The 71644-nt window shown below is 37.7% G+C and overlaps 6 protein-coding genes across 7 annotated transcripts; 4 read left to right on the top strand and 2 right to left on the bottom strand.

The window, feature by feature from the left end:
• The first annotated feature begins 4505 nt into the window (after positions 1-4505).
• Positions 4506-7020, top strand: LOC132166753 (trihelix transcription factor DF1). Its single transcript, XM_059577629.2, has 2 exons — positions 4506-4843; positions 5264-7020. The coding sequence occupies exons 1-2, from the start codon at positions 4578-4580 to the stop codon at positions 6582-6584; spliced, it is 1587 nt and encodes a 528-aa protein (XP_059433612.2). The 5' UTR covers positions 4506-4577; the 3' UTR covers positions 6585-7020.
• Positions 7021-11745: 4725 nt separating this feature from the next.
• On the bottom strand, positions 11746-12691 carry LOC148583114 (uncharacterized). Its single transcript, XM_088511565.1, has 2 exons — positions 12595-12691; positions 11746-12521 (listed from the first exon to the last, which is right to left on the bottom strand). The coding sequence occupies exons 1-2, from the start codon at positions 12689-12691 to the stop codon at positions 11746-11748; spliced, it is 873 nt and encodes a 290-aa protein (XP_088367691.1).
• A 10446-nt stretch (positions 12692-23137) lies between these two features.
• LOC132166111 (putative nucleolar protein 5-2) lies at positions 23138-27090 on the top strand. Its single transcript, XM_059576876.2, has 9 exons — positions 23138-23217; positions 23567-23655; positions 23845-23886; positions 24083-24262; positions 24343-24507; positions 25053-25253; positions 25635-26132; positions 26211-26345; positions 26425-27090. The coding sequence occupies exons 2-9, from the start codon at positions 23578-23580 to the stop codon at positions 26866-26868; spliced, it is 1743 nt and encodes a 580-aa protein (XP_059432859.2). The 5' UTR covers positions 23138-23217; positions 23567-23577; the 3' UTR covers positions 26869-27090.
• Positions 27091-34324: 7234 nt separating this feature from the next.
• LOC132166513 (uncharacterized) lies at positions 34325-35323 on the top strand. The gene has a single exon (XM_059577341.2). It carries the CDS (start codon positions 34424-34426, stop codon positions 35000-35002), a length of 579 nt encoding a protein of 192 aa, XP_059433324.1. The 5' UTR covers positions 34325-34423; the 3' UTR covers positions 35003-35323.
• A 2245-nt stretch (positions 35324-37568) lies between these two features.
• On the bottom strand, positions 37569-56441 carry LOC132165514 (Chaperone DnaJ-domain superfamily protein). Of its 2 annotated transcripts, XM_088511690.1 has the most exons (8): positions 56030-56089; positions 53068-53097; positions 49097-49232; positions 48749-48841; positions 48505-48646; positions 42452-42761; positions 42226-42280; positions 37569-38921 (listed from the first exon to the last, which is right to left on the bottom strand). In XM_088511690.1, exons 3-8 carry the CDS (start codon positions 49103-49105, stop codon positions 38847-38849), a joined length of 684 nt encoding a protein of 227 aa, XP_088367816.1. In that variant the 5' UTR covers positions 49106-49232; positions 53068-53097; positions 56030-56089; the 3' UTR covers positions 37569-38846. The 2 variants fall into 2 exon arrangements, with proteins under 2 accessions (XP_088367816.1, XP_088367815.1); XM_088511689.1 differs by lacking the exon at positions 49097-49232 and having other exon boundaries at positions 56030-56441.
• A 13500-nt stretch (positions 56442-69941) lies between these two features.
• Positions 69942-70616, top strand: LOC148583113 (uncharacterized). Its single transcript, XM_088511564.1, has one exon. It carries the CDS (start codon positions 69942-69944, stop codon positions 70614-70616), a length of 675 nt encoding a protein of 224 aa, XP_088367690.1.
• The last annotated feature ends 1028 nt before the right edge of the window (positions 70617-71644 follow it).

Here is a 71644-nt window from a genome sequence, read left to right as displayed (position 1 = left end):
TTCATTATATTGTAGAGGACTCCGTTAAATCTTCCTCAATTGCATATTTGAAGCTATAGACTTTGCTAATAGGGTAGAATTATTCTTTCCTGATACATATATGATTTTTTTTTTTTTTTTTTATTGAAATAATTGACTTCATTGTAGTCAAGAAAGTACATCATGCTGTTCTAATAAAACAATATGCATAAGACTGGTGCAATTTTCAAAGATGCCCATTTGATTTAACCTCAAGGAATCAGCTTAAGTGGTGAAGACTTTGGACAGCTTGGTGGCATTCCATTACGTTTAAGATTCGAATATTTTTGAGTGCAAGCATTTCTTTGGAGCCAAACTCACCATAAAGCCGAACCTTATCCGATCAGCGTGGGGTATCTTACACGGGTCCAGAGTTTGTATTTCAGAAGTAGGTATACGAAATGACCTTGTCTTGAAGAGTTTTTGTCGTAAAAATAAAAATGCCTTTTGATTTATTTAATTTCTAGTGTTTAATTAGATTAGTGGATCTATAAATTGAAATCAAATCATGGTCCTAGTCAACAATGTAATGGGTAATTCACTTGAACGGTACTCTAAAGGTGGACAAAGAAGGGTAAACTCCATGTGGAATTTCTTTTAATTTAGCGAATAAGATTACGTAAACTTTGAGTTTACGTGTTTGTTAAGCATACCTTTATCCTTATCATAATCATAAAATCTTGATTAATTTACTCTTTGAAATCTCCTAGTGAGTTTGTGCAGTGTTAAATTATTTGATGAGGATTATTTTAAGATATCAAAGATTTCTGTCACTTTCTTACAGCTGTTAAGAAAAATTGTCAAATACTCGTGCTCTCCGACTTTTTTTTTTTTTTAAGTTACACTATTTTTTATTGTTTTTTATTTTTATTTTTATTTTTAAATACAATTACCTTATCTTTAGAATTGACAAATTATTACACGATTTATGAATTTAATACGAACCTAACATAAAATAAGTGAGTTAAGATTGAGGGGATTAACTTGTTTAATTGAATGAGTCCGACTATAGTATTATATCTATGGATCGACACGACCTGAAAATTTTTGACATAACCCGCGAATTAAACACGAACTTAACACGAGTTAAGGTTGAAGGGTCTGATTCATTTAATTAAGGATAAACCTTCTATCAGGTCTATCTCCAAAAATGAGCTTTTTCAGCATCCAATAGAAGGTATATACTTCAGCTAGTTACACATGATAGAATATGAACAAAAACATTGGATTTTTTTCTTTCTCATACTTTCTCTTTTTCTCTGGCTCATCACTTCATCTTCACTGAAAATTTTATTTCATCTTCTTCTCTTTCTCTCCCACCACATCTACGGCTGGATCACAACAGGCGGTAGCCCTCTCCGACACATCCCTTTAAGGTGATAGAATCCCTAAAGGGTTAACCTTCCATTCTAGGTTTTAGTTTTGAATCTAAAAACAAGTTTTGAGGCATTATAAATGAGTTTTGAGACATTAGAAACGAATTTTGAGGTATTAAAAACGGATTTTGAGGTTGGGTTTGGCAGAAAAGTTGCCGAAAAGGGTGACCCACGGCCTGGGTCTTGCTGGCTAGGTTTTTTTTTTTTTTTTTTTTTTTTTGTTTCATTTTCATTTTCATTTCGATTTGATATGGTTGTTCTCACTTTTATTTTTTACATTTTTCTTAAATTGATGATGTGTCACATGGTAATTAAATGCTGTAAAAAGGATAGTTTACACCATGACCTGATAGTAAGAGCTCTCTTTAATTAAATGAATCAAAATTAAACTTGACATATATAATATTATATTTATGCTTTGACATAACTTTATCTAGACACACAAACACCAATTACTACCCCTACTTATCTCTCTTTCTTGATGAATATTTCTTCTCATTTTAGAAAGTAATATAACCACGGTTTTTATGCTTGATTTGGAAAGTAATAATGTCTCATACAACCTGAATTCTTCTTCTTCTTCTTTTTTGTTTTTTGTATTTTTTTAATTTTAAAAGCTTCACTTTGGTGGAGTAAGCTTTGTTTTGACAACTAATTATAGATAAAATGATATAGTAAAAACAAAAAAATAAAGAGAGGGAGATATGTTTAAATATCATCATAATTAAGTAATCTATTTGAAGCATAGCCAAAAAAGCTAATCCAAGAACAAGCAACTATCATTTTAATTGACAAATTGACATTAAAAAAAAAACAAAAAATTCCCCAAAATTCATAGTGATTATCTTTCACAATTTGATTGCATCATGTGATTTAACCACCAATGGTGGCTCTATATCCATGATTAGTGAACCATCAACGCCGTCACTTTTGAAACAAGCCTACAAATTAAGTTGCACCACTTGCAAGCACGGCCACCTTCTCCAACATAAACTATATAATCATTGAATTATTATGATAATATTAAATAATCCCACCACTAAGAGTGCATTTGGTATTACAATTTTACAAACCAAAATGTAATTTTAAACCTAACCGTAGAAATTGTATCGTTTGAGAAGCACGTTCTTAAAAAAAGAAAATTACATACTTAAAAAATCAAGTATTTAAATCGCGTGTTTTAAAATTACAATCTTAAACGAATCTGGTAATTTTTTTTTAACAAAATAATCAAGATATTTTGAAGCAAAGGGGGAAGATGGGACGGCATGTAATAAAAAAGATAGTCGCAATCAATAGGTCTTATTTATCGGCGTGGAATGCTTTAAGACCACAATATTTATCCAACTTCTGTTGAAAAAATGGGGATTATATTGGATAGCTTAGAAGATTGGGTTGATGGTAATGTGAAAAGGGTTGCATCAAATTCCAATTACGTGCAAAAATTGTGATAAAATTACTAAGATGTTAATCTCTTTCTTGCTTTAAAAGTAAAAGAGGGTGTATAATTAAGTGTTGGAAGCATCGATAATGATATGAAAAGCAATTATATTGATGGCTTTCGTATAACTTTCGGATGCCACTTGGTAGTGATAGATTATGTGTCGGCTTTGTTTTTATCTCTATGTTTTTCTTTTTCTACTTTTTTTCATATCCATTATCCGCCATGGCGTGGATCCTCATCCCTTTGCACAAATACATTGCACCTCGATTCACCAATATTTCGAGTAAATTTGGATAGGAAAATATTTAGTTTTTATTTATGATATTAATGAAATCGGGTGAATATTATTAGGAAATCAAGTTAAGGGTTTGTTTGGGTGTATGTTTGAGGGACCTAAAAATACGCTTAACACTCAAAAAATTCGTTTGAAAAAAAAAGAATTACCCGTTTGGTAAAAAAGCGTTTTAAGGGTTTAAAAAACCTAAAAATTGTCAAAATGCACTTTTGACAAAATCTTAAAAGTGAAGCTTTTGTCAAAAAGTTTATTTTTTTATTTTTTTATTTTATTTAAAAACTATATTTCTCGAACATAATCACAAATATGTTCTAAATACAATGGTTTACAAAGACGATATCAGAGATACAATAAAAAACTTCCTCGATTCGATAAGACCATGTTCCATGCTTAAAGATAAGGCTTCTTTTGCTAGATGGTGGGTTGTACCATTTAAGTGTAGTTTGACATGATCAATCTTTCATTTGTTCAAACTATTTAAAATCCCACGAGCGACCTCAATAAGATGTCCATAACGAGCTCCTCTAATTTCTTCTCATTTGATATAGGAAGTAATCTACTAGGCCAAAGAGATTGAACTAATAATGATTAATAATAATATTTGTCTTAGGGCCAAAAAAAACATTATTACAAAAATAAGAAAATGGAAAATGAAAGGAGAATAATCCTCTCAATTTATGGGGAAAATAAATCAAGTCGTGTAATTTTACCTGTAAATTTAATGAGAATTGCTATAATACTATAATTTTTTTTTAATAATAGCTGATGCAAAAATAATTTTCTATTTCTTCTAAACAAACAAACAAACCTCCCCACAATATAAATTCGAAAACATTAAATATTTATCTGTAAAATGTTCATTTACTCGTATTTCAGTCGGAGAGTTTGGATTTTTCAATCCCAGGGGATTAATAAGTTAAAAAAAACAATAAAAACAAAATTAGATTTTTGAATATTAAGGGTACATGAGTAATTTCACACATGTGATGCCAAAGCCAATGTGAAAAGGGAAACACTCAAATGGCAAAAGTGGGCTACGTGGGGCCACCGTCCTCGTTACCAAATTTAGCTGCCGATACAAAGACTAAATTCCAAGCTTCCTCTTTCCAATGTTACCCTTCCCCTCTTCTTTAAGATATTTAGTGCCACTTATCTTGACCACAAGTCAAAGATTGATTGGAACGCAAATCCAAAAGTCAAAAAAACAAACAAATAAAAAATCTACCTACACCAATTGGAACTCGCCACGTATGTAACCCTACCTAGATCCCGCTCACTAGAGCACAACCAAACCCCCATCTTTTTTTATTTTATTTACCCTTACCCATCTCTCCCCCCAAAACCCTAGAATTTCACCTTTTCCTTTTCTTCTCTTGGCTGTAAAAAAACAAAAGAAAAAAAAAAAAAAAAAAAACCGGAAAAGCTTTTCCGGGAAACCGATTCCATGTTGGAAATCTCAGCTTCGCTAGAAAAGAAAAACTTTTCCGGGGGCGCCGCCACCGGAAACCGGGAGAGCGAGGAGGGTGGTGGGTCGGTGTCGGTTGGGTCTGGAGAGGAGGAGAGAGTGGGAGGCGATGAGGGTGACCGGAACTGGGCCGGTAACCGGTGGCCGAGGCAAGAGACTCTGGCTTTGCTCAAGATAAGGTCTGACATGGACGATGCCTTCAAGGAGTCCAGCACCAAGGCTCCTCTCTGGGAAGAGGTTTCCAGGTCAGTCAATAAGTTTCAGCTTCACTTGCTCGTGTTTTCTCGAGAAATATTATTCTATTCCTTTCGTTTCCTGTTTGTTTCCCTGGAAATTTTTGAACACTTATGTTGAGCAAGTATTTGAGTGCAGAAGTTCAGTGGTTCTTAATTCGTTAGTATATTTGATTTTTACTTGCCCAGACAAAATATTTGAATACTTTTATTGTGTTATTTTATCTTGTTTGTGAATCCCATTTGCACTGAATCAAGACCCAGTAACTTATAATTTCCAGTGGGTTTAAAGTTTGAAACTTGTCTCATGTTTATGCAATGCTTCTTGTGTGATATTTAGTCAATTCTTTTCGATATGATTAAGTGGTTTTTGCTAAATCTTCCACAATTGAAGTCCAACAACAATGGGGTTTCTGGAACTGTGTTGTTCAGGAAATTGGGGGAGCTTGGATATAATCGAGGCGCCAAGAAATGCAAGGAGAAGTTTGAGAACATATACAAGTACCATAGGAGGACCAAAGAGGTCCGGTCGAGCCGACCCAATGGGAAGACTTATCGTTTTTTTGAGCAATTGGAGGCTTTAGATAGCCACACCCCAGAGAACGTTGAGGCTTCTTTGCAGCAAACAGCGGCGGTGGGGAGGAGAATGGAGCCAACGAATGTTATTCAGAATGCAATCCCACATTCTGTCATTCGAAATCCAGATTGGAATTTTGTGGAGAATTCTACTCCGACCACGTCCTCATCTAGTAAAGAATTGGAAGGCATGGGAAGGAAGAAGAGGAAGTTGGGGGAGTATTTTGAGGGATTGATGAAGGAAGTGATGGAGAAGCAAGAGAATTTGCAAAGGAAGTTTATAGAGGCATTGGAGAAGTGTGAGCAAGATCGAATGGCGAGAGAAGAGGCGTGGAAGATGCAAGAATTGGATAGGATTAAGAGAGAGCGTGAACTTTTGGCTCAAGAAAGATCGATTACAGCGGCAAAGGATGCTGCAGTGCTTGCCTTCTTGAAGAAGTTTTCTGAGCAATCAAGCTCGATGCAATTGCCGGAGGAGGCACTAATGTTCGCAATGCCTATGGAGAAAGTTGTGGACAGGCAAGAAAATGGTAATTGTGGAGATGTTATGGGCACGCAAGACAAGCAGAATGGTGGAGATGTTTTGGACAAGCAAGAAGATAACAATGGTGGGAATAATTTGGAGAATCAAGAAAATTACAATTATGGAAATTCTATTCAGATGAGCTCGGCTCGATGGCCTAAAGATGAAGTTGATGCTTTGATTGACTTGAGGACTAAACTTGATTTTCAGTATCAAGAAAATGGTCCTAAATCACCTTTATGGGAAGTGATATCAGTTGCAATGAAAAAGCTCGGTTATGATCGAAGTGCAAAGAAATGCAAAGAGAAGTGGGAGAATATAAACAAGTACTTCAAGAAGGTGAAAGAGAGCAATAAGAAAAGGCCCGAGGACTCAAAGACGTGTCCTTATTTTCACCAGCTTGATGCTTTATATAGTGGTAGGACTAAGAAGGGTGAAAATTCAGTTAATCCTGGGTATGAGTTGAAGCCTGAGGAGCTTTTGATGCATATGATGAGTGGACAAGAAGACCAACAAAACACAGAATTGGTAATGGAGGATGGTGAGACACAGAATATTAATCAAATTCAAGGAGATAAGGAGGATGAAGATGCCGATGCCGATGCCTATCGGGTTGTAGCAAGTGATCCTTCTTCAATGGCAAATGTGGGCTAAAGTTATTGCTGAGGGAAACTTTTTCTGATAGCTGAAGTGGGTGTTGCTGATTATTGAGAAGTGGGCTAAGGTTAGGACTAATGCTATTCTTCACGCTAGATTTTCACACTGGTTGATGTATTATGTTTTAAATGACTTTTTCTGTTAACCACTTAAAAAAAATTTAAGTATTAGCCTTGTAAAACATGACACATTAATCGGTGTGAAACTTTTGTGAAAATCTAGTATGAAGAGTAACATTACTTTGAAGTTGTCATTGCTGAGGGTACCGCCACAGATGTATGGGTGGGATTGTGGTTGCTCAGAAATTCATTGTGATACAATATGAATGCATCATATGGGAAATGGCATGTTCTTCATGTAGAATATATGTTTATCATCATTTGTTGATAAAAAATGAGAGAGAATAAAATGAGGAGGCTCATGTGTAATTAAATACAGCTTTTCCACTCCCATGTGTGCAGAAGTTGGAAATGGTTGGTTGTATTTGTTGTATGGATTAATAAAAACTATCATCAGCAGTGATGCAACAGTGAAAGCTGCATTCTCTTTCCGTTAAACAAGTGCTTATAGCGCTCGTGGGCGTGCAAATATGGCAATGATTGAGAAAAGGACAATGCAGCAATAGCTTTGACATTATATCCTCTATGCATTTTTTTCTTCTTGTAGGGTAATAACAATATTATAGTATAATCCAGATGATTAACATGAGGTCACTTGGGAAGTTCTTTTTAGGTATATCTCAGTGGTTTTGAACCAAACACCAACCTAAATTTGCTCTGCTGCCCCTGGGCCTTGGGTGTTCATACGTGAAGCTCTTGGGATATAAAATTCATATAGAGAAAAGCAAATAGAAGTTATTATTATTATTATTCAAATATACCGCATGGATGGTTTGACCTTTATATATGCTCATTATATTAGGATCAACTCATGAAGAAATGGGTTTTAATGGAATATAAAATACATAAATGAATACACACTTTACTTATTACTATGAATATTTTAGGTATAATGTTAACATACAATATGTTCGTTCAATTATGGCCTCCACTTGCATAGGGATGGCCAGTCACCCGTCATAGGACAAGGGGTTGCCCCTCACAGGCGAGGGGTGGCCAATCCCTAGTGAGAGGGGTGGCCAACTACCCCTCTATATGGGGAGGCCTCCACTTATTATAGTCATTGCTATTTTTCTTTTTTCAAGGCAGGTTAGATTTGTGTTTAAGGTAAATTTGTTATGTAGAATGTATAGTTAGCATATATAACGTGTCAAATGTAAGTCAAGTGTCATAAACTTAGTAGTATGAGGGCTGGCTCAAGCCCTAGGCAAGTTAGGTCCTTGCCTAGGGCCCCCAATTTAATAAGGCAAAAAAAAAAAGAGCCAAAAAAAATTTATTTTGGACAAAAAAAAAAATTGAAGGCCCAAATTTTTTTTAATAGGGCCGAAAAAAAATTTCATCAAAATTTAAGGCCTCAATTAATAAGCCCATTATAAATTCTAAAAATAATTCAAGAAAAAAATTAAAAAAAAAAAAAAAAAAATTGTGACAAAGCCTTAAAGGCCTTACATGCTTAAAGCCTTACACGCCTATACGCCTACATCATGCTCTTTCTGGCATTTCTTTATTTTTGGTGAGAAATTCTCATCATTACAAATAAAATATTATTGATTTATTTTTAATTTATTATCTAGGGAAAGACAACATCCAAAAATATAGAGTATAATGCTGGTTGCCAGCCTACCATGAGCATTTTAAATACCAGAGTCTCTCTATTTGCCCCTTTACCTCTCCTCTTTGCTCGCCCTTTTCTGAGTTTCTCTTCTCTACCTATCTCATCTGCTAAGTGCTAATTTTCTCTTCCTCTCTTCCTCTCTTGTCCTGTCTCCAAGAATTGCTTCATAATTCCTTTGCCACATCAGGTTTTATTGTTCTATTTTTGTGATTTATTATTATTATTATTATTTTTTTTGATAAATCGTGTTTGTTTAATTTGTTAGTATTTTTAATTAAACATGTCTACTAGAATATATGCATCTGGATATGAAAAAACTTAAAAATAAAATAATAATAATAATAAAGTAGACAAATAGATTGAATCTCAAAGAGGAGCTCTAAATAAATTTGTTATTAGCAATAAACAACATATTGAGGATAATTTAGGTGAAAAACTCATAAATGAACAAGAAATTCATCAAAAAGAATTAGAAGATAATGGAAATATTATTGATGTATCTAACTCTATTATTACAAATATTTATGACACAGGCCAATGAAAAAATATTGATGCAAAATTAAGAAATTTGTTAGTAGAAAATGGTCCAATAATATACAATACTATAGATTTTCCTAAAGATAAGAACTCTAGGCATTTTTCTAGTACATATTATATATGAAAATTATCAAATGGAGAGCAACATAATAGAAAATGGCTAGTCTATTCAAAAGATGTAGATAGAATATTTTGTTTTTGTTGCAAGTTGTTTAATTCAAAACCTAATAAAATGCAACTAGCTAATGAAGGAATTAATGACTGGAAAAATCTTAGTGCTAAACTAAAAAGTCATGAAACAACCAATGAACATATTACTAACATGAATGACTGGATTGATTTAGAAATAGGATTGTTAAAAAATAAAACAATTGATAAAAATGTCAAAGAACAAATTAACAAAGAGAAAGATCATTGGAAAATAGTATTGTTGAGAATTATAGTTGTACTAAAAAATCTTGGTAAGAATAATTTGGCATTTAAAGGACAAACTGAAAAGATTTACCAAGAAAATAGTGAAAAAATTTTAAGTCTAATTGAAATGATTGCAAAATTTGACCCAATAATGCAAGAGCATATTCGTCTTATTAAAGATGAGGAAATTCATAATCATTATCTTTGACATAATATACAAAATGAATTGATACATTTGTTAGCAACAGAAGTAAAATGGAGTATTATTGAAAAAGTTAGAGAAGCAAAATATTTTTTAATTATACTTGATTGTACCCCAGATGCAAGTCATCAAGAACAAATGTCTCTCATTCTAAGATGTGTTAATATTTCAGAAGATCCAATAAAAGTAGAAGAACATTTTGTAGAATTTATAGCAGTAATTGATACTACTGGAGAAAGTCTTTTTATTGAAATGATTGGGTTAATCAAAAAACTTGAACTTAACATTAGTGATATACGAGGACAAGGCTATGATAATGGATCTAATATGAAGGGAAAAGAACGAGGGGTGCAAAAAAGACTACTAGATATAAATCCTAAAGCATTTTACACACCTTGTGGTTGTCATAGTCTTAATCTTGTACTATGTGATATTGCTAATTCATGTCCTATAGCTATATCTTTTTTTGGAATTGTACAACGTATATATACTTTGTTTTCATCATCTACAAAACGATGAAAAATATTACTAGATAATGTGCCAAGTTTAACTCTTAAGCCATTATCACAAACATGTTGGGAAAGTCAGATTGAAAGTATAAAAGCAATAAAATTTCAAACTCCACAAATAAGGGAGGCTGCTACAATTAGCAAAAACAAGTGAAGATCCTAAAATAAAAAGTAAAGCTAATTGTTTAGCAACCTATGAGATTGAAATTCTTATTTAGTATAATTATTTGGTATGATATTTTATTTGTTGTTAATACTGTTAGTAAAAATTTACAATCGAAAGACATGCATATTGATGTTGCTATAGATCAATTAGAAGGTCTTATTTCCTATTTTAAAACTTATAGAGAAATTGTATTTGCATTAGCTATGATTTCATCTAAAGAGATTGCAACCATAATGGAAATAGAACATGTTTTTCGTTAAAAACGTGTAATTCGTAGAAAGAAACAGTTTAATGAGAATGCTAATGATGAGACAACACAATATGCTGCAGAAACTTTTAGAATTGATTACTTCTTATATATAGTAGATCAAGCTATTTCTTCAATTCAAAGTAGGTTTCAACAATTTCAAATATACGAAAATATTTTTGGTTTTTTATTTAATTTTAAGAAATTAAAATCACTAGATGATGATGGTTTGCAAAATAAATGTCTTAATCTAGAAGGTTTCCTAAAACATGACCTTGATGGTTTAGATTTATTTTCATAACTAAAAGTTTTAAAAGAAATTTTACAAATAAAAGAAAGTGCTCTAATTGACATATTAAATTATATAAAAAAACTTGATTCTTTTCCAAATGCATGTATCGCTTATAGAATTTTATTGACAATACTTGTTACAGTTGCTTCTGCAGAAATAAGTTTTTCAAAATTAAAATTGATAAAATCCTACCTAAGATTAACAATGTCACAAGAGAGATTAAATGGATTAGCTATTTATCAATTGAAAAAAAAGATGTTAGAAAATCTTGAATATAAAAATTTAATCAGAAATTTTGCATCTCAAAAAGTGAGAAGAATAATTTTTAAATAAAAATATAATATTATTATTTTTTTACTTAAAAAAAAAATTTACATTAAAAAAAAAAAAAAAAACTTTTTGGCCCAATTTCAAAGTTTTGACTAAGGCCCCAAAATACATTAAGCTGGCCTTGAGTCTGACGTGGTATGCCATCAATTAATTAGACGGCATATTGACGAGAGAATATATTTGAAATTGGGATAAACCTAAGAATCTACTTGTGGAAATTGAAAATTAGGTTACTAATTAAAATTAGAAGAAAACACTAATTTTGATTTTGTGTTTTGTTTTGTTTTGTTTTGTTTGTTTGTTTGTTTTTATTTTTTTATTTATTATTATTATTATTTATCAATTTTAAAAGCTAATTCCCTTAGTTTGGAAAATATAATTCTTAAAGAGACTTAATGTATCCAATATTCACCCAATTGAGCCCATATACAATATCCACCCAATGGGCTCTAAGCCCTCAATACAAGAAGTCCATCTCAAGCTTAAGCCAAGTCAACAGGCAAGGGGAATGAGTGTAGTGGATAATGGCCTTGCCACATCACCCCAATTGCCATGATATATATATATATATATATATATATATATATATATATATATATATTTGGAAAACATCTGATATTATTTCATTCTCAAGAAAATATTCAACATAGGTTCAGATTGCTTGCTCTAAAACACAAATCTCACGTACACATACAAGAAAATCACAATTCCACGTTCTGTCCATGACCTATGTCGTTGCCAACCTTGCCACCATGTGAGCAGCCTGATTTGCACCTCTTTTTACATAGGTCATTGTCCAATGGGGGAAGTTCTGAAGGGCAGACCGTATATCTTCAATCAGATGGCCCCTTCGACTCCAATCTGGTGTCGTAGACACTACTGCCTCAATGATCACCTTTGCATCCCCCTCCACATTAATCTGCAAGAGACCCATTTCACGTGCCAGTTGAATGGCCATGGTAGCTGCTAAAGCTTCAGCTGCTGCTGGTTCGAGTAGACCCACACTCGTGAGACTCCTCGTTGCCACTAGCTCGCCTTGATGATTCTGGATGACCACACCCAGTCCTATCCTCTCCACTTGCTTCCCAACCACCGCATCCCAATTCAATTTGTACCAGCCTTGTTGAGGATTAATCCACTTCCCCAAATTAATAAGTTCTTCCTGAGTACAAACCCGAGACACTCCCAGCTGTACCTGGTTGAACTCCTTAATAACGGTCCCTGCTTGCTTAAGAATGGAAGCTAGGTGAGAGAAAGAACCCTCATGCAGGAATTCATTCCTCCATAGCCAGATCCCTCTAGTCACAACTACAAAGTTTTGAAAGTCCTCCACATCACATTTCTCCAGCATCCTCTCTACAACCCACAAGAAGTCTAGATCACTGTAGGAGCTTTTCTGAAACTTAATGCAGCCTCCACTCCAAACATCTTGTGCCGCAGGGCAATGCCAAAGGATGTGGACAATTGTTTCCGCTTCAATTCTGCAAATGGGGTAGCTCGGGTCTGGAATCACTTTTCGACGAAATAGTTTATCTCATGTAGGTAGAAGATCTTGACAGGCCCTCCAGAAATATACCTTCGCCACCTGAGGACTCCGTAGTTTCCATAGAGTTGTCCATACCCTGTTGCTTTTCTGCTGAGAAGAGCACTCCGCCTCTTGCGCCAACTCCCATTCCTTCTGAATATGGTAAGCACTCTTAACTGAAAAGATACTCCTATTAGTGCCCCTCTAGATTAGCCGATCATCCTGGTTTGAAGAGCTGATGGGAATGGCTTTAATCAAGCCACACTCCTCTGTCGAGAACAGCTGGTCCAGCAAATTATACTTCCAAGATTGCCCAGTTTCATCCAATAAGTGACTAACTGTGGCTGTCGGCTCAAGCAGCTTGGGGGGTTGATTGAACTCAATATGTTGACAGGTTGGGGAGCCATCTATCTTCCCAGATTCGGGCCGTTTTTCCATTCCCAATCCTCCAGACTAATCCCTCCCTAATTAGAGCGCATTAACTTTGAAGGCTCCTCCAAGCAAATGGGGGTTTTTTCAAAAGAGATGCCTCAATGATCGAACAATCCGGATGGTATTGAGCCTTCATTATCCGGGCAACTAGGCTGTTCAGCATAGTCCACATCCTCCAAATTTGCTTAGCTAGCAGGGCTTTGTTAAAGCAAGCAAGATCCTGAAAATCCATACCTCCACACGCCTTAGGGATCCCCATTTTGCTCCAACTCATCCATGAGATTTTCCGATCATTCTCCTTATGTCCCCATCAAAACCTAGTCATAAGAGAATGTATCTCTACACACAAAGATTTTGGGAGGAGGAAGACACTCATACAAAAAGAGGGAATAGTTTGGATGACCGCCTTCAAAAGAATTTCTTTTCCAGCTTGGGAAAGAAATCTCAATTTCCAGTCTTGAAGCCACTTCCGCACCCTTTCCGTTATATGCTTAAAAGCTTTCATTCTAGAGCGACCGACCAAGGCTGGTAAACCCAGATATTTGTCATGCTTAGATGTAGCCGGAATGCTTGCAAACTCCATAATAATTTCCTTATCTCCCATCGAAGTATTATTGCTGAAAAATATCGAGGTTTTATTATTATTCATTTTTTGTCTTGAAACCTCCTCATAAGTTTGCAAGATATGTGACAAATTACACCATTAGGCTAGAGTAGACCTACAAAAGAGCAAATTGTCATCTGTAAAAAAGAGGTGGCTAATCTTAAGGCCCTTCTTCGGTGTGGGCACCACGGATAAAAGCCCTCCCGCATTTGCATTGGTCACCATAGAGCTCAAGACCTCAGCACATAACAGAAAAAGGTAGGGTGAAATTGGGTCCTCTTGCCTAATGCCCCTCGTAGGAGTTATATGCCCACATGGTTCACCATTGGTCAAAATCGCATACTGGACCGATGAGACACACATCATTACTAAATGGATCCATCGCTCATCAAAACCCATTTTCCTCATCACCGCCTCCAAAAACCTCCATTCCACCCTATCATAAGCCTTGCTCATGTCTAACTTAACCGCCATAAAACTATTTTTCCCCGCCATTCTGGAATGCATAGTATGTAGGGTTTCATAACCCGCGAAGATATTATTCGTAATCAATCTCCTTGGAATAAAGACACTCTGAGTCGAGGAAATAATATGTGGGAGTACTTTTTTAAGCCTGTTGGCTAAAACCTTGGAGACTAATTTGTATAATACATTGCAAAGACTTATAAGCCGGAATTCAGTCACGCATTCCAGATTATTTGTCTTTGGAATAATTGCAATGTGCGTCAAATTCAGATTATGTGGCATAAATCCAGAATTAAAGATATCAAGTATACCTCTATATACCTCCCCTCCTAAGATCTCCCAATTCTGTTGAAAGAAATGCATTCATTCCATCTGGTCCGGGGGCTTTAAGCGGCGCCATTTGATTTAATGCAGCACTGATTTCCTCCATAGTAAATTCTACCATAAGCTCCACGTTCATTCTCTTGTATACATGGGGTTCTATATTCTGGAGGCATGGGCCCAAATCTCCTTCCCTGCCGGCTGAGAACAGATTTGTATAATAATCAATAAAAGCCTTCCCCACGTCTTCTGTGGAGTTCCACCACTTCCCTTTCTCATCCTTAATTCTTTCAATATTATTTTTCCTCCTCCTGGAGTTAACACAAGCATGAAAATAATGTGTATTTCTAATCCCTTGCTTGAGCCAATCCACTTTAGCCCTTTGACGCCACCATAAATCATCTTTCTCTAATTGAACATGAATATCACGTTTTAATTTAGATATTTTGTCGCTACTCCCCATATCTTCTAGCCCTTATAATTCGGATAATTGCTCATGCATATGAGAAATTGACCTAAGCTTCGGCCCATGCAGTGTTTCCTTCGCTGATTTTCTATAACATCCCACCTTAATGACACACAATATTGTCCACTTTTGGCTTTCTGATGGGATCATGACCATCACGGCTTTAAAAAGCGTTGTTTGGGATCAAAGATACATAGCAGTAGCGTAATAGAGCCCTTCCCACAACAATATTGTCCTCTTTGGCGCCTACCAAGAGTCGATCCCACGACCTCCTGGCATCCCTCAAGGCTTTGTTCCTCCCTAGCTACCACTAGGCTAGGAGAACGCGTTGTTGTCATTAAGGGTGTAGTATACATTTAAGCACATCCTCATCTCCATACCCAGGCGATGTGGGACGTCACATTTTCTGTTTGCATGTAGATAATTTATGAGTCAAACGGTCCAAAGGTTGCATCTGTTCCTGCTTCCATGATATTCTCAACGTAGGGTTATGCTATAGTTAAAAATTACCATGAAAGGGCAGGAAAGGGATTCCCTATATGAGAGCTGCTGATGTGTGGTTATTGCACAAAAGTTGGCTTTTGTGCAAACCACTCAGCATCTGACACATCATCTATTTCAAAAAATTGCAAAAAAAAAAAAAAAATGCATGTTTGCAAAATATAGGATTAATTCCCCACACAGCCATTTAGCCACCTTCCGCCTTTGCCTACCGCCAACTGCCGCCGATGAATCAAACCACCGCCCACCGCCCAACAAGATCTCTCTCCCTCTCTCACTCAGCCGGCATGGGTGGCCAGGCACCACCCCCAGATCTGGCTAGGGGCCACCTAGCCACCACTGTGGATGGTCGCGTGAGCCACCCCCCAAGCCACAGAGGGTGGCTCGCGGCCACCCCCAGACCACTAGGGTTGTTCGCCGCCACCCCTGGCCAATGGAGGTGGCGGCGAACCGCCCCACCTCCCTCTGCCACTTTCAATTTTTTTTTTTTTTTTTTTTTTTTTTTTTTAAAAAAAAAATTAATAAAACTTGATATAATCAGGTGTGGGTGTTTATTTTTTCTTATAGTATTCTAGCTGATGTGGCAATCAATGAATGGTTTACACAAAACCCCTGTTTTATGCACATACCACATAGAATTTATTCCCTTCCCTATATAAATATAATGAAACCAACCAATTCAAGTACACTCTTCACACATTATTTATTATTATTATTATTTTTTTTGCTTTTATTCAAAGAGAGAAAAGGGAAAAAGGGAACACTCACACGCATTCATTCACGCTAGATAATGGTTGTTGTTTAGCATTTTCTCTCTTTCACTAAAAATTGTATTGAATTAAGTATCGGATGTATTCCTTGCTGACAAGGTCTCTAAGCTTACCTTTAATCTTTCTTGTAGGCTATCTTGATTTGAGGTTAAGGAAACCACACGCATGCCTATCTCTTCACACTTAAGCAAGGTGGGACAAAGTCGCTTAGAGAATTTATGTCTTGATTCAGTCAAGGAAGAGAGTAATGTTAGGTACCATCTTTTTATCATCTTAAAATTCTCCTAAAGCTGATGTGTCTTTTAAAATCACCATTAAATGTTAGATGAATCATACTTAAATTTTGATCTAATAGTGATTTTGAAAGCCACATCAGCTTTAGGAGGATTTTAAGAGGATAAAAAGATGGGATAAACAAAACAAAATTACCAGGAGGATTAGTCAATATAGGACATAATTTGTATAAAATTTTGATTTTTGATTTTAGTTTTTTTTTTTTAATTAATTAATTTTTTTTTTTAAGAAAATAGGATTATTTTTGGAATAATGACAGAAAATTGGTTTAATTGCAACAAAATGGTAGTTTGATGTATCTAAAATATCGTTTACTTTATGGAATGGGTATTCCATTAAGAAAATGAATAGATATTACTGAAAATAAAAGAGGTTGGAATGAAATAATTATTCTAATTTTTTAGTTTGGTAACCACACATATTTCATAATTGAAATTGAACTAAAATTACTAAAAAGCCAACTTGATTTCTAATTTTTCCAAAACTCAAATTTAAATATATATATTGGTTAACGTGTTGTGGCCGACCACCCATAACATGCACTGGGGGTGGTGCAGCCACCTCCAAAGGACCTCGCTGTGGCCCTTTGGGGGTGACGTGGCCACCTCGGTAAGAATTGGGGGTGGCCTAGCCACCCCCCGGAGCCCTCCGTGGGTGGTCGCGGCCACCCCCAAAGGCTGTTGGGGGTGACCGAGGCCACCACTGATGTGAATCAGGGTGAATAGGCCACGAGGTGGCGGCACCACCCTTGGAGGGACTTTCCGGTCCACCGTGAGGCCCACTGGGGCTGGCAGAGCCACCCCATGGCCTTCTGTGGGTGGCTGGTCACCCATTATGGTGGTCGGCCACCCACATGATATTTTGTTTTGTTTTTGTTTTTGTTTTGTTTTTTTTGTTTTTTTTGTTTGTTTGTTTTTTTTTTTTTTTTTTGTTTTGTTTTGTTTTGTTTGTTTGTTTTTTTTTTTTTTTGGGAAAAAAAAAAGTTTTTTTTGGGAAACCCTTGTCCTTTTCCTTAGGAAGAATAATAGTTATTCTTGTGTGTAAGTGATTAATAATCCCATAGGGATTGCTATTCCTAGGAATAGACCCTTACCAAACAAAAGAATAACTATTCCATTCCAGGGGTCTATTCCGCGAACTAAACGGGCCATAATTCTCATAACTATCAGTTTATAGGGCAAAATAAAAAATGATTGTTAGGTGAGGGGGCCAAAGAATATTTATCCCCACAAATAACATCATCACAAAATCAATCACAATCAATACAAGGATTTTGTTGACGAAGTGGAAAACCATTTGAACAAATCAAAGGAAAAAATTATTTTGGAGTAGCCAAACCTATGAAATCACTAGTGAAAAAGATCTAGAATATAGACGCAATGAACTTACCAATGTAAACCCTAGACTTTGTATGACAACAAGCCACCCACTTGCCTCAAAGCTCAACAATCTTCTCGTAACACCTTTCTTCACTGAACTTTCGGTAGACTCTTGATAAATAAAGATAGAGAAAAGTTGTCCTTAGAACAACAACAATATTTCAAGAGAGGGAATAACTCAATGCACAACACACCCTCTCTTGGAAAACACCAAAGCAAACGAACTAGATCACAACACTAACACTTCAAAAGAATGAATGCTCCCAGCTTAGTACATCCTTTCTTGGTAAACGAAGAAGTAAGCACACTACAATGAAGCAAGAACAAAAGGCAAGAACATCTCTAGAGTTCAATCTAAGTTAAACTTAATCAATTTGCATGGCTCTCCAAATGAGCATAAAGTTCTATTTATATTAAACCCTCAGTATGCAAGAATCCTTTAGAACTTTACAAATACGCGAAATTTCTTCATGATGAGATGATGATGAAATTAACATCTGAGATTTCATCATGATGGCTGCGGAGACAACATGATTAAATGCTGAGGTTCTATCACTAACATTCTGATACTTGTCAGATACATGCATTTTCGTCATGACGTCTTGCCAACATTATGATGACGAAAGATCATAGTAGGTTCAAGGAACTGAAGAATTAATTTTCTTTCATGATGGGATACTAATGTTATCATGACGAAATCTTACAGAAAAGTTGAAGGCTTTATAGACGCATTTTGTCATGACGGGATCAATGGCGAAGTCAGACAATTCATATTTTAGGGGCCGCTGAACTAAAAATATGATAAACATAATTTTAAATAAAAATTGAGTAATTCACACTATATAGGCATCACAAAAAAGATATCTATAAAAGTTCATAAATGTGCTCAAATTGATATATTAGAAATGTAATATGTCGGCACTATATCAAAAAGACAGAAATACAAAAAAAAAAAAAAAAAAAAAAAAGGTGTCTAGAATTGCACTGTACGGTCTCTTAGAAGAACAAAATCATTCAGTATTGAATTTAAATCAAAGCTCTTAGCAATTTTCCTTTCAATATAGAGAACTAAACTACTTGCAAGAAAATCATGCTCCATTTTGTTGCGAAGTCGTGTCTTAACAATTTTCATTGCTGAAAATGCTCATTCGGTAGTTACTGTAGACATTAGAAGAATCAAAACAAGACGAATCAATCTATCAATAAGATAGTATGCCTTTGATTTTTCTATCTTTGCCAATCCTTGGCATAATTCTGCAATGAAAAACAAATTTTGTAATGTCGGATCAGTAAGCACAACAAAATTGTTTTTTAAAGTTTATACGGATATAAGCAATCATTCGCATAATTCTGCAATGAAAGACAAATTTTGTAATGTCGGATCAGTAAGCACAACAAAATAAACATTAAAGTTTATTAAAGTTTATACGGATATAAGCAATCATTCAAATTAATGTTCTTGAAACCATTTTTGCCATAACTGATCCAAACCAAAAGTAATTCAATAAATTATAACTGGTATAAGAAAATATATTCAAACACCATCTAAAATCAAAAAGTCTTTTCAATCAATAGCTTCAACTACATCGATGCTTACAGATTTGTTTTATCTCACAAAAATTGATATAAATCACCAAATCGATTATCTAAAGAGGAATATCATACCAATTCACCTTGAACTAGTCTCGAGAGAAATCAAAAATCGATACTTGTGTAAACTCTTCCTTCTTCTTCTCTGTCTTCAAATTAATTTTAGTACAACTTCTCAATTGAAGTGAATACGCTGCAAAACAAGAACTATAAACATTTTGAAACTTTTTAGCATAAAGAGGAAATATAATGATATATACACAAACTACATGCAAAACCCACAAATTTATTAACGAAAATCAATAGGAAATATTAACGTAAACAAAGGAGAAACAGAGGATTTTCGTCCTGTAGCACAAAATTTTAGGGTTTACGAAATTAGGGTTGTGACTCACCTTGATTTCGATTTTCTATGAACCCCGCCGAACCCAAAAGAGCCAAAACAACTAAAGTTGCCAAATGCTGGTTATGGAGAGTGCTCAGAGAGGGAGAGAATGAGAGATGGAGGCTATGGAGGATGCAGCGTCTGTGAGAGAGAGAGAGAGAGAGGCTATGGGCTATCAGTTTTTTTTTTTGAAAAAAAAATTTTGGAGGTGCCATGGGTAGAAAAAATAATTAAAAAAAAAAAAAAATCTGTGGCACCCCCAAAGACCAACGTGGCTCTGCCACTGGACGGGATGTTGATGTCATCACGAAACCTTACAAAAAATTTGAAAGCTTCATAAAAGCATTTTCGTCATGGGAAGCTGCCTAGCATCATCATGAAGAAACCTTATAGAAAGTTTGAAGACATGATATACATTTTCATTATGATGGAAACTAGACACTATTACGATGAAAACTCACAATAAAGCACAACGACTTTTTGACTAAAACTGTCATCACTTCGTCATGATGTTCTGATAACGAAAACTTGCATAACACAACAAAAAGAGCATAGACCTTCAAAACACTATGTGAATAAGGAGAATACTTACAATGAATTTTGACGGCCAATTTTTAAAACCTAACAAAATACATATGAACATTGTACCATACACTGAAATGCCTTTATGCCAAACTTGTGTAAGTTGAAAGCATGAAACACATGGGCTAAATTTGCTTGCAGGAGGGACAATTCAAATAGGTTGGTAGCTTATTTCAGAGAAAGGAATGAGAATATGAAAACACGTCCTTTCATATCATAATAATGGCACATGATTAAGTATGTAATATATAATATAACACAAGCCCAAATTTCTAGCATAAATCAAACTGTATATTTCATGAAAACCAAGTAACACTTGAAAATGCATTCACTAGCACATGTCCAACATTTACTTTAACAAGGTAACTCATCCATATGTTGTGATAATATAAGGCAGCACTTACACAAGGCATCCAGGGTCACTTTTAGGGAAAATATTTGTACCACCAGCACCAAAGCCAGTAACTTAATGAAAAGAATTACTTCAGTTGTTTCATCAGCATCACTTGGTAAAAATCCATTCATAAAATTCCAAAAAATAAACTAATTAAGATGCATACATTGCTTCAACAATGCAAACGACCTTCTCGGTTTAATGCAAGATATCACATCAGACAACCCAATCCTCTAGTGAAATCTCAACAAATGAACACAGAATCAATATCATGCTAAAAGAAGTTCATTTCAATATTAGCAATTGGGTCTCTTACACAGATCTTAGAGGGCACCTTGAGAATCAAACGGATCAGAGTGAGGAAAGGAGGGAACTAAACAGAAAAATTAGAAAGTCATTTTTCACTCATTAGTTTAGTTTAGGGGAAAATACATTTTACTCCTCTGAACTATCCGCCTATTTGTACTTTGACCTCCAATATTTAAAAAGTGATACTTGCCCCTCCCCCTTCCCCCAAAACTTCTAAATTATTGCAATTCGACCATTTCCAACTTTCTTTTCCCAAAATGCCCCTATCCCAAGTTTAAATTTTTTTAAAAAAATAAAAAATTAAGGGGTGGCTGGCCACCCCAGTTGGGCCTAGGGGGTGGCTTCGGCCACCCCAAACCGGACACCCATTAATTTTAATTTTAATTTTTAATTTTTTAACTTGTGATGGATGCATTTTGAAAAAAAAAAGAGTTACAATGGTCGAATTGCAACAATTTGAAAGTTTGGAGGGGATCAAATGTCACTTTTTAAACATTAGAGGTCAAAGTGCAAATGAGTGGATAGTTCATGGGGGTAAAATGTATTTTTTCCTTTAGTTTAATTCGAAAGATATCTTATGACGAATACCAACACAAAGTGTTTTAAAATTATTTCCATTAAAGTTCTAATTTCCAACATTATGCCTTCCATGTTAGAGAAGAGAAGTCCAATGGTCTAATGTTTGAAACTTCATTAATGCTCATGGTTTCTTGCTATTTGGAGAAATATTTAAATTATATGTAATGTGGAAACATCAAATGACTTACTGTTTTTAACAATGTATTACATGTAAAGCCCAAATGTTGAGAGAATTGATAGAGTAAAATATGACAAAGACTATGGACCAGGCATATGTGCACGATTGAGAAAGCATCACACAAACATATAAACACTTATCGAATTATACAAAAATAATTGATACGAGTAGACAAAAAGCGGTGCTTCATTTTTCTCCCCATTCCTCAAAATATTTTATTATATATGTATAACAACTTTTCTTTTTTTGTTCAAACATGAGAGAAATGACAAATATTGAAACCAAAACCCAAAATGCCCACAAACCTAAGGTACCCACAAGCATCAAGAATGGAAGCCTGATTGGTTCAAGAATGAGCTTTTTGGGTGACGATGGTTTGCCGACAATGGTTGTGGGGTGGTTCCCCGGTGGTGTACGGTGTTTGTGGGCTCGACATCGCACGATGCTTGTGGGAGATAGTGTATGGTTCACTCTGCCTGCTGATCAGACGGAAGTGTACAGTTGCTGGTGGGTGGTGTTTGGTGGCGGTATGTAGTGCTTGGTGGTGGGCGGAGGCTAAAGTGGAGTTGACAAAGTTTTCTTTTAAATTAGGTTGAAACTTTTGAGCATGTGAAAAACATATATTTCTTTAAGAATAGGGACAAGTTGAAATATATTTTATTAAAAAACTATGTGTATCTCACATGTTATTAAAAGCAGAGACAGTTTGGAGGAAAATGAAATGAAACCCTAGCCATTAACACACACGATTTCAATTTCTTTTAATTATATAATAACTATGGTTAATTTACCACGACACATCCCCAATTTCATAGCATTACAACATTACTCCATATATTTATCCACGCCTGTGTGATATATATATATATATATATATATATATATATATATATATAAAAGAAAAAGCTACTTTATTCTTTCGATAGATGTTTCAAAATAAAAAACTGTCACCTTTTAAGATTTTTTAATTATTTTTTTTCTCTCATGTTTCTCATTTTCTCCATTTGAAAAAAATAAAAAAAAATAAAAACAGAGAGCCTGTTAAATTAAAAATTTACACTTTTTCATTAGTTATTGTTGGAGATAATCTAAGACCCAAAAACCCTAACGTTTTTCCCTAAACACTCAGACGCGGCGCGTCTTTGAACTCTTTGAGCCTTGTGTAGGCACACTAGTGCACGCTTTCTTCCCAAGGTTTTCTTTGATGATTAAAAAAAAAAAATGTTGGGCTGAGGCTGGACTGGATTAGGTTTTATAATTCCGGACCTTGGGCTGGACTCCAACCCGGCCCGGTTTTGCAGCACTATATTAACATAAGCTCACCTTAAACCCTAGGCTAGACCCTTCTTCTTCTTCTTCTGCTTCTTCCTCCTCGCTCTCTCTCTCTCACGCTCTCGCTCTCTCACAAAGGCAGCAGAGAAAGTGGTAAGCAAATGGGGCTTCTTCCTCTCAGCTAAACCCTAGACTCTCTCTTTCTCTTTTATATATTTTTTCGTGTATGTGTGTGTGTGTATGTATTGGTTTCTTTGTGTGATTTTTTTTTTTCCGCAAAATTTTGTGGAAGCTCAAGTTTCATTGTGAATGAGTTTTGCTTGCTGTGATCACTGCTGTAATGGGTTGTGCTTATAACTGTAATCAAAACCCTAAAAATGTGATCTTTTTGCTTTTGTATATAAATTGCTGTATCTATTTATATATGATTTGTGTGTGTTGGGTTTTTTGGGGTGAATTAGGATGTGATTTTTGCGTATTGGTTTTTTTTTTTGTTCTTCAGAAAGTTGAAAAATGATTCTGTTGTTCGAAACGCCCGCGGGGTTCGCCCTCTTCAAGGTTTTTGATGAAGGGAGGCTTAATAAAGTTGAGGTACTTAACTACACTCTGCTTGGTTGCTGGAAAACTGAAGGAATATTTTGTCCGAGATGGAATTTCGAGATTTAAGATTTATGTTTACTTTTCGAATAATGAAAAGTTTCGCCCAAGAAAAAAGTATTCGCTTTGGGCAAAGTTCTCTACTTTTTTCTTTTGTGCTGATTTATATGATTTGTGTTGCAGGACTTATGGAAGGAGTTTTCCAGTCCGGAGTCAGCTAGACAGGTACTAATCTCCCTGTGTCTTATCTTTTGTTCTCTCCTAAACAAGAAGCATAACTTGGTTAGAAGAAAACTCTTTTTAACATACTTCCTTCAAATACTGCTTCTGGCACTCGAAAATTATACCCATTAGCAATTTGTGTTTTAGACATGTATATTCTTGCCTGTGAATATAATTTGGTATTGTTATCAAACATTAGGTGGTGAAGCTGAAAGCATTTTCTAAGTTTGAGAATACGTCTGAAGCTTTGGAAGCAACAACTTTGTTGATTGATAGCAAGCCCAGCAAGGGACTGCGCAAGTTCTTGCGTGCCCATTGTGATGGGGAAACATTAGCTGTAGCTGATTCAAAGCTTGGGAACATCATTAAGGACAAACTGGTATGTGGGAACTTTCCAATGAAAACCTGATGTTAGTATTGTTTTTAGTTTTAAGTGAGGTAGCGGTTATTTTCTTGCAGAAAATAGAATGTGTCCACAACCAAGCTGTGATGGAGTTGATGAGAGGAATCAGAAATCAGATGACTGAGCTCATATCTGGCCTTGGCGTTCAAGACTTGGCACCAATGAGCTTGGGTTTGTCTCATAGCTTATCTAGATACAAACTGAAGTTCAGTGCTGACAAGGTGTGTCTCGTTTTATTTCTAATGAGTGGCACCTGGAGATGATAATTAAGATTGCTTCCTATGATTGTTGTTACTGCTGAGTACATCTGTTAGTTTTTGGGACAAATGTTGTGGATGTAACACCCACCAATGTGAAGTGTATCATGATATTAGCTTTAGATGCAAAGTTTATTCGTGACTTTAACTACCCATTTATGATTATAATTCTAGAAAAATCATCCGCAGAAAGAATATGATAGTGCCTGTTGGCCATTAAGTGCTGGAAACCTGTATGATAGTTTGTGGACCTGTTGCTCTAGTAGATTTACTTTCACTAGAAGAGCTGTTAATCCTTGTGAAAATGGGCTATTAGCTTAATGAATATATGATAATTATCAGTTCAATTCCAGTTTGTACAAGCTCTCATGAGCTATACTACAAAGAGAAATTTTTGGACTTTCTGTTGTGGCTCGTCAGAATTGGTATTATCTTGATGAAGCAATTAATGAAATTTTGCAAGAATGCTGTTCCTTTAAGTCTGATATATGAATATTTCTTTTTTCTAGGTGGATACGATGATCATTCAAGCCATTGGTTTGCTTGATGATCTTGACAAAGAGTTGAATACATATGCAATGAGGGTGAGAGAATGGTATGGTTGGCATTTTCCAGAGCTCACTAAGATTGTCCAGGACAACATTCTTTATGCGAGGACAGTGAAGCTCATGGGCGACCGTGTTAATGCTGCTAAGCTTGATTTTTCCGAGGTAGAATTACTCATTTACTATTTTAAGTATTTAAGATGGCTCCCTATAGTTTTTTTTTTTCCCTTTCTGTACCATTAACCTCCTAGAAATCTGAAATCCCAGTCCCCACCCCATTCACATGATGCTATTGTTGTTATTACCAATATTTTTTCTGATATTTTAATGTTATTTTTATTCTTAGTTCTTGTCTGAAACCTATATGGATATTGACTAGTGCCAATTCCATGCTACCATAATATGATCATGCTTAAATGAACATACCTTGCTAGGGAAAGCATTGATATTGGACCATAATGATAATATATTTTTATCTGATTTTAAAAAAATGAAGATGATAAGTCACAAAAGTTTCTGTTATTTTGATTGCTTAAAATATTACAGATATTGCCAGAAGAAGTAGAGGCAGAGTTGAAGGAAGCAGCTATGATATCAATGGGAACGGAAGTTAGCGATCTTGATTTAGCTAATATCAGAGAGCTCTGTGACCAGGTTCTCTCTCTTTCCGAGTACAGAGCTCAACTCTATGATTATTTAAAAAACAGGATGAACACCATTGCACCAAATTTGACTGCACTTGTTGGAGAGCTTGTTGGTGCTCGCCTCATAGCCCATGGGGGTAGCTTGTTGAATCTTGCAAAGCAGCCTGGTAGCACAGTTCAGATTCTTGGCGCTGAAAAGGCTCTCTTCAGAGCCCTGAAAACTAAGCATGCTACTCCCAAATATGGGCTTATCTACCATGCATCGTTGATTGGTCAGGCACCACCAAAGCTTAAGGGAAAAATTTCTCGATCGCTTGCTGCAAAATCTGTATTGGCAATTAGATATGATGCTCTTGGAGATGGTCAAGATAACTCTATGGGTTTGGAGAATCGTGCCAAGGTACTATGCACAAATTTGTCTTGTACTTGCCTGATCTTTTATTGAAAGCATTCTCTTACATTACACCATTTTTGACAGCTTGAAGCACGGTTAAGGAATCTTGAAGGTAGAGAATTGGGTCGATCCGCTGGGTCAGCCAAAGGCAAACCTAAGATAGAAGTCTATGATAAGGATCGAAAGAAGGGAACTGGTGGATTGATAACTGCTGCCAAGGTTTGAAATCTGTTTTTGTATATGTTACATAGTTTTGCCCCTTGTTTTCAGGTGCTCATTGGCTGCCTATTTTATGTAGACATATAATCCTTCAGCGGATTCTGTTCTTGGGAAAACGGCAAATACTACTGCTGGCAATGAGGAGGAAACAGTCCCAAAGAAAAGGAAAGCAAAACTGTCTGAGACTGAGGAAGCAGAAGAGGAGGCTCCTGCTACTGGTGAAGATAAGAAAGATAAGAAGAAAAAGGAGAAGAAAGAGAAGAAGAAGAAGAAAGCTGATGAGGGGGACACAGCTACGCCAACCAATGGAAATAACCATGTGGAACAAGAAGGTGAAGAGGTGGTGACAAAAGAAAAGAAGAAAAAGAAGAAACATTCAGCTGAGGATGCCGGGGCACATAATGGGGATGAGAATGTCAACGCTGGTGAAAAGAAGAAGAAGAGAAAGCATACCGAAGTAGAAGAAGAACCGGAAGCACCGAGCAAGAAGAAAGAGAAGAAAAAGAAGAAAAGCGTGGATTGAGAAGTTCTGGATGGCCAACCAAACAATTTTGGCTAATTTAGGTTGTCAACTCAGTACTTCTCTCTGTAAAATTTACTTTTGGGTGCTTCATCCTTTTCCTAGTGTGGTTTATATGTTATTTGTAATGTATCTCTAAATCTCTTGTGGACATGAATGCAAGGTAAGGGAGAGGACACAATGTTATATTTGGCAATATCAGTTGATTTAGATTATTGTTGCTTTTGTCTCAGGTCCATTTTCAATTAAGAGTTATGCACCTTTTAAGTTTGATAATATTATATAATTTGAAAACTGCAAGTTAGTCATTTTTTTAGGTGAACTGTTTAGCGAAGGATGGTTGATTTTGAATTCCTTGAGCTTGTAGATAATGGAGATTCGTTTAATCTTTTGATGAGGTCTAGATTGAAGATTAGATAGTAGTCATATTTGACACCTCCACCATGAATTAGGAGATTGGATAAATGATTGGAAAGAAGGTTAAAGTGAAGCTCAACACCTATAAACTACTTAAAAAAATAAAAAAATAAAAAATAAAAAATAAAAAAACCTATTAACTAAAGTTTTTTCAAACGATATTACAATGATTACGGAGTCCTAAGCCAATATAACGCATCAATGTAGAAAATGCTACTTAAGAAACGAGTTAGGCTAGAAAAATTATCTTCGTAGAAGAACAAGGCAACAAGAGGACTCCTTCTCCACCAAAGCACTCTTACACACTCACAAGGAATAAACTGAATAATAGGGGCAGAAATAGGCTGAATGGGCGTAGGGGAGGGGTATTTATAGGTTCTCAACGGTCTAAGGATAAGAATAAGTTGATTTAGACAATACTGCTACCTATTGAACATTCGGGTGTATCGTCGAATGTTCGATGTATTGTTGGCCTAACGGTCCTAGGCTTTTAATCAAAGGTTCCTTGCATTCAATTCGAATGTTTGGGTTTAGGGTTAAAGTCGAACATTCAGACATCCAACCTCGAACGTTCATCACTTACGTTACACTCAAATGTTCAACTATCCCACTTTAAATGTTCAGCTAGATAAGATTTCAACCTCTAATGATTCCTAACTAATATTGTTACAAACCCATTAATCCATCTAAGGCTCACTTATCCCTAAATTCCTAATTAAATAATTGAGGTATTACGGTAAGTAATTATCAGGTCCATATTGCGTTGAGCTTTCAAGAAAATCTTGCATATACCTACCGATTTAATTAAGTTACAGAAAGTTCATGAAAAACATCTTGGAATACATGTTTGATTCATTGAGTTTAGATTATGGACCCCAAGAGGCATTTATAGCCAATTGGACACAAACTAGTGAAGTGTCTTTATGCCCTCAAATGAAGTGTTTTGGGGTTTTAAACATTTGAAACTAGTTGAGAGAAGGTCCAGATGGGTCAATTGGTGATTCCCCAATTTAGAAGGCCCAAGAATAATTTTAAGAATTTTTTAAAAATTGGAAGCTTCTAAAGTAAGAATAGACTAACAAGTGTTTAAGACTTCCTCTTTCATAAGCTTTTCATTGGTAAAACATATCATACTTTGACTTGCAACATATAAGAAAATCATATCATTTTATGCTTTTAAGAAAATTTATATTTTCGTTCACAATCTCATGCAATAAACTTTTACCAAATTACGAAATGAGTTTACTTACCTCATTAGCTTAATCATTCGTTACTATTGTTCTGTAACATTTCATCCGTCGTCTGCAAATTATGTCATCGTTGGTAAGATTAAACTATCAAACCCAAAAATCCTCATTCTTCCTAGAAACTTCCATCTTTTTCCTTCCTTGATAGGTTCGATTAATTGAACTATGATTGAACCTTTCCGTCTATTGTTCAATTGAACAAACTCCCATTTTGAATCAAATGAAACCGAACGCACCATTTTACTCACATGTGTGACACACTTCAACAATTTCACTAGTTCGATCGATCAAATTGTGATCAAACTATTGATTGAACCATTATGTTCTAGGTTCAATTGATCAAACACATATTGTCTTGCGTTTTCCATGCATGACACACTAAACCCTGACGTTCTTTATCACTTCTCCTTCCTTAAACCTTACTACACCAAACTAAATCCCCAACCATCACTTACAACTCATATAAAATTCTCTCATTTTTCATAGAACTTCAATAATAACAATCATAACAAGTTTACAACAATATCATTACCAAAAAAAAAAAAAAAACCACTATGCACTCTACAAACTCTCATGCAACATCTCCATCAAACTTCACAACTATGTCCTTAAAACACCAAACCTTTCTTCGCCAAACAAATCCAATGAACCAACACCTATAACAACATCAACCACAATCATATCTCCATAATATCAATAAATCATTAAAACACTCAAACTTCCATCATTAACCTAACACAAAATAACACAAATTTTTACACATCAAACGGAACTTAGAGGAACTTATCCTTAGAGTTTTGTTTCCTCTCAAGCTTCTCCTCTTCAAGCCCAAGCTCTCTCTCTCTCTCTCTCTCTCTCTCTCTCTCTCTCACAAGGTGATGGGGAAAGGCTTCTATTTTGTTCGAACGAAAGTGAAGGGAAAATGATTTCCCTTCGCATTATAACTAGAATCCTTTGATCTCCGTTTACTTCGACGTAAAATGGTTTCCAAAAAATGGTTTTCACAATTTACGGTGTAGTGGTCACCGGAAAGTATTTTCCTTTTGACCGAAAATTCTTCTTTAATTTTCAGAAAATAGTTTATGGTTTTCAAAACTGTAAACCATTTTCCGACTTTGAGCATCTCATTCTTCAATCGATGGACCTTGCTAAGACCCGCCCAGGACCTCGTTGGGACTTGCCCGGGACCCGCCCGGGACTTGACTGGGACTCACTCAGGACCCGCTCGGGACTTCGCCAAGACCTACCAGGGACCCGACCGGACCTGCCTAGGACCGGCCCGGGACTTGACCTAGACCTCGCCGGGACCCGCCCGGTACCCCACCGGGACTTGCCTAGACCCGTGTGGGAACTGCCCGAGACTTGACCAGTACCCCCTCGGGACCCCGCCAAGACTTGCCTGGGACTTGACTGGGACCCGCCCGGAACTTGCTTGAAACGCTACCGGGACTCGCTCGAGACTTGACCGGGACCCCGTTGGGACCTGCCCGAGACTTGATTAGGACTTGCCTGGGACCCCGTCGGGACTTGACCGGGAGTCGCTGAGGACCCGCCCAGGGCTCGTCGGAAAATATATTCGACGGAAAACATTTTCCTTGAAAATGGTATCTTAGAAAACATTTTTTGGTATTTGCCATGTACGGAAAATCAAGCGGGTTCTGGTCGTCGAAAATATTTTCACCAGAAAACATTTTCCTCGAAGCATTTTTTAGTATTTGGTGTGTACACAAAATCATATTAAACACTAAATTACGAAAATGTTTGATAAGCGTCGAATATTGCACATTCAAGCCCAGTAACTCGCATATGTTAATTCCTTAGCGTTGTTATTTGTTTAATTTTATGTTGTTTTAGTGTTTTTAGGTTTTTAGGGAGAATACAAGAAAAATCATTGATTTTGGGCTTAAAACACACTTTGAGAAGACCTAGCACCTGTCTCAGTATTTAAACCATAATGTTCTACTTGAGTATCAGATTGAGGTGAAACCAATGGTAGTGGAAAGCTAACTCCAAATGCTACAAATAATTGTGAAAACAAATTTCCAAATTCGGATGTTTGCTATGCCAAAATCACCCCGGAAGATAAGAGCGCAAAACAGCTACGTGCGTAGGTGCACTCGAGCACACCACATGTGGGATTGAGTGCACCATAAGTGGGATCACGCGCACTTGGGCTTCCAGCATGCGGAAAGAGCCCAAATCCATCTCGAAGAAGATTTTCAGTCTCCTATTCCAACTGGGAGACTGACCTATGGATTTTCTAGGTTTCCTAATGCTTCTAGGACTTGTTTACTCCCTATAAATAGACCCCTAAGCTTCAAGAGAAGGTGCAATTAGTTTTAGATAGAAATTATCTTCTTAAAGGCTTGGAGAGTTGAAAAGAAGAGAAACATGGCAGGAGGCCATCCCAGCACCAGGATGTGCAACTAATTCTATAATAGGGCGTTGATGTAGCCCTTTCCAAGTAACAATGGTTTAATTGTATTTTAATTTGGGCTTTTCTATATGCATGATGGTTGTATAACTGTGAGAATTGCTTTTAATGTTTATATTCACTCATTATGAAAATTTTCTCTTGTCTTAGAAAGTCTTTTGTATTGATTGAACTTAATCCTTCATATTTTTTATGATTATGTGAATGATGGTTGTAAAACGGTTTTAACTGACATATGATCAAGATGGTTAGATAGGCAATACCTAGGGAAGACGGATTGTACTACATCCTAGTTTAGTGTAATTTAGGTACGATTTGTGCCAACCGAAGATGGGTTATACTATTCCCTTGATTATATGTAGCTTAAGGAATTAAATAATCCATACCTAAGGAAGACGGATCGTACCGCATCTTAGTAGTTAGGTGGACGGTCCGTGCCAACCGAAGATGGATTATACTTATTCCTTAATGATAATATTTTCTTGATTACTCGAGTGAGACGAGCCCTATATCATGCATATTATAAATTTTCCTTATTAATTTATGATTGACCATTGTTATGCAGTTAGTGGTGAAATTAACTCCTTATTCTATCTCTCATACTTTTTATCTTTATATTTATGCATTTACTTTTATAAAAACAAAACAATTCAATCATTTTTTAAATTAAGTTATATTTGATATTGAAAAGCTTGATAACAACACCCACACAGTCCTTGAGGTTCGACACCCTCAATATAGCTCTATCCTACTGGGATTTGTACTATTGCGAGTTGTATTTTATTATTGATATTTTTGGATATAAAAAGACCACATCAATGTCCCTACCAGGTCTTGGGCGGGTCGTGCCAGGGTCTCGGGCTGATCCCGACAGGGTCCTAATAAGGTCTAGGCAGGGTTCGGGCAGGTCGCAAGTGAGTGGCAGTGGGGTTGTTGCGAGACTCGGTTTGGACACCTCTAAGAGTTGGTTAGGACATTTTTGTAATTTTGAGTTTAATATGATTTAATGAATATATATATAATTTGATTTTACGTGCGCGCGGTAAACGCCGTAAAATTTTTTCGGCATAAAACATTTTCAGAAAAAATAACTTATTTGAAAATATTTTTTGACGGAAACCATTTTACATCGAAATAAACGGAGCTAGTAGTAACTCCACACCTTTGATGCCAATTTTGAAGGGTTAGTATCGTTTTGCTTTGTCATATAGTTTAAGGTAACAAAGTATAATTTAAGCATAGTTTAACCAAACTTTACAAATTCTAATTAATCTCAAACTAATTTTAACTATACATTTTATGAATTTCATAAATCCACTTTAAGGTTCGCGGGACATGGAATTCTATGTTACCATTAATTTTGAAACCATATTTTTATTTTACAATTATCCCACAATGTTGATGTAATAGTCCTAACAACCTCTTGATTTTAGGGTTTTTTGGAGGCCGATCTTTCGCCCTTCTCCATCCGTCGCGCTTGTTGCTGGGTCGGGTTTGGCTCCGGTTCGTGTCCTGCCCGATCGACCGCCTGTCGCCTGGTCCACCTCAACGCGTGCTCCACCACCTTGCTACCCAAATACACCAGTGCCCATCACTCCTTTTGCACTGGATTCGTCTCTCCGGATGTGATTTGATTTCGGTTTTGATGTGGTTTGATTTCAGTTCTCTCTGGCTGTTTTTTATTTTATTTTATTTTTTATATTTTTTATTTCGTTTATGATTGTTTTATTTCCTTTCCTTTATGTCTGTCTTTTGCCGTGTATTTTGGTGTGTTGTTTTTGTTGCCTTGCCTGTTTGTCACACTTTGTGGGTGCTCTTAGGGGATTCACTCAAACTCCACTTTAGTTTGTTTTGTGTGCGATGCCGATCTCCTCCGCGCCCGCTCTGCCACCCACCGTCTGCTTTTAGGTCTTTCCTCGTGTCCCCCTGCGATGAGCTCCAACGCCACCTTCCGCATTGATTTCCAACAAGCAAGCGATCTGTTTCCTTCTGGCTACCGTTTCTCGCTTAGTGTGAGTCTCCGGTTTTTTCCCTACTCTGTTGGTTTCCATTTGTTGTTTGTCCGATTTTTTTTATTCTATTTGTATTTTTGTTTTAGTCCCTTTATTTACCTGTACGCTTTTATTTCCTTTTTTTGCTTGCCATAAGGCTCTTTCCCCTCTCCATCTGCATGCGTGATGCCCTCTGGGTTATTTGCTATGGTCCAGACCTTTGGGTTGTGGATGTGAATGTTACCCTGGCTTTCGGTTGAGGGTTTGTCTACCCTTAGTTCTGAGGAATAAGCACTACCTATGCATTAGTTTGAGTCTGTTTGGCACAAATATGTTTTTTAATATGTAGATTAATCATGGGTTAGTGGATTGGTTTTGGGTCTGAAATGTAATACGTCATCTGTGACGTTTGTAACCTCGTAGCTTTGGCTATGGTTGCTTGTAAGAACTTTATACTCATGATGATTTTTATGAATGAGACTGATATGGATTCTTTTTTTTTTTTTAAAAAAAAAAACCTCTTGATTGATTTTTTTTTTTTTTTACAAAAACTAATCTAAGAAGAATTGCTTAGGATTATCATATTAATATTGTTAGATAATTGTAAGATAAAAATATGGTTTCTAGTTGTATTCTTAAAAAAAAAAAAAAAAAAAAAAAAAAAAACGAAACTGTCTACCTTCATTTAGCACGTGGTATGATAAAATAAGCGTGACGTGTAGCATTACTTTGTTGTTGTGTGTGATACCCACTATGTTCATACTCTTTGACGTAGTAGTAAAAATTTGAGGTAACTTCACTTTAGACTCCTCAACTACCATGCGATTTGACATACTTTCGAACTTTGAAACATCTCAATTTGGACACCTGAACTTTCAATTGTAGTCAATTTGAACCCTTCCATTAGATTTTAAATGTTAAAAATGACACAATGACATTTATACCCATGACTTTTATATAAAATTTCAAATTTACCCTTAATTTTAAATGAAAAATTAAAAAAATATATATTATAAAAAAAAATCATAAGGTGACCCTTTTTTTTCAAAAAATTTTTTCCATTTTTTTTTTTCAAATTTTCTTTTAATAAAAAGAAAATTGAAGGGTAATTTTGTCTTTTTAAAAGTTTTAATGGCAAAAATTGATGAAAAGTGATAAATTGACTGTAATTGAAAGTTTAGGTGTCTAAATTTAGAAGTTTCAAATTTTGGGAATAGGTCAAATCGTGTGATAGTTCAAAGGTGTAAAGTGAACTTACCTCTAAAAATTATTATTAAATGAAATAAAAATAATATTGAATAATAATTTTGACTACTTAGCATTTCTGGCTTTCTGCCATCATTTCTTTCACTTGTTCTAAAACCAAGAAACACACCAAGATTCGAGCCCAACTCCCTTGTCAGTTCTCTCTCTCTCACAAAACTCTCTCTCTCTCTCTCTCTCTCTCTCTCTCTCTGTGTCTCACATCAATGGCAGACTACGAACCATACCAGCAACGGCAACACCACCAAGCAATCCCAAAAGAGACAGCCCTGCAGGCGCTGAACACCATAATCCAGCTCCACTTCGAGAAGACCCTGGAGAAGAAGCGCTCCATAGACCTCCAAAAGAAGGAGCTCCACAAGCTCTTCCAGCTCTTCTTCATCTTCCTGGGCCTCATCTTCCTTTCCCAGGCCCAGTCCTCCCGCCTCCAGTGCCGCCATTGCTGGATCCCCATCATCCTCCTCTCCCTCTCTCACCTCACCTTCTACGTCTCCGTGGCCCAGACCCTCCGCTGCATCAACGGGTTCAAGTACCAGCGGCGCTGCCACAAGCTCACTCTTGGGCTCGCCACCGAAAAGCTCAGGGAGATGAAGATGAGAACCAGCGCCGGCGCCGGCGAACAGTTCGATGGGGTTGTTGGTGACGATGATTTTGAGATTCATTACCAGGAGCCTCCCGAGAGTTACTTTGGTAAGTTTAAGAGGAACTGGGCTTTGCATTTTGCCTTCTTGATCTCGATCTATTCCTTTATGGTCTCTTCCTCTGTTGTCCTCCTCTGCTTTTAGCTCTGTTTTTTTTTTAATTTTTTTATTTGTGTCTTAGCATATGGGTTTTGGGTTTTACTAATTCTGGGTTTTATGTATTAGGAAATATCCTTGATTGGGTTCAATTTTAATTTTAATTTTAACTTGGATTTTATTTTGTTAAATCTCTCTCTCAAATTGACTGTATGAATTGAAAGGAGAAGGTTAATTGAAGCTTAGTCTATAATCTTTTCTGTTTTTGGTAGCATATTCAAACTTGTTGTTATGAGAAATGGTATTTACTTTTCTGTCTTTTTTTATTTTTTATTCTCAGTTCTTTCAGAATCTTTAATGGAAAATTGTTGTGATATTGGGTGGTTCATGAAAGAGATTGATGCTTCTCTCTGTTGAGGACGATTTTGTGAATTCTTTTCCTTGCTTTTTCTTTGTGCCGTTACCGTTATAGAGTGAATAATTTTAGGACTTACATCTATTTATTACTGTCATTTTACACCGACTTTTCGAGTCAGCTACTTCAATCTCCATCGACAAAAAAAAAAAATGTTAATTAAATAATGCTATGCACCATTTTTTAATTGATTAAAAAATAAAAATAAAAATAAAAATTACACAACATTACCCGCACCTTCTTCATCATTTATATGAATCATTTCATTTAAAGATCAAAACTATTTTTTACTTTCCTATATTAAAATACACTTCAATAGTTTTCCTTAAATCATTAATATATATATATATATATATATATATATGAGAGAAGAGAGAAAAACATTTTTTTATTTTATTTTAATAATTATAAGGATTGCAATAGTGAAATTTTATATTTTGAGTTTTACTGTAGAGATTCTTATGGTTGAAGCTCATTTAGAGAGTTTGTTATGGGACATTAATTGCGATTTTTTAGACATATTTCCTACAGATAGGAGACTCTCTTATGGAGAGTCTACTGAAAATGCTCTTATATGGCATAATCTCTCATAATAAGAGGTACGTGCATGAAAATAATTTTTTTTGTTTTTTTTTTTTCACTAAAAGATTTATTTCATATTAGATAAAATGATAATATATAGAATTCCGGCCTAATAAAATGATGGTAGAAGGAGGCACCGTAGTAATTAAGGAAGCGTGATTTTTGTTTAACTTAAAAGCAATCTTTATGTGGCAAATTTGAATAATTAGGCATTACTCTTTCTGTGTTGCACGAAGACAAAGAGACAAGTATGAGACAGTAAAAAGTAAAAAGTAATCGTTGGAGAAGGTTAAAATTGATTTGTATTATTTTAATTACGTTGTTTAAATTTGAAATTTGAAAGTAATAAAGGTTGGCCCTGGAGAGGTAAACGTTGAGAACAGAAGAGAGCACTGTGCTCTGCCCACTTTGAGTACGGAATATGGATGGATGATGTTATCATGTTGGGGTGTTGGAAGGAATCCCCCAATTGGATGGATTCCTTTTTATTGTCTTAAGATATATTATTATAATATTCTTTAAATTTTATTTTATTTTATTTTTTATTTTATAATTTGAATTCAGCTGTAATTTTTTTTTTTTTTTTAAAAAAAATTTATTTATTATCTTCTCTTTTATGTTGGGATGTGAGGGACGTTGAGGTGGAGACCGATATAGCCTGCTATTTAAGACCTTGACAGAGGAATCTTCAATTCTTCATCCTCCCTCTTTTCCGGCTCTCTCCCTCTCTCTTTCTTTCATATAATACTTGAAAGTCAAATAAATGAATGCAAAAAGATTTTCAAACTGATGTGTGAGTGGCAAGCGATGGGCAGTGATATACTGAATGCCCGGCACGCATCACGGCTGATGCACGCCGGGCAAAATCTTTTTTTTATTATTATTTTATTATTTTGATTTAAAAAAAAAAAAAAAAAAAATTTATGCCTAGCGTGCACTCGGCAAGCGATAAAGAAAAAATTATATTTTTTTAGTTTAAAAATCCTTGTCACGTTAGTTTATAATTTTTTCTGAGTTTATTTGTTTAGTTCCTTAGTATTTCTGTCTCTCATTGTCTTGGTTCTAAACAAGCAAGTGATTTTTCAACTTTGGTTCTTTTTTAGATAGCCCATACTATCGAATAAAATTTAGACACGTCAACTTCAAATACAAAATAAAATAAACCCAAAAACACTAGATTAGCCCATCCAAGCTAGATGGCCAATGGGTTTCAAATTTGATTAATATGTGTGATCATGTGTTTTCCAAATTTGTTGTTCCATCCTTATGTGGTGGGCTATTACTTAATGGGGATAAGGACCTGGTTTACACCGGGTCTTTTTCTTAATTGAAGTTAAAACTCTCTTTTTTAACCTTGCAATTTTCGTATTATTTACACATTTCTTCACAGAAATTGGTGATCATATATAGTTGGCAAACGGAATATATATATATATGAGGGGATGAAAAAGAGGTAATTGGTCCGTTTGAAAAACTCAAATTAAGCCAAAAATTGTTAATGTCTCCTCTAATCACAAAAATATTTTTAATAAAATAACAATTTTTTTTTTTTTTTTTTAAAAAAAATTGATAGTAGCCAAACCAGCCTTCAAGGTTCGGATCAGCTACTCCCAAAACTCTTATGGGTGACGTAAAAAATCTAAACAGCGGGGAGTAGCTCGATCACCATATATGAGTTTTGAGGTGGCCAATTCACCTCTAAGCGTTTGTTTCGAATGACTTGGTTACTACTGAAACTCATAAGGGGTGACTAAGCTACCCTCGGCCAATTGAATTGTAGTAGTTTGAAGTGGCCAATTAGATTTGCAGGATCGTTGCACTAGTGGCCACCGCTAGAACTAGTGTGGCGGTTACGTGTTGCCATCAATCACACGAGGTGACCTTGCAGCCGATGCAAGCTCATAATGCCCACATCTGGTCGCCTGATATGCATGGGGACGAATGAAGGACTATTAGACCCATGTGGCTCCAAGTCTGTGGGACCACTGCAGGGCTATCTAGTCTTTTTGGCAGCAAAGGCCATTTGGCTAGTCTTTTTGGCCTGAAACCTGGTTTATCCAACTGTCAAGCATGTTTTCTGAGTTCTTTTAGTCAAAACCAATTTTGGTGTATTCAACCATTGGCTCATGGCTGAACTTATTCTATTCACAATATGGAAAGCCGACTTTCAAAATTCTTAATGTAAATAAGATTGCAAATTGATATAAAATGCATCTATATCCACTTACAAATCTCACGCTCACAATAGAGGTATCAATTCGTGTTCGCATATTAGATTTAGATCGTATAGAGATGTGTAAAAAATTATATGTCAACTTTAACTATATCCATTTAATTAAATGAGTAAAACCTCTTAATTCTAACACACTAATTTCGTGTCGAGTCTATGTTAAGTTCTCTGGTCGCGCTAAAAATTGCTAGTCCTAATATCTCATGTTACGTTCAAGGCGTATCGTGTTGAAGCATGAGTATAAAACTGTATAGGTCAACCCTAACTCAACCAATTTAATTAAACGGGTCAGACCTTTCAATCTTAACTTACTAATTTTGTATTGAGCTCGCAAGCTATGTTACAAATTGCCAACCCTACCTCAAAATGGTTGAACTGAAGAGCTCATTATCGAGAAGAAAAATGGCTTCAAGATAATTGCTTTGTTTTTTTTTTTTTCTTTTTTTTCTTTTTTCTTCCTCCTCATATAAGTAGTGTTTAATAATTATAACATCTAGGATAGAGTCAGCAGTCAATAATTATAAGAAATGGAGCTTGGACATTACTTATTATGAAAAGGCATATAACTTAATATAAATATAAATTATACAATTGCTGCTCCAAAGGTAAAGCTAACCTGTTATGAAACGGAGCGTCTTAAGGCATTTGAACCAAAAACTGACTAGTTAAGCTGGGGAGAGAGCACTACACAGCGACCTGTATGCATTAGCACACACTTTGAATTTCTCTTCGGCCATTACCTGCAATATACATTGATTTCTTCTAAGACTTGAAAAGAAAAACCACAAATAAATGCATAAAAGGCATTAAAATCACTTGGGCCAGGGGGGCCCTTGAGATGTCAATGGTGGCCTCCTTCCCTAACCTTGTATTTCTTGTGCGGTAGCCTATCTTCTCACGACAATTTTTTCACCTCCTTTAATGATTTTTCACGTTTAACTCACCTATACTGTGTGTGAGAGAGAAAGAGGATATAGACAGGGAACATAGTACTTTTTGGTTGAACACTACAACTTGGAGGGCCACTAGATTTTACAACTATACATATACTTTGGATGACAGGGTCAAAAGGCTTGCTAGCAAATGTAACTGTTGTAATAGACCACAAACGAAGACTCGATCACTTGTTTATTTACAGCGACTTGGCATCTTTCGTTTGGAACAAAGTGAGCAGTATCTTTGGGCTTAATCTCGTGAGTAATGAAGGAATTTGTAGCATTTTTTTTACAAAAATCCTATCTCCCTATAAATCTGGTTGGCCATGTGATCAGCTCCAATTCACTTATCTACTGCATCAAGGCAATCATCTAGGCTTGGCTGGATAGCTTTTTTATAGAAAAAAACCGGATGGCTTGGGTCCTTCTGAGGTCAGAAGGATGAAAAGTAGTGTAAATGAGCTCATTTAATACTAAATTTACGTTCAAGTTCAGTTTATTTAACAAATAAATTGAAATCAAGTTGAGTTCACCCCCGGTACCCACCGGGGGTGGTTTCGGCCACCCCCTTGGCACCAAGGGAGCCACCCCTATGGAGCTTTGGGGGTGGCCAAAACCACCCCCAATCACCATTGGGGGTGGTTTCGGCAACCCCCTAGGCTCCATGGGGGTGGCCGAGCCACCCCCCGTGGGTACTGGGGGTGGTTTCGGCCACCCCCAAATGGCCAAGGGGGTGGCTCGGCCACCCCCAATCTTTTTTCTTTTTCTTTTTTAGAAAATACTTTTTTTTTTTTAATTAAAAAAAAAAAAATTAAGTAGGTGCCACGTGTCAACATGTGATTGGTTCACGTGGAATTCCGTTAAGTCAACTAACGGTCAACTGACGGAGGACTAACTTGGTCTATTATCAAAACCATAGGGACCTCCTGTAATAAAAATGAAACTCCAAGGGGAAAAAAATAAAGTTGGAAAACCCCAGGAGTGTTTGGAGTATTTAACCCTTTAATTAAACAAGCAAAGCTCGAGCTTGAGTTAGATTTCAATTTTTTTACTAGGCAATGAGAACCGACTGAGAACTCGAACTGCTTTACTAATTGACCGCTTCATACTTGGTTCATTAAGGTTAGGGATGGATAGAACCAATCAGAAGTGTAAATCGAGCAAGTGAAGCTGAGAAACGGATCGCAACACAACTAGGACTCAAGTCAGAGGAGTTTTGAGTGTGAGCTACCAGCCTCAAATTTATTTTCCCTGCTAAAGATATTTAGATTATTTGCGAAAAGCAAGTAAGAAACCGGGCAAGCATTTCTGCTAATTTTGACTCCATGAATAGAACCCTTATTTTCTTCCCTCATTATTATGCGAGTTAGCACCTCCATGCGTTAATATTAATTCTATGCTAAAAAGTGCTAGTGTGTATATACTAACATATACATATATTACACCCATTACATACACTAGCACATTTTAATTGTATATATGTATATGTTAGTAGTATGTTCGTGTATACACCAACATATATATATATATATATAGACATGTATATCTTAACAAGCCAAGTCGAGTTTATACGAGCATTGCTCACGAGCTTAAACTGAGCTGAGCAGAGTTCATTTGAGCTTAGCTCATTTAATCTTTGAGTTATAATTACTCTTCGAGCTTGACTCGTTTATTAAATAAACTAAGCTTGAGTAAAAGCTTATACGAGTTGAGCTTGAGCTATTCATGAACAACTTGGTTCATTTACAGCCCTAGTTAGGCCTTAGGCCTTAGGCCACTCCAATCCTTGGCAACCCCCAATTCCTTGGTGAAGGTTAGATTTGATCTCAAGTGTTTGCCGAGCCACCAAGAGATTTTACTAAGCAAAGATACAGTGGTATAGGTAGAAGGTGTTGGTACAGAAAATAGAGATGTGTTAGGTTTTAGGTTAGTTAATTCGGTGTCCAAAAGTGTATTCTTTTCTTGTTTGCAAGAGCGTTTGCTGGCGTCCGAACGTGATGTGTTCCATAGTAAAACCCGAGAGCTTCATTCGATGGGTGTTTGCTGGGCCGTTCGAACGGTAGTTGCACCTAGTGAATCTAGAGAGCTCCGTTCGCAAGGCCATTCGCTGAGGGTTCGGACGAGTGGTATCAATAGAAGTTTAACCTAGCCACGTCCGAACGGGTATCAAGTCCGTCTGAATGGAAGCTGTCTGTTACCGCATTAGGGTTTACCAACTTCAGCTTTGATTTCTATAAAATCCTAGTTCCGTTCGAACGAGGTCGTCTGCCTTCCGAATGTTACTGCGGATTTTCCATAATAAGGTTTTCTACTTCAACAAGGAAACCTATTTCTAAGTGCCTATATATAAGACTATAGAGCACAATTTTTTCAAGCAACCGAGAGGCAAAATTCTATATTGTGCTAAAAGAGGATTATCAGTATTCAAAGCTTCAAAGCTATTTTCTCTTAAAGTGTTGCGGTATTTGAAAAATCAATTTGTTCATCAACAATAAGAAGTATATTGGAGGATCTGGTAAAGGAGAATCACTTCAAGAAGGTTGTCGAGCTAGGAAGACAAGCGGGAACCTTATTGATCTTACAGAGCTAGGAGTTGCAAAGGATTGTAAATGTCATTGTGTCTGTAATCTGGATTTTCTTTTAGTGATTTACTGGGTTTGGCTGCCCTGGACAGGTTTTACTTCTAGAAAAATTTCTAAAAGGTTTTCTTTTCGTTACTAAAATATTTGTGTCTCTGTAATTTACTGCTTTACATATTTTGGTGATTGATTGTTGCATACTTCTCATTTTTAATTCCGCATTATTTTTGTTAAACACCTATTCATCCCCCTCTAGGTGTATTTTGGAGTCTAATTTATATTTTCAAAATGGAATCAAATCAATCCCTTAATGCCTTTCTAGATATTCCTCGATATCTCAGCAGATAATCAGAACTGTATATGGGTTCAAATCCTGCTTATGGGGCAATACATGCCAAGAGGATCGAAGAAGGAATGTGCATAAGAATATATAACTAACCCACTTCAGCTGAACACATAATCTTTTAGCAGTAGACATGCAAGAAGTTTAAGTAGAAGATTAAGCAGAGACCAGAAACCTAAACACTTACCTGTGAAGGGCCTTGATGTTTGTCAGGATGCCATTTTAAAGCTGATAAGCGGAAACTGCAAGGAGAACAGCGCCAAAAAATGAGGTAACGGTAGAGAAACTAGAAGATTTATCTATGTACATTAATATACCATGAAATTTATATATAAGTTTCTGTCACTCAACGTTGTTTCATTGTCAAGTTCATGCTAAAAAGAGCATAAAAGAACTAGAGTCTAGAGACTTACGCATTTTTAACATCTTCTATCTTCAAAGGGCCTGTTGGAGGCAGACCAAGTATAGTTCTATCAGAGCGTGATCCTACAGCACATGAATCTTCATCAGACTCAGCTTCACTCTGAGTTTCCCATCTTTTAGCTCTACTGTTTTTCCAGCTTGAACGCTCTCTCCACTCAAATCCAGATGTTGAATTCTGGAAAGAAGATTCCTGCCATGACTTAAAAGTCCATGTATACCATTTGTTCCCAAATGTTGCCTTAAAGATTGGCTCCGGATCATCATCAAAGTCCTCAGAAATACTCTTTTTTCTCAACTTACCTAAAAATGTTATATAAGGGGAAGCATCAGTGCCAGGACAACATAAAGGTAAACAATCATAACTGTTTGTATCGATTAAGCAGCCTGAGCTTTCAATTTTTTTTTTTTTTTTTTGGATAGGTAATGTTAGTTCATAAATAAGCGCAAAGGGACGCAACCCAAATACATAAGAAGTATATAATAGGGCCCAAGTATACAAAAGCTTTTAAGCTGAGAATAAAGCACATAAATCTAAAAATTCAGCAAGTGTTAACACTTGCGACGAATACCATATTACTCTCCACGAGTAAAGTGTTTGGAGTACCATTTTCTTCAATTCGATGAGTCCAAGTTCACGGTCCTCAAAGCTCCGTGCATTCCTTTCTCTTCATAGACACCACATAACACACAAAGGAACCATTTTCCAAATTTGCAAAACTGTACGGTTACCCCTTTGTCCCCTCCAACTTCCCAAATAGTCCTTCATCCTACCCAGCATCACCCACGTAACACCAAACAACTAAAGGACCATGCTCCATACCTCAATAGCAACCTCACAATGCAAGAATAAGTGATCAATTGATTTTCCATTGTGCTTACACATACAACACCACTCCGTCACTATAATGTTCTTTTTACGTAAATTATCCAATGTTAATATTTTCCCCAACACCGCCGTCCACACAAAAAAATCCACTCTCGGATGAGCTTTACTCTTCTAAATACTCTTCCAAGGACCAATAATCGGTGCCAGATTAACCATTACCTGATAATAGGACTTCACTTCAAAATTCTTCCTCTTCAAGGGGATCCAACAAATTTTATCCACACCACCCTGCCTAATCTGTTGGAAATACAGTAACTCGGAAAAATTGTGAAACCACTTCCATTTCCCAGTCATGAACAGGTCGAGAAAATGTAACATTCCAATGAATAACACCATGTGCTATATCCATATTCTCCCCCACCCATGCCTCCTTTGCGCATGCAATAGAGAACAAGGCTGGAAAAAGAATCTTCAATGGTAACTCCCCACACTAAACATCATGCCAAAACAATACTCTAGAACCATCTCCTACCTCAAATCGCACATGCTGGTTAAAATTATCCCACCCCCTCCGAATACATTTCCACACTCCCACCCATAGGATCCCTCTACTTCCTTGGAACACCAACCACCTGTCCTCATATCATATTTAACTGCCACCAAATTCCTCCACCAAGCATCTCCATCATTGTCAAACCTCCACAACCATTTACCTAACAAAGCTCGATTGAACTGAATCAAATTCCTTACCCCTAATCCCCCCCACCTCCATCAGCTTACAAACCTGGGACCAATTTACCAAATGAAACTTGAATTCATCACCGACACCTCCCCACAAGAAATCTCTTTGAATTTTTTCTATACACTTCGCCACTCCCACTGGAATCTGGAACAAAGATAAATAATGTGGGTAGATTAGAAAGAGTGCTTTAATCATTGTTAGCCTACTACACTTGGATAAATACATCTGCTTCCACCCTGCCAATTTAACCTCCATCTTCTCAATGACAGTATTCCATATAGATGGATCCTTATAATGAGCACCCAATGGTAAGCCCAAGAATATAAATGGCATCGAACCCACTCCACACCCAAGTATTCTTGACAAAACTTCCATATTTTCCACCTCACCTACAGGGACAATATCAGACTTTGACAAATTTATGTTCAAGCCTGAAATCACTTCAAAACACAGCAACAAACATCTCAAATTACAAAGTTGTTCCACCTTTGGTTCGCAGAAGATAAGTGTGTTATCTGCGAATAACAAGTGTGATACTACCATTACCTCTGAATGTTGCGAACCCACCGAAAATCCAGACATAAGATCCCTCTCCACCGTTGCATTTATCATCCTGCTAAACGCCTCCATCACCAACACAAATAATAGAGGAGACAAAGATTCCCCTTGTCTCACTCCTCAAGAGCTATTGAAAAAGCCTGCAAGCGTCCCATTAATAAGGACAGAGAAACGTACCGTAGAGACACAATGATGAACCCAACCACGCCATCTTTCCCCAAAACCACACCTCTCTAACATATATAGTAGAAAGCCCCAGTTGACATGATCATAAGCCTTCTCCAAATCCAGCTTGCATATGAGACTTGGTTCCCCAGATTGAATCCGACTATCTACACATTCATTTGCCTACCTAGAATAAATGCACTTTATGTATGTGACACAAGATTCCCCAATACTGGGTTCAACCGACTTACCAGTACCTTCGAAATTATTTTATACACTCCACTTACAAGACTAATAGGGCGAAAATCCTTAATCTCCACCGCTCCAACTTTTTTGGGGATAAGCGCAACAAACGTAGCGTTAATACTCTTCTCAAATCTTCCACTCATGAAATCCCTTGAAAACCGCCATAAGGTCCTCCTTTACCACCCCCCAACATTTCTAAAAGAACGCCATAGTGAATCCATCAGGGACGGGTGCTTTGTCGCCCTTCAACTTCTTCACCACCTCCCATAATTCATCTTCCTCAAATTCTCGCTTCATCCAAAGTCTCTCCCCTTCATCAATGGAGCTAAAAGCCTGGTTGTCCAACAAAGGAGCTAAAAGCCTGGTTGGTCTCCCCTGATACTGTTAAGAATACAATGTTTTATAAAAGTTCACAATATGGTCCTGTATAACTGCTGGATCATCTGTCCTGCTCCCATCCACCATCATAGCAGCAACTATGTTGTTTCGCCTTTGCGAATTGACCAATCTATGGAAGAAATTCGTATTTCGATCTCCTTCTTTCAACCACAATGCCCTAGATTTTTGCCTCCAACTCACTTCCTCTTGGTATAGGATCTTCTCTAGGTTGTGAGAACACTCTTGTCGCTTAATCATCTCCTCCTCCGTCAAAGCTCTAATTTCTTCAATGCGATCCAGCTCACTCAATCCATCCTCCATCTCCTTTTTCCTTTTCCTTAAGTCTCCAAAAACCTCCACATTCCATATTTTGAGAGGAGAGTGCTAGAGAACCAAACAAATGAATTCAGAAAAATTTTCAAACTAACGTGACAGACCGTGAGTGGCAAATAATGGAGAGGAAATTGCATTTTTTAATTTAAAAACCCTTGTCACATCAGTTTGGAAATTTTTCTGGGTTCATTTGTTTGGCTCCCTAGCACTTCTTATTTTGAGATCACCTTTCAGTGCTTTCAACTTTTGAGCCAACACATAACTCGGATTACCTTCAAAGCAATAAGAATCCCACCACCTCTTTACCTGCTCCACAAAACCCTCCGCTTGTAACCACATATTCTCAAACCTAAAAGGTATTTGACCACTTCTTCCCACTCCACACTCCAATATCACCGGAAAATGGTCCGATAGTACCCAATGAAGCCTTTGCTGTGGATGTCAAGAATCTATCAAATCTAGATCCCGCACAACAATTAGACCATGTGATCCTCCCCCCTACCATTGGAAGATCGATCAGTCCCTGTTCAAAAATAAAGTAAAAAAATGGGTCATTGCTTGCATGTGTCTGGATGCACGTAATCATTCTCCTGGATTTCAGACTACATTAAAATCCCCTCCCATACACCAAGGCATTTCCCACAGATTCATTAATCCACACAATTCATCCCATAAATTACTTCTAACGTCATCAGCATTTGGCCCATAAACACCAGCAAAAGCCCATTCAAAATTTTCTATAACACTTCTGAAGACACAGGCTACCACAAATCTCGCTACACATTTCTCAATCTTCTCCACCACTTGTCTATCCCACATTAATAAAATACCCCCGGATGCACCTGTTGATCCCAAATACAGTCAATAAACATAATTACACCCCCACACACTCCGAACCACCTCCCTATTCATGACCTCCATTTTTGTTTCCTACAAACACACAATATCAGCCTTCCACTCTCGTAACCTCCTCCTAATCTTTATCCTTTTCTCAAGCTCATTCATACCTCACATTCCACGAAATTATTTTTGGCTTCATAAAAAATATTTACCAGCCCTCCCCTTTCCTATCAATTTAGATAATCCCTTCACATCATAATTCACTGTGCATTCCAACGGCTTTAATTTGCGATTTCCTCGATTCCCCGATTTGTCAATCACCTGTTTACTGTGACCCACTCCCCTGTTAGATTTACTGGCCTCAATGGCAGTAAACAGAGCCAGCAAATCCTCCTCATGCCCATCACAAGTTAGACCCAAAGCATGACAACATTCTAATACCATCTCTAGCACCCAATCTAGAGACACTGATTGAGCTCCTCAATTTGCCCCATAATGGCCAGCGGTTGAATATCCAGCATCTCTGTCCCCCCAAACTCATCTATTATTGTATATTCCCCATCTCCATTTCCCATACTCTCCTCTTCCTCCTTATCCTCTCCCGGTTCTATATATTTCCCATTTTCAACTAGCTCCGTTGATTTCTTCTCGGTCAGAACCTCCTCTCCAGCGATTTCTGAGCATACTACATCACTGCTGATCATCTCCACCATTGCCAGTGTTCCCCTGCCCTTATTGGTTTCTCTAGTAATCACATGTGTGTCTCCGGCAAGTTCTGGGTGGTAAGAGTGTCGGCGTTTCCTGACCCAAAGGCTGGCCCATCCCTTCTACGGCGCCAATGGGTTCTGTTACATCCTTTTCTGCCATCTCTGCCTCAATTCCGGCCTGCCCAGATGAACACGCATCCTCCACTCCTCCTGTCACCACCTCTACTGCCATTAGAATTCCACCTTTGTGTCTCCTCGTGTGGCCAATGCTCTTGTCGGCATGTTCTGTGGCCATCGCCGGTGTTCCACTGCCCTTATCGGTATCTCTAGCAGTCCAACGTGTGTCCCTGACGAGTTCTGTGTGGGAGAATGCCTGCCTCTCCTGACCCAGAGGCTGACCCATATCCTATACGGCACCAATGGGTTCTGTTACACCCTTTTCGGCCCTATCCGCATCGGTTCCGGCCTGCCCAGGGGAACACACAGCCTCCACTCCTCCTGTCACCGCCTCTACTGCCATTAGACTTCCACCGTTGGATCTCCTCAAGTTCCCAATGCTCTTGTCGTCATGTTCTGTGGCAGGTACGCTTCTTATCATCTCCGGCGCCCTACTCCGGCTATTCTCCGACCGCTCCTCAGTCGCCGTATATTCCAATCGACCCGCGGGCTTTTGGCGCCATCGTAACTGTCTCCTGGGTAAAATTCTACGAACGTAGAATTTACGATATTTGTTAATGGGTTGTTGCCAAATGGGCTTACCTGGGTCCATCATTTGTTTGGGCTGAAAATGGCCTGGCCCATCCCCTTTTACATTTTAGATGATATATATTTTTCATTAAAAGTATTTCAGTTCAAGAAATGACTTCCTTTACATTTCCCACTACTTTGGCGATCACTTTAATTGTTTGCAATAACCACACCATATTTGTACTGATTATGAAGAATAAGCTTTTCAAACTCGGTCACAATCTAATCCAACTTCACATGCCATACATGCGTAATGGTGATTTCTATTACTTGACATTTCAAAAATACATATGAGGATTATTTTGTCACTTTGGCCCCTAAATCTAACCATTGAACTGGTTAGTTCCACCACATAGGCTGGGATGCAGATAAAGAAACCTAAAATACTACAAGGTAATTAGAATAAAGAACTCAAGAACACGCACTTTAATAAAAAAATACATTGTATATAGATTAAGAAAGAAAAAAAGCTAATTAAATGTGAAGTGGGGGAAATCTCACGTCTTATTTTCTTGTGGTGAATTTTGTCAGCATGATGGGCAGAAAACTTTGATCCACCTTTCTTACCAGAGCTATATGAATGACCCTCCTGCTTTGCATGAGAGCAGTTTCCCATTTCAACTCTCATCATCCTCTCTTCATTCTAGGAAAAATTGCAAACAGAAGCGTATGCCATCATAATCAAGAATTCTAAATAAAGAACAGGTAGATCTTCAACAAAAAAAAGGGTTCTAGAAAAGTGTACCTGAACTTTTGAGGACCCACTTTTGAACAGGAGGTCTTTTAGAGCTCTCTTTGCATCAGCACGCTTTTGACGTGTTGCATATCTGATGTAATTCTGAATTGAATATTTGAAGTGTGAGAGGGATTGCAAAAAAATGAAGGGAAGCCAGTGACAAAGAAACAAAGGCTAAACTTCAATTATGTGATTGTTCGCATGAGAAGTACTTTTTAACTTCAATAATTCCTTCTTTTTTTTTCTCTCTCTCTTCTTTTTTGCTGTGTACTTCAAACAGTTGTAAGAAAGTAAGTGGAAATCGCCTAACATGAGTCACTATATTTAATCGCCAAGATATGTAGCTATATTGAATACTTCTGTCATATGGCAAACTAGAGCAGCGCAAAAGCTTTAGCAAAACTCTCAAGAACCACAAGCATGCAAGTCTGCATATGAAGAAATGAAATCCTCCATGAAACCCTTCACTTTTGTGCACACATCCCCATCACACCTGGCGAAATGCAAGACCTTTTTAGCTCATGGAAGACTTCAGACTCAATTTTAAGGATGGAATCTTCTTTGAAAATCAATGTATATATATGCATGAAACCAAATATTTCTGAAGTGATATGAATAGCACCTATTTGTTGCAAAACTCAGCAAATCTTAATGCATTTCTATAAATAGGAATTCATCACCCATCAGACTGGTAGAATTAGCACAAAACCAGAGACTCACATAACAACAGAATCTTAATTGGGTAGAAAAGAGTTTCTAAAACCAATAGAAACTCCTTGATTTATCAAGAGCTCCCCACTAAGTCCAAAAAATAAAGAAATAAGGAACTTTATACTGCACTGTCTATAGTTATCAACATATGTTTTCTCTTTGCCCATTGGACAAGCTTTCAAAATACAACTTCAGATTATACTTCATCCCCTAGTAAATTATAGCTAATACAAATTTAGCTGAGTTGAAAACCCATAGAGATGTCACTGTAACAAATAAAAGTTATATAAATTATTTCCAATCAATTAATATACTCAGGCGGATTTGGTTCTGGCGAGTGGAGTCAGTTACCCGTATGAGTTTGATTAACGGTGAGGACTATTGTACAGTATGCGTTTGCGACGTGCAATTAATCTGAGTAAAGTTCTCCTACGTTATTAAAAAATATATATATATACTCAGGCGGATTACTGAAGTGACAGGGGCATAGTGTCCCTACCACAAACAATGCAGCTTAAAAAGCAGAAAGAGACCATGTTTGAAGAAGGGGGAAGGAAGGCAAGGGAGAATTACCTGGGGAAAGAAAGAAATAAAATCTTTTTGCTGTTGGAATATGACATTGGAAGAAATCAAAGGAGAAAATTATTGTTTGTTGTCTATAAGTATGGGAAAGTAACACTGCCAACTGATGTTGACTTAAAAATTGAGTAATATATACTTGTTCATGTCCGACATATTCAATTAACAAATTAGCATTTCAGCAGTACTTAATTTATATAAATTAGAATTTCATGCCTACTCTAGTCATGAAGGTCTCGAGCATCTATGCAGCACCGGTTATTCCCCATGGAAAAGAAAGCTATTATGTCAACTAACAAAGCCTGTTTCTTTACTTTTAAATGTAAGATTTTAAGGACCACTGGGATTTTCCATAAACCACCAAAAATTGATGAAGAATTATTTCGTCCTAAGTTGAATTGGAGCATAAACTTGATCACTAATGTCATAAGCTGATGCAAACAGTGAGAAGCTAGTTTAGTTTTATTCTCTGTTATTTTAATTTTAAAAGTCAGGGTATTTCTACAATTTCCAAATTTCTAGATATGGCATTCACTTTGGTCCATGAACTTTATAATGGGTTGATTATGTTATTAGGTTCTATTTGAGGACCTAATAGTTATTTATTTTGGGCATAGTAGTCAAATCTCATTTACTCCAAGTTCTATAAGAGTTAAACATTAGTTGCATACGTACATGCGAATGTTTTTTTTTTTTAATAAATAATTCATTTCATTGAAAGGCGCAGAGGGGTGCAACCCTAACATTAATGATGTATACAAAGAAAGGCCCCACTAAAGGTGAAAAGAAGAACAAAATTTCACAAATTGAGACAAAGTAGAGAACTGGGAAATATTAAAAGCCCCCGCCCAATTGAAGAGGGACTTGACAAAAATGCTTTTGAGCTCGTCTTGCTACTTTTCATGATCTTCAAAACATCTTGCATTCCACTCTCTTCTATCTCCATATGGTCCACATTAAGCACAGCAGGGCTATTCTCCACACATCCATAACTGAACAATTACCTCCTTGACCTCACCAACAAGCTAACAAATCTAACACCCTTCCAGGCATAACCCATGTGACGTCAAAATGAGTAAAGATCGCACTCCATAAGTCTCGTGCCACTTCGCAATGAAGAAGGAGATGATCTACAGATTTGCCGCTCTACTTAAACATGCAACACCAATCCACCACTATTATTCTTCTCTTACGTAGATATCCAAAGCCAAAATCTTACAGAGAGTTGCCGTCCACACAAAGAAGCTCACTCTCAGTGGTACTTTAACTTTTCAGATACTCCTCCAAGGGAAGGAAGAAACCCTCGATGTAGCCGCCCCCGAAGTAGAAAGCACACGAAAAAATGACAGCACCTCAAACTTCTTTTGCTTTGAAGGAGTCCACCGAATAAAATCCTCCCCCCTGGCTGCCGTCTGAGAGCATACAACATCCCAAAAAAGCCATCACCACCTCTACCTCCCAATCCTAGGCAGCTTGTAAAAAAGGTACATTCCATTGAATAACGCCATTAGAAACCTGCATATTATCCATAACCCACGCCTCCTTACGTCTTGCAATAGGAAATAATTCCGGGAAGGCTTCCTTCAAAGACTGATCTCCAAACCAAATATCATGCCAGAATCTAATATGAGAACCATTGCCTACTTCAAAACTAAGAGATCTCGAGAAAACTCTCCACCCCCTCCTAATAGGTTTCCACACTCCAACACCAAAAGGCTCCTCAACTTCCTTTGTACACCAACCTCCGTTCATACAACCATATTTTGCTTCTACAACCACACGACAAAATGCTTCCCTTTCCGTAGCAAATCACCATAACCATTCACCCAACAATGCTTGATTAAATTTACTTAAATTCCGAATTTCCAATCCAACAAATTGCATAGGAGAGCAAAGTTGTGACCACTTAACTAAATGGAACTTAAACTCCTCATTGAGACCACCCCATAAGAAATATCTTTGAAGTTTCTCTATCCTGTTTGCCACACCCAAAGGAATAGGGAACAATGACAAATAATATGTAGGTAGGTTAGACAAAGTACTCTTAATCAAAACCCTTGTATGTATTTATGGGTTAGGGTTTAGGCATGAACTTTTTATGAGGTTTATGTGGTGCCAAGGAAACCCTAACAGTGGCACTTAAGATCTCTAGGTGTGAGGCTAGACAATATTTTCTGTGGCACTTAAGATCTCCAGGTGTGAGGTTATACAATATTTTCTTCTCTTCCTATGTCTTTTTAATTTCAATCAATAATTGATCGAATTCCAGACCCAGTTTTGCATTAATTATTTTTCCAAGGTCCAAAACAATAAAACCCTTTTTTTTTGATAAGTAAAAAACAATAAAACCCTAAACCATTCTTTTGTTAATTAGCACACAAACAGCTTCTCAGGTTACTGATAACAGCCCAGAACAGCAACTCAAAGCTTGAGTTTTTGTCCTTGTTTTGTCTCAAACCAACCTCTTTCCTTAGTATATTAGAAATCCTAAATTCCTCAAACTTTTACCTACCTTTTTACCATCATAAACCTCAATCCCTTACTAAATCCTACAAACAATTCCTTCCTATTTCCAGCTCCTTAAAACCCTTCAGAATTCAATCTTTCCTAGCCTGGTCTGAAGCAAAAGCTCTACTTGCTTATCCCATCTGTTGGAACTTTAAAGACTCATTCCTGAAGCATTATCTAAATTAAGCACAGGCAAACATCCCTGTGCTGCAGTCCTAAATTAGATTAGGTCTCCAATCAGTTTGTCCTACATCATAAGGATAAAGATGATCTAAACAATACATACAATAACTCTGAACTAACAATAAGTTGCATTGATATTTATTTGGCACACTTGAGTGATTACTCTTATTATTTTTTTTACAGGTAAACAGAACTCATACACCGCTGCGTGATTGAGACCTGTATATCTATAAATAAATAGCTATTCTGCAATGCCAACTTCAGCTGTTGTACCTTTAATTCTTTAGCATGTAAAATTAAACTTAATATTCCATAAGAATACTAACAGTAAGTACTGACTCACGTACCTTAGTTGGTTCCTGACCTCCTTTTATATCCTGCAAAAGTATTTAGACTGTCAAACTTCTTTAAAGATGTTAATACTAAATAAAATCATGGAAAACTATCAAATTCATATCCTTGCTTTCACTTAGCATCAAAAAACTCCTTAAGTTATCAGTTTTATCAAATAAATCCCTACAAATGAAGAATTTATTAAATAGATCAGTCCAATCATATTCTGTCAATTTTTCTCACAGAATACTTGTAAAATACCAATTATGCCCGTAAAGAAAAAAATTGCCAAAAAAATCCCTCCACAGCCATTCGCATGAAGGTGGCCTCCATGGCCATGGAGGTGTTCATGGCTGTGAACCTCCAAAGCATGGAGGTTGGGCCTCCATGCATGGACCATGGAGGCATGGATCTCTATGGACTCATGACGGAGGTCCATGGATGACCTCCACAACCATGGAACAGGTGTGGTAGTCCAGAGGTTGGACCTCCATGGCCTTGAAGGTATGGAGGTGAATGGAGACCTCCTCCCCATGGCCGTGGATGGCCATGGAGAGATTATTTTGTTTCTTTTAAACAGTTTTTTTTTTTTTTTTTTTTTGTAATTTTTTCTTTGGGGGTATAATTGGTATTTCATAATTACTGTTAAAAAAATTTATGTACGGATCTATTTGATAAATCCTTCATCTAGAGAGATCTATTCAATAAAATTGAAAACTTAGTGAACTTTTTTATACTGAGCGAAAGCAAAGGATATGGTTTTGATATTTTCCCAAAAGTACGTACTAGCTAAGATATGTAAGTATATGTATCTATGTATAATGCCGTGTTTCTATGCACGTGTGTGTGTTCACCATCACTCAATTAAAAGTAGCTAATCATAGATTGCAAACATGCAAACATACATAATAAAGAATTGTTGAGCAGAAAAAAAATGTATTTAAACAGAATATCATATAAAGATGATCCAGCTCCTTTCTTATAGGTTTAACATAGCTTCAAACAGAGGGGAAACCATTAGATTTACAATCGAGTGTCCCCTTCTAAAATATACCTAATTATCTCTATGATGCTCCCCAGCTTAAGTAACTAAACATATTAACCGGTGTCCACTACACTATGCACAACTCTTTTAGACTCCTTTTGGATCTTGGAGAGAGCAAAGAGAAAAGAGATGGAAATTGCTAAGTTGCTTAAGAAATGAGGATTTTATTTAAAAATTTGTACACTTATCTTTTATTTCTTTGAGCTTTCCACTATCCAAACAAAAAATTAGAACCCAGATGATGAAAAGTAATTTTGCATCAGAGAAAGCTAAGCAGGTTCAACACATACCCGGGTAGCATGTCCACACACAGACACATAAGCCTTTGTGTTACATAAAAAGATGCACAAGATATGGATTATGGATAGCAGAGAAAGACACTAAATTATAAGCAAAAAAAAATTATGTTCTAATCTTGAGCTAGAAAAATAAATAAATAAATAAATATGGAACAATCTGAAACAACGCCCCCCCCCCCCCCTACACAAAGCTGAGTACAAAGAAGAGACAAAAACCCTTCACCATAAGAAGGAGATCAAACCAAGGCTCACTCGAGCATGGCAGAAAGCCCAATATACACATAACAATAACCAAAGGAGCTGCACAAAGTTGAGGCTAAAATGAAAAGGAACCAACCTCAGTTTATAAGATAATCTACCATGAAAATCTTAGGAGTCAATTACATTAACCAAAAAGGCAATGCAGATGATTTATTTGAACACCAAATTATCCTGCTTGGAAAAGCCTATATGCTCGTGAACAGCAAATGGATGAAAATCTGACAACGTAGGAACTATATGAGATGATGCCCAATCTTATTTGCTTTATACTTTTCATACTAGATCTGTGATGAATAGCTAAGGAAAGTCAAAAGTAAATCCATGTCTAACACCTAAGCCAATCATGAAATCATTCTACTAAATTAGGGTCAAAATGCGACGAACAAAGAAACCAAATAATGAAGCTTAAAAAAAAAAAAAACCCTTAATTTCAGTAGTAGTTAGACATAAGGCAAGCCTAATATTAATGTCTACATATGGCTTTATAATGGAAACATAATTGAGGACAACTTCTAATCTAACATTAAAGTACATGGGTAGGCATCTAGATTCTAGACTTTAGCAATTGGTATCTAATTGAATGGGACTGATTTTGGGGTGACGGATGAATATGATATCATATGCTCAAATAACACAATTATAATTGGATGGGTTAAGATACTGGCACTTTAGAAGGATTTTCCAAAACCATCAAAAGTACAGAATAATCCATCTACAAATAACCACATGCCTCAACACGATCCTAACCCAGCACGCAAACACTAATTGTCACCCATACTCTAAATGACCTATATAGTCTTATCTATGTAGGAAGTATGTCAAAAATGATAACGAACCATCCAAATGAAGGTTTATTTGAACAACTTCTGACATAAACCAACTTGATAAGTAAAGTACCACTAAACTAACCAATTGACCAATTTTTCTTTCAAATTGATTCATTCATCGAAAAACAAATACCCAATTGACCAACAATTAAAGTCGAAATCACAAAATTTGAACATCACAAGATGACCGCAGAGTGATTTATGGAATTTAAAACAAGCCCCACCTTAGCATTTTAAGAACTTAAGAGAGTACATCATCTAACCTCCTCTTATTCTGAAATAAAATCTCTTTTTCAATATTACAATGGCAATGACACAACTTTCTATGTAAATGATTCAAATGCAAAGAACAATTGTTTGCCTGCAAATACATCACGAAATAAGTAGAACAAATTCATATCCACACAAAAATACAAACTTTCACCAAATGGGCAATACCCCAAACACCATTACACAGAAGAAGAAAAAAATGCTTCTTGAAAAGGAATTTAAAAAATAATAAAATAATAATAATAATAATAAAATAGAGAGATAATAAACTCACAGACTTCCACTTGTTCGTCCACTTCTGACATGAAGTAGGGGTAGAATGAAAGGAAGCAAAATGGGTTGCTGTTGTTGTAGATGAAATCAATGAATTTTTTATCACCGCCAGGTTTCGCCATCTGGGTATTTGAAATTGCATATTGATCAAAAATGAGAGGAGAAGAAAAAAACCCACTAGTGGATTCTAGTTATCAGTCACTCTTTGGTGCAAAAGATTATTAGCCTATTGTCACGGAGAAGGAAGCGCTGCTTCTCACGCAAAAGAAATATTTGCTATTTTCACGAGAACGTTTTGGTGCCTTGATGGCCCTTGAGCTATCTCAGGCAAGGAGGAAGGAAGGCTTCTCCCTGCTATCTGTGCTTCCCCCTATTCTTTTTCGGGCTCTGTAAATGATTCGGAGTAGGCCGGGACTGTGTACTTGGGCTCCGTATATCCATCTAGCTCATCGGCCTGTGCCTGTGTTTGTTAACTTTCCATTTTGGACTAATTTTTGGATTTGGGTCCTTGGAAGAAAACAAGTTGGTTTTGTAGTTCGGGCTAACAATTTTTTGTGCGATTCGTAAATCTGACATGAATTTAACACAAAATTACAAAATTATGATTAACGGATTTAACTTGTTTAATTAAATGGGTCAGGCTAAATTGTCTATATAATTTTATACTTGTACATCAACATGATTCGAACTTAACATGCGACAATTAAAATTAACAATATTTTACATGACCTGTGAACCCAATATAAAATTACAAATTGAGGTTGAAGGCGATCATATTAGGATTGACATACTATTATTTCAGTACAACAGGAGACTAATTGCCACCCATAATTTGGACCTTTGGGTGGAGGTTTTTATTTTTTATTTTTTTTATTTTTTACTTTTTGAGAAAAAAATGATATCTTTTATAAGAATCAATCACTTGATAGAGCTAATTACTCCATCAGAATAACATCACGTATACAATTTGAAATACTTAGAGTCCAAGTTCTATATATGATGTCATGAGTAGCCATTTTTGCCAACTTATGAGCGACGACATTTGCATTACGGTTGACATGAACGCACTTCCATTCTGTAAAAGCATGTAGAATAGTTTGTGTGTCTTCCACCAAATGGCCAAAACGACTCCAGCTATTCCCCTTTGATACTATTGCGTATACCACCTGCTTAACATGCCCCTCTAAGACTACATATGTCAAAGCTAGTTCCTTACATAATAGTGCAGCATAATAGGAGGCCATTGTTTCCCCCACTATCGGCTCCACCATCCCCCTACATGTTAAGCTTCTAGCTGCCAGCACATTGCCCCTGTTATCTCGCACTATAATGCCCAGCCCATTCTACCCAAAGTTTAGCAAAACTTGCATCCCAATTTACTTTGCACCAACCATCAGGGGGTGCCTTTCATGTCGCTTCTGGTGCTAGTGAAGAAACACTGGATATTGAGGGTACATTCATGTGTGCTAGCCTATATTCTTCCACAGATTTTTGCATCTCCTATACAAGGCAGTTTGGATGGCTGAAAGCTCCTCCATGTGTCACCAAGTTTCGCCGGAACCAGATTTTACGTGCCAAGCAAATGAAAGAGACCAGCACTACACTTCCATACCACACACATTGTATTTTGTATAGGTAGTGCCCACAGAATTTTCCATTTATCACTATTACCCATATGGGCTGAACCTTCCAGTTGTTGTCGGCTTTCTATTTCCTTTGCCAAGTGATAGGCGCTCTTAACTGTGAAACATCCTGTACCAGTGCCCTTCCAAACCTGCAAATCAGGCTGGTTTGTGTTACTGATAGGTATAGTATTTATTGCTTCCACCTCTTCCTTGGAGAAGATTGACGTTAACAGCCTTTGATCCCACCAACCAATATTTCCATTTATAAGCCCCTTAACTTTTGCAGTGGGTTCAAGGATTGGTGGGGCGGAATGGGCAGTAAAAGTGGATGGCTTTGGAATCCACCTATCCCCCCATATTCGAACACATTCCCCATTCCCAATTCAACATGCTACACCTTCCTCAATGAGATCACGAGCTCCATAGATGCTTCTCCAAGCAAAAGAGGGTTTTGCAACAAGATTTGCTTCTATTAATGACCATGTGAGGGTAATACTTCGCCTTCATAATTCGGGCTGTTAGACTGTCCGGAGAATTGATTAGCCTCCAACATTGCTTTGCTAACAAAGCCTTGTTAAAACATACCAAATCCCTAAACCCCAAACCTAGCGGAGGTTTTATTGCATGTTCATAAATGGACTTGGTTTAAGTCCAAACATGAACGAATGAATAATACAAATTGCCTATGGAATAAAAAGTTTTTTTTTTTTGGTTAAGTTATTAAAATGAGAAAAATATATGAGCAATAAGTAAATGGAAAGCAAAAAAAAAAAAAAATGTAGGGAAGAGGGTAGTTAATTTTGTGTGGTGGATGAGGGAACGATTCAGCTATCGAGATGCCAAAGATTGCTTGCGTCTGATTGAGTATGAGAGTGATATGAGAGTTTGAGTATGTTTCTTGTTGGACTTTGTGAAGTCATTCATCATTTGATTTTGAGATTTTTTATTTTATTGAAAATTCTTGAGACCATGCACAACATTTTAGCTATTAATTGAATTTGTTCTAATCTAATTTTCACTTTCCTTATAATGTAAATTTTCTTATGTGTTTTTTTTTAAAAAAAAAAAAAAAAAAAAATTATTATTTTTTTTCAGATAATTTTAGAGGAGATGGAAGAGACTTTGACATGCTCTTTATGCTTGTTAAAAGGATAGTTAACATTTGATAAAGATAATAAGATGTAGGTCAAAGTGTTATTTTAGTTCCATTGCACATTTTTAAAGAGGATTTTGTTAAGAACGTAAGATAATTTGTGTATTAATAATTATCTATCATTCTTTTAAAAAAAAAACAATTTGGAGTAGAAAAGTAACTTTTACTTCCTAAAATATTGATCACATGATGTTACATGCATTATATGTGAAGGCAAATTTTATTTACCAATATAATAATTAATTTGGTCCAATGGTGTCTACAAACAAGATGAATAAAGTGATACCTACATCATGATGTGCATGAATATATGATTTTGCTAAAGGATCCTTTATTCTTGCTTTATTTGAATCTTCCTTTGTGATTAATAATATACAAGGAAAATTACACTAAATCCCTCCTAATTTACACATGATTTGCAAATATGTCACCAAACTTTAAAAAGATGACACTTGGCCTCCTTAAATTATCACTTTGTTGCAAGTTGCACCATTTGTTAACTTATGACGTTAAAATTTATGGACAATATTAGATGCAAAGTGCACATGAGAAATTATGAAATAATAGTTCAAATTATCCTTAAAAATTTATAAAAATATTATTTAAAAATAAGAAAAAATAATAATAATGAAAAGAAAGCTGAGGAGGTAGGGGCAGGGACGGAACCAAGAAATTTATGGGAGGGGGCTGGCTTAATGGGTATGACCCAAAAAAAATAAAAATAAGCCCAAAAGTTTTTATTAGATATGGCCAAAAAATCTAAAAATAGGGCCAAATCTTTTTTTGGAGATGGCCGAAATAACTAAACTTAAAACTTTACTTTACTTTTTTTTTTTTTTTTTTTTTTTTTTTTTTTTTTACTTATAACTTTTTTTTTTTCCTTATTTTGGGGGGGGGGGGGACCATGGCCTACCCCGGTCCCCCCCTCCCTCTGTCTCTCGGTAGGGGGTTGGCCAAACCACCTCTCACAAAAGCTATAGTGGTTGTTTGGCTACCTCTAAATTGGTAAAGAGTGGCCAACCCACACTAAAGTCGGTAAAGGGGTGGCTAAAGCATCCCCATGGTCTTTGGGGATGGTTCAACCACCCCCCCTCAACTATCTTTAATTATGTGATGCCCCAAAATATCAAAACCCTAAAAAAAGAATTTATTAAAAACACCTGCTTGTTTTAAATCAATAATGCCTCATTAATTTTAAAGAGTTTTAATTATAACCATAAAAGTGATACTCTTTGTGGAGACATTATATTTGGAAAATAGCATGAAAGCCCAATTTCAGCTTTTGACCAAACGTTCGTTGGGGAACCACCGAACGTTCGAGCCCAACCCTTAGTGCGAACGTTCGCCCAAGGACCACACCGAATGTTAGTTGACCAACTTGTAAACCATTGGACACTGGCCGAACCATTAGCCTGTAACCCTAGAACTACTATGTAACAGTACACCGAATGTTCGCACATAGTACCGAACATTCGGTGACAGTCTGAAAAGCAATTTTAACATATTATCCACATTTTCAAACCAAAGCATGCCGCTCCCTCTATAAATACCATCTCCTTCTTGCCCCAAACTCTACCCCTACACTAGATACTCTAATTCTAAAGTGAGAATATATTTTAGAGAGAGAATGAGGAGGTTTTGGAGTGGTTTACCATCTTCAAGGTAAACTCTTCTAAACTCACTTGATTTTCATGTTATTCTTGTAATGTCCATGCTCTTTACGAAGTCTTAAGATACCATGATGAGTTTGTGTTATCATTCTCTTTAAAAAGAGAAAATTGTTTTCAAGCATTTTAAAAACATCTCATGTTTGCTTAGGTTTGCATGTTGTTATGGTTTGTTATGTTACATGCACCCATTAAGAGCCTAATATGAGATTTGTTACATGATGATTTGAAGATAGGGGTTTTGCATGCATTCTGGCATCTAACCGAATATTCTTTGCATTATGATTGAACGGTTGCCCTTGAGCCCAAAGGTTTAGCCATAAGTTAGAACATTTGAATAGTGTCCAGAATGTGTGAAATTAGGAAAAACGGCAAAAGACCATCCAAATCACTCCTCAATGGATGACATGGCAAATATCGGATTTTCTGGAAGCCCTAGGAGCGTTAGTCCACCAAAAAAGGAAAGAAGGGACGGGGTCTTTATTGATTTCCCTAATGAGAAGTATCCCAAGAATAAAGGAATTAATGATGCAGATCTCAAGAGGGATCAACGGCGAAAGATCTCAAACAGGAGTCCTGATTTGGGGGGAGGAAAGAATCGTGCAGCGGAAAAAGGAAAGAATATTAGTCAACCAAAGGGTAATATGGGGAAAGCAGTTATGAGGACAACTGGGGAAGATTTTTCTTCTCATGTGGTGGGCCAAGTTTGGAGACCAGGGGGAAAGAGAGGGCAGAACATAGAAATAGGGAACAAAAAGAGCCCAGATAAATAGTGGGCCAAAGCCCATGTGGAAACAAATGGGCCAAAAAGAAAGAGGGAATGTTCACCTGTAGAAGCAGATATGAGTCTGACGGCCATGGCTGAAACACCGACAGGCAGCAATATACGAGTGTGGAAGAAAAAAGCTCGAGAAAGTCCAGGGGCAACACAGGTGCAACGTAACGATATACCAAGACTGGATGAAGTGGACAAGGAGGAAAGACCAAAACAAGGGAGGCATAACCCAACAATCATGGAATTGGCGGAGGCTGTGTTACAGCCCTACCAACAACCATGAACTCATCAGTTGGAACTGCCGGGGGCTTGGGAACCCCAAGGCAATTCGTGACCTATGCCAATTGGCAAAGGAGAAGAAACCCAACCTTCTGTTTCTCATTGAGACTGTTGGGGATAAAATCCACTATGGGTCCCACTATCTCTCAACAACCCTACATTATCTCATAAGGTCCTACGTTATCTCAACCACCTTACATTATCTCCCCACTATTTCAAATGATTCTTCAATCATCTGAAGGGAGAAGATCAAGGAAGTAGTTACAGAGATAAAACCCTATAAAAGAGAACTCAAGACAGAGGTAAAGGGGGATCGGTCATTATTTCTCAATACATTGCTAGCTCCGGCTACATTTTGACCCTATATACGACTGCTAACTTAAGCATCGGAGGGTCTACGGGGCCTTTCCCGTAGACCCCTTTGATGCTCTTATTATTTTGTAGGAGCCCGAAGGTCGTTGATTAGAGACACCTCGAAGAACGTGAAGATCACACCAAACGGAGACTGTTAGATCCAAAAAATGCTTCAACAGTTTGGCGCCGTCTGTGGGAACGACAACGTTCTTACAAAATCAAAATTCATTATGGTGATGATCATGCGTTCGTGCGATACATCGACCAATCGGAACTAGATCTGCACAGATCTATACTCATGGATCACATATCCAATCCATGGCGATCTGCATGTACATATACCAAATCGTGTTTGCTTTCGCCAGATTTACATTTATCCGACGGGTCTACACAGATCTACAATCATGAATCTTAGATCCACTATGTTGCGATCTGTGTACACCAAATCGGTGTTTTCTTTCGTCGGATTCACAAAAATAATTCTCCTACGTATGGATCTTATGCGCGAGGTAGGCAAAAAGCGACAAATTTGCACTCACTGACGCTGAGTCAGATCCACCGCCTCAGTCAACTACACAAGATAAGTTGTTCTTTTTTCTACTCATATTTGTCATAAACGTATAAGTATATACAAATCTGACATAGAGTAATTGAATAATGTTGTTTCTTCGTTTTGACGAAGGGGACTTTTCTTTAAAAGAAGCAAATATTATGTTGCTTCCTTATATGCTGTTATGTAGGCACTTCTAAGGAAAATCTGAAAAAACATGTGAGCCTATGCTTATCTAGGACCACGTGCTACCTAGCTTTTCTACTTTCTTTGTTTAAGGCAAGCCTGTAGAATAAAGTTTCTAATATTCAACATTTAGTGATTTAAATAGATGCTAAATTTTATGAGTATTATTAAACACATGAGTTGCTTCAACAATCCCTAGAAACACAAGATTTATAAACAAATAGAATGTGATTTCTCTGTTTATTTCCTCTTCACTTTTAATTTTACATGAAAGAGGTGGAAGAAATATGAAGGGAGGAAAGGAAGCAATCATTCCCCAAAAAACCCCAAGGGCAATTTCATAATTATTTGTGTACTAAGCCAAGTCAAAGAAAGAGATAGATTAAAGCTTGTATATGCATTGAGTTTATATGACTATGCAGGGAAAGAATCAGAGAAAAATTCTCAACTGGCAAGAGGCGTGGCTGTGTGCAAAACAAATCCATGCAAGGAGACTACTGTCACTGTAGTTGTAAAAAAGAAGAGAAAATATCTCTAGTAAAAAAAAAAGAAAAGATACTTTCATTGAGAGGCAAGAAGAAGGCACGGGCTCCCAGGTTCCTTAAATATGGATTATTTTACTAATATTTCCATGAATTGGTAAAAAGGATAAACAATTGTGGCAGAAACTTGCTGTGATGTCTTTTCGTAAAAAAAAAAAAAACGTGATGGCTGTCAGACTTATGCTCCTTTTTTTAGTCACAAGTTCAAATATTACTATTATGTCATTATTGTCGTCTCCAAGCTTAGGGAAAAGGTTTCTCAAAAAACCATGCAGTTCCTTGCCGACGACACTGACCCTCGCATCAAGGTCACTAGACCTCGCCCCTCAAACTCGTCGCTGTTTGTAGACTCCGGCTCGAGCCCGCCGAACTTGACCCAAGATTCGCCGAGTATGCCAAGCCCGCCGAGACTGTCAAACTCGCCGAACCTGCCTGCTAAGTCCGCCAAGCCTGCCAAGCTTCGCCGGACTGCCTCACTCAAAGTCGTCGGACCCCTCCTAAAAAACGGAAGTGAAGAGGATGAGCAAGCCCTCCGGCGCCAGCAGACATGGCGGCGAACTCCCTTCAGATTCCCGGCCTCACCTCGTTGGCGAACCAGCATCCCGGCAAGCTCCCTCCAGAGGCCTCGCTAGCTCCGAACTCGCCTTGTCGCTGCCAGTGACCGAGCCTTACTCAGACTATGAGTCACCAAGCCCTCCTCGAACGCCCAGGCTCTTTTCGGCAAACTTGTCGCTTCGACGATCGCCAACCCGCGAGCCCAGGCCTCTGCTCTCTCCGCAACAAACCAGGTTGCCGACCATGCCACCAAGTCTGATTCATCGCCATTTCGAGCCAGCCTCGGACAGTGAGTGGACCATGCCTTGTCGTTTAAGCGACCCAACCTCGGGCACCACCATAAGTGAGCCCAGCCGACCCATGCTTCGCACTCAGAGCTGACAGATGGTCGGGTTCATATGGTCGACCCAGCCTTGGGCACCATTGTTGGACGACCCAACCTCAGCTTTTTCAACCTCAAAATTCATAGGAAAAATCCAGAGAGAACTCCACGGGAATAATTCCGAGGATGGGTCATCCTGCAAAAATCCAAAATTCGATTTCGAAAGCTCGAGTCTGCAGAAATCCGAGACCCGAGTCTGCAGAAATCCGAGACCTGAGGTTGAAGAGAGCCGAGACCCGAGGCTGAAGAGAGCCGAGACCTGAGGCTTGAGAGAGCCGAGACCCGAGTCTGCAGAAATCCGAGACCCGAGTCTGCTGAGAGCCGAGACCTGAGGCTGAAAGAGCCGAGACCTGAGGCCTGAGAGAGCCGAGACCCAAGTCTGCTGAGAGCCGAGACCTGAGGCTGAAGAGAGCCGAGACTTGAGGCCTGAGAGAGCCGAGACCTGAGGCTTGAGAGAGCCGAGACCCGAGTCTGCTGAGAGCCGAGACCTGAGGCTGAAGAGAGCCGAGACTTGAGGCCTGAGAGAGCCGAGACCTGAGGCTTGAGAGAGCCAAGACCCGAGTCTGCAGAAATCCGAGACCCGAGTCTGCAGAAATCTGAGACCTGAGTCTCACTAGCCGAGGCCTGAGGCTGAAGAGAGTCGAGACCTAAGTCTCACCAGTCGAGACCCGAGACCCTAGGCTGAAGAGAGCCGAGGCCTGAGGCTGAAGAGAGTCGAGACCTGAGTCTCACCAGCCGAGACCCGAGGCCTGAGGCTGAAGAGAGCCGAGACCTGAGTCTCACCAGCCGAGGCCTGAGGCTGAAGAGAGCCGAGACCTGAGTCTCACCAGCCGAGACCCGAGGCTGAAGAGAGCCGAGACCTGAGTCTCACCAGCCGAGACCCGAGGCTGAAGAGAGTCGAGACCTGAGTCTCACCAGCCGAGACCCGAGGCCTGTGTCTGCAGAGAGCTGAGACCCGAGGCTTAAGGCTGAAGAGATCCGAGACCTGAGTCTGCAGAGAGCCGAGACCCGAGGCCTAAGGCTGAAGAGAGCCGAGACCCGAGGCCTAAGGCTGAAGAGAGCCGAGACCCGAGGCCTGAGGCTGAAGAGACCCGAGACCCGAGGCCTGAGTTCGCTGAATTACCAGGTGTGCCGAGTCACAAAGCTTCTAAGCTTTGTCGAGACTGCAGAGCCTGCCTCGGACGGTCTGAAGATGACGACATTCTTATGTCGCAAAAAGAAAGTGGATGTGGCTATTGATGAAGCTGTCTCATGGGTGATGTCCATGGTTCAGTCTCCAGAGGCTCGCCAACAATACCATCGTCTGCTTGAAAGATACTGCCAAGCTAAGTTAATGAGAGTAAGATAAAATCAGCATTATTGCATGACATGATGCACCTGACTGACTCCCCTCAAGCTTGCCGATCCACGCGAATGGCTGCCGACTCACCTTAAGATGAGTGGTGAAACGGTCCTGAATTAAATTTACGGGCTCAAGCAAATGGGCTTGCAATGTTATTACGGGGGGTCACGATCTCCAGCATGCGAGTCCTAAAACTTGGGCAGCGAGCCTAGCAAGCTCAAACATTTCATAGTGACCAACCCCTCAGTCTGTGCCGATCACCACTTCAGGTTCGCCGGACACCAAGTCTTGCCAAGTCTGACCTTCGGCAAAACAACCTTGGGTCGCCAACCTAAACTCAGGTTCACCGACCCTTCTTCTCGGATTTATAATTATCAATTATATTTTGCTTGGATGCATGCACTTGTTCTCATTTTGTGCAGAAAAAATCCGAGAGTCCGAGAATTAAACTCCGAGACAAACTCCGAGAGTCCAAAAGGTCAAATTCCCGAGGATGGGTCATCCTGCAAAATTCTGAGGAAGAATCCCGAGAGTCATAACTCAGGGAAAAATTCTGAGGAAAAATCTCAAGAGACGACTCTTAAGGGAAAAATTCCGAGGATCTCAAGAGAACTCTTAAGGGAAAAATTCCGAGGAAGAATCCTGAGAGCCACAACTCCGAGGGAACAATTCCGAGGAAAAAATCCCAAGAGCAAACTACTTTGAGAGCACCAAGTCCTTAGCTTCAAGGAACCAAAATGAAAATAATTTTCTAGGTTTATTAATGCTCAATCCGTTATTATATTACTTGGATGCATGCACTTGCTTGGTGTCTTTCTCCTTTTGTGCAGAAAAAACTCAGACCGAAATTCCTAGACAAACTCATAAATTTTTCGAAGAAAATTCCAAGAGTCCGTGGATGAATTTTCGAGAGATTTCCGAGTCAAAAATCCGAGAAGCAAAAAATCTAAGGAGCAAATTTCCTGAGGATAAATATTTTGAGGATCACTCCACCTCCCGAGGCCCGAGCATCACTCCGCCTCCCAAGGAAGCCTCGTCCTACCAGATAAGTCTCTGTGAACTTATTTTATTTAGTTGTATGTGATTTTTTAGCCAACTGTGAAAAAACATGTTCACTTCTTGCATAGGTTTCACGTGTAAGAAAAAAAAAAAAAAAAAGAAGAAGAAGCACATATCTCTTTATGCCTAATTTGCCTTTTTGCAAGCTTTGTTTAAAAGCAAAAGCTCATTGACCTCATCAGGTTGATGACTACGGGATTCGTAAAAAAAAAAGATTCCTTCTGCATTTAAAACCAAAAAAAAATATTTCTTTTTACATCAATTGCCATAAATAAGTATATGTATATTTATAATTGTTAAATGCTTTTGTCATTTACCAGAATCAAAGCACAATTTACAATTCTAAATACATATGCTTGTGGCTCTTGATGAAAAGACAATAATACAAGAATGTCTCTGTTGAAGATGTGTTTTAATGCATTAAAATAAATGCATGCCTGATTAGAATAATTCTAAATTTTGGTCTTGGTGAAAGCCAATGCCAATTCAAAAAATCATTGGGTATCTAATATGTCCTTTTGTGAGAGGCATGCTCCTCTCGTGAGAACAACTTTGTCATATTTTAGCTTTAATAGCATTCTACACCCTTAGTTCTGATTTCCTGGGATTATGGTTGCTTGGGCTTGATAATAGTCAACTGTGTTTCATACACCGTAAGAAGGCATGCTGTTACTCGATTTTAGTGCAACATGCTCTATATTCTTCTTTCAATTTTGTGTAGTGAATAACAGAGAGGAAAAAGTGCACAATGTGGCTTATAGTACAAAAGCACTTCATTCCATCCCGAGATGACACAAACCTGAAATCTGAGCAGTATAAAGCAGATTCGGTGCCTCTACTCAAGCCCAATAGAGTATGGCACCCAACCTTCTGAAACAAACTCAACCGAGTAACTCATTTCAGAGAAGCAGATATATTCTCAGGCTCCCATGAACAAGCCCTCCTCAAAGCCACCGGCGTCGACCCCTCTTTGGCACCGACGGCTATCCACACTCGGTGACTTCTTGGATCACCGAGAAGTCAAGAAACGCATTTGATAGATACCAGTAAACAACATCTGAGATAAGTGGTTGCTTTCCCTTGCATCCTCTTTTATTTGCAAGATCTGATTCATTAACACTAGCTATTAAAAGTGTTTCATGATAATTGTGGAATCTCTATACTAACCTTCATCTCAGTAGATGATAAAGTTTTATGTTCCATCACTAATTTATAATGCAGTCTAAAAGGACTCGTATGGTTAGTGTTTGTCGTTTTGTGCAGACTCCAAAACAAAACAATGGTTTAATGGTTAAACCCTTCTTGCACAAACCCATATGGGTTCAAAGCAAAGAATGGCAAGAAGAAGTTGTCCATTTCGGTAGACATACTATCAGCTCAGCCCCAAGCTAACGCTCACTCTTCCAAGGCTTGTTATAAAAGCTTGCGTGAAGGCATGCCAAAAGTGGTTGGGCACAAAGATGAGCAAATGTCAGCCAGGAAGTATCAGCCAGAGCAACTCCTATTCACTGAACTTATTACTCAATTTAAGTGTCTCGTCACTGATGCCACTCCTGCCACATAGAATTGGGGGTACATATTTTATTTTTATATTATATGCATCTTATAACCAAATACATGCAGGAAAAGTTCAATGTATGAGGAGTTTGTTCCCGAGCTGCCATTAAATGGTTGCCAACAAGACGCTCTGCCTACTAAAGCCTTGAGCCCCAAGCACACCATGGAGTTCCATCCCAAGATGCAAAGAAACTGGGCTTCCTAATTGCTCTAAATATTGAGCTTATGAAAACCCATTTCACAATTTATAGGGTATCATGGTGGACAAAGGGAGCTCATTTCCAAGAAGCGGAACTTGCTTTTGGTGGCTTACAAGAACATGATCAAAGCGCGTATAGTTTCATACGGCCGAGCATCACTCCGCCTCATACTGCCGAGCATCGCTTCGCCAAGGCCAAGCTTCGCTGAGCTTCACCGATCCTTGCTAAGTCCATGATTGCCTCACCCTCGCTCACTATCGCCGGATCTTGCCGAAAGTTCACGTGATCCCGAGATTTTCTAGGAATCCGAACAAAAGGATCCCAAGAGTCACATATCCAAGAATGGGGAGTATCTAGTTTGAAGATCATCTCTGAAATTTGAAGAAATGGCTTGGTGAGCGCAAATGAGGCAGTCATCCCAACCAGGGTTGGATCAAGAAGCGTTTCGGCTCAAGTGCAATAATAAAAGCCTTAAGCTACTCCTTGACATGCTGTAGGAGAAGCGGGACTAGCCCCAAGAAACCATGGCAACATAACAGGAGTGAGCTCGACACTTCAATCAAAAGAGGCTCCTCGGTGGAACATAGCCGAGAGACATTCCCCGAGAACAACTTGGTGAAGATACTCGAGGCGCTTTTCCGAGGATGTTTGCAAGGAACACAATCGAAGAGACTCATTCTCTTTTGAGAAAAACAACCGAAGTTTTCCCGAGTCTAAAGGAGACACTGCCAAAAAACTTTCCGGAGATCAAACTCGGGAAACATAACCAAGGCACCTTTCTAAGTTTAACCTGTCAAGAGCGTAAATCCTTCAAAGAAGGTGTGTTCGAAAAAGGTTAAATAGCTAACCTGTAAAGAACGTAAATCCTTCAAAGAAGGAGTGTTCGAAAAAGGTTAAGCAAATAACCTATCAAGAACGTAAATCCTGCAAAGAATGTGTGTTCGAAAAAGGTTAAACATTTCCTAAGGCCTAGCACTTAGCCAAAAGCACTCTACTGAGCAATCACAGGTAATTCATAAATTACTGTCGAGATTGCTAGGATTGATGCATAAGTAATATCATTGCAAGCAAATGAAATGACTAGCAGTTTGGTCAACCCAAAAAGTCCTATTATTCCAAGTATATAATTACAAAACAGAAGGGCCAGCTTCAGGAGCTCCAGGGCTTCGGTCGCAAATACGCATAAGATTCCCGATGCCCGACCAGCTGGACAAGTCAGCCATGGGAATCGGGGGGTAACTGTTGGGGATAAAATCCACTATGGGTCCCACTATCTCTCAACAACCCTACATTATCTCATAAGGTCCTACGTTATCTCAACCACCTTACATTATCTCCCCACTATTTCAAATGATTCTTCAATCATCTGAAGGGAGAAGATCAAGGAAGTAGTTACAGAGATAAAACCCTATAAAAGAGAACTCAAGACAGAGGTAAAGGGGGATCGGTCATTATTTCTCAATACATTGCTAGCTCCGGCTACATTTTGACCCTATATACGACTGCTAACTTAAGCATCGGAGGGTCTACGGGGCCTTTCCCGTAGACCCCTTTGATGCTCTTATTATTTTGTAGGAGCCCGAAGGTCGTTGATTAGAGACACCTCGAAGAACGTGAAGATCACACCAAACGGAGACTGTTAGATCCAAAAAATGCTTCAACAGAGACAAAAAGAACTCAAGGTGAAATGGAATGGATTAGAATAAAACTTGGTTTTGAGAATTTATTTGTTGTGGATCCTTTAAGGAGGTCTGGTGGACTGGCTCTATTCTGGACGGAGGAGTGCAACTTGACTATCCAAAATTTCTCCAGAAACCATATAAACGCAATCATCAAGCTACAGGGAGGAGAGAGGGAGTGGTATTTCACCGGATTTTATGGCAACCCAGAGATGCCCCGCAGACACGAGTCATGGGCTTTGTTAAAACATTTAAGCAATTTGTCACAAGGTCCGTGGCTTAGCGTCGGTGATTATAATGAGATTGTGGATATGACGGAGAAATGGGGAGGAGCGGAAAAGCGGGATGGTCAAATGGAACTGTTCCGTACCAGTTTAGAGGAGTGTGGCCTTTGTGACTTGGGATATGCTGGTTCAAAGTTTACTTGCTCTAATGCACGAGAGGATGGAGGCTTCACAAAAGAGCACCTTGATCGGGCTTTAGCCAACGAAGAATGGTGCTCAATTTTTCAAGAGGTCGAAGTGCAAGTCCTGGCGGCAAGATCATCCGATCATAATCCTTTATTAATCCAATTAGCACGGGAGAAGGAGGAGGAGTACCAAGTGAGACCGAGTTTTCGTTTTGAAGCCAAATGGATGCTGGATGAGGATTTCCAGGAAGTGGTGCGAAAAGCATGGACATAAGGTATTGAACATGGAAATGTGGCGGACACAGTGGAAAATAAGCTTAATAGCTGTCGCCAAGCACTCATCCATTGGAGCAAAAAAATTGGCTTTTCAGCAAAACTTTTGGAAAAAAAGATGGCACAACTCCTAAAACTCCAGCTCAATGAGGGCCCAGAAAACCAAAGTCAAATAAAAAAGGTCAAAAAAGAAATAGAGATGATTCTGAATCAGGAGGATCTTAAGTGGAAACAAAGGGCTAAACAGGCATGGTATACAAAATGAGATAGAAGCACTCCTTATTTTCATTCCTGGGCAAACCAAAGAAGGAGAACAAATAAAATCTCATGTATAAGGGATGAGGAGGGTGTTGAATGGTGACAAATGCAAGAAGTGAGGAGAGCTTTTGAGAATTATTTTAAGAAGATTTACACCTCAGGTGATTCGGTGGGGATGGACGAGTGTCTAGATGGAATGGATATTCGGGTAAATCCAGACATGAATTCTATGCTGCTGGCTGAATACACACAAACCGAAGTGGAGAAGGCACTGATGGGGATGGCGCCTTTGAAATCCCCAGGACCGGACGGGTATGCCGCATGCTTCTATCAACAAGCTTGGCCAACAGTAAAGAATGAAGTGTGCAATGCAGTCCTAGGATTCCTGAATGAAGGTACTTTTAATGCTATTATAAACCATACCAACATTGTTTTGATTCCAAAAAAAAAAGACACCGTCAATTGTCACCGAATATAGACCTATTAGTCTATGTAATGTGATTTACAAAATTATTGCAAAAGTCATTGCTAATAGACTGAAAAAGGTGTTGCCAAATATAATTTCCCCAAACGAAAGTGCTTTTGTACCAGGTCGTCTCATCACAGACAATGTTCTGGTGGCATTTGAAGCTTTACATACCATGAACGGAAGAACGAAGGGTAGAAAGGGTTACATGGCACTCAAGCTTGACATGAGCAAAGCGTATGACAGAGTAGAATGGGGATTTTTGGAAGGTATCATGCTCAAATTGGGCTTTGATCAGCTATGGA

This window comes from Corylus avellana, chromosome 11 (assembly GCF_965113065.1).
Source record: "Corylus avellana chromosome 11, dhCorAvel1.hap1.2, whole genome shotgun sequence".
Classification (NCBI taxonomy): Eukaryota; Viridiplantae; Streptophyta; class Magnoliopsida; order Fagales; family Betulaceae; genus Corylus; species Corylus avellana.
Note: the sequence above shows the minus strand (reverse complement) of the source record. Positions and strands in the feature narration are given on the sequence as shown.

Excerpts from the sequence above, each read along its gene's own strand:
- LOC132166753 (XM_059577629.2), top strand. The coding sequence starts at position 4,578 with ATGTTGGAAATCTCAGCTTCGCTAGAAAAGAAAAACTTTTCCGGGGGC. Across the intron at positions 4,844-5,263 it reads CTCTGGGAAGAGGTTTCCAG|GAAATTGGGGGAGCTTGGAT; the intron begins GTCAGTCAATAA and ends TGTGTTGTTCAG.
- LOC148583114 (XM_088511565.1), bottom strand. The coding sequence starts at position 12,691 with ATGGGAGTTGGCGCAAGAGGCGGAGTGCTCTTCTCAGCAGAAAAGCAA. Across the intron at positions 12,522-12,594 it reads GGAGTCCTCAGGTGGCGAAG|ACCCGAGCTACCCCATTTGC; the intron begins GTATATTTCTGG and ends AAGTGATTCCAG.
- LOC132166111 (XM_059576876.2), top strand. The coding sequence starts at position 23,578 with ATGATTCTGTTGTTCGAAACGCCCGCGGGGTTCGCCCTCTTCAAGGTT. Across the intron at positions 23,887-24,082 it reads GTCCGGAGTCAGCTAGACAG|GTGGTGAAGCTGAAAGCATT; the intron begins GTACTAATCTCC and ends ATCAAACATTAG. Across the intron at positions 26,346-26,424 it reads GATTGATAACTGCTGCCAAG|ACATATAATCCTTCAGCGGA; the intron begins GTTTGAAATCTG and ends TATTTTATGTAG.
- LOC132166513 (XM_059577341.2), top strand. The coding sequence starts at position 34,424 with ATGGCAGACTACGAACCATACCAGCAACGGCAACACCACCAAGCAATC.
- LOC132165514 (XM_088511689.1), bottom strand. The coding sequence starts at position 56,170 with ATGCAATTTCAAATACCCAGATGGCGAAACCTGGCGGTGATAAAAAAT. Across the intron at positions 48,647-48,748 it reads GTGGGTCCTCAAAAGTTCAG|AATGAAGAGAGGATGATGAG; the intron begins GTACACTTTTCT and ends AATTTTTCCTAG. Across the intron at positions 42,762-48,504 it reads TCACCACAAGAAAATAAGAC|GTAAGTTGAGAAAAAAGAGT; the intron begins GTGAGATTTCCC and ends TAACATTTTTAG.
- LOC148583113 (XM_088511564.1), top strand. The coding sequence starts at position 69,942 with ATGGAATGGATTAGAATAAAACTTGGTTTTGAGAATTTATTTGTTGTG.